Source organism: Coptis chinensis, chromosome 6 (genome assembly GCF_015680905.1).
Source record: "Coptis chinensis isolate HL-2020 chromosome 6, ASM1568090v1, whole genome shotgun sequence".
NCBI lineage: Eukaryota > Viridiplantae > Streptophyta > Magnoliopsida > Ranunculales > Ranunculaceae > Coptis > Coptis chinensis.
In genome coordinates, this window is record NC_141461.1 from 93,442,229 (window position 1) to 93,514,317 (window position 72,089).

At 37.0% G+C, this 72,089-nt stretch overlaps 4 protein-coding genes and 1 long non-coding RNA gene across 6 annotated transcripts; 3 read left to right on the forward strand and 2 right to left on the reverse strand.

Annotated features, from left to right (window-relative positions):
* Window positions 1-2,551: 2,551 nt before the first annotated feature.
* On the reverse strand, window positions 2,552-5,021 carry LOC147495538 (uncharacterized). 2 transcript variants are annotated; one of them, XR_015199908.1, is made up of 4 exons: window positions 4,952-5,021; window positions 3,879-3,977; window positions 2,799-2,942; window positions 2,552-2,600 (listed from the first exon to the last, which is right to left on the reverse strand). It is a non-coding gene; the product is annotated as an uncharacterized LOC147495538 (long non-coding RNA). The 2 variants fall into 2 exon arrangements; XR_015199907.1 differs by lacking the exon at window positions 4,952-5,021 and having other exon boundaries at window positions 3,879-4,211.
* A 10,453-nt stretch (window positions 5,022-15,474) lies between these two features.
* GH9C2 (glycosyl hydrolase 9C2) lies at window positions 15,475-20,555 on the forward strand. The gene is made up of 9 exons (XM_086564182.1): window positions 15,475-15,809; window positions 15,925-16,137; window positions 16,536-16,736; window positions 18,023-18,112; window positions 18,202-18,366; window positions 18,516-18,800; window positions 18,918-19,266; window positions 19,367-19,465; window positions 19,685-20,555. Exons 1-9 carry the CDS (start codon window positions 15,609-15,611, stop codon window positions 19,981-19,983), a joined length of 1,902 nt encoding a protein of 633 aa, XP_086420308.1. The 5' UTR covers window positions 15,475-15,608; the 3' UTR covers window positions 19,984-20,555.
* Window positions 20,556-21,297: 742 nt separating this feature from the next.
* Window positions 21,298-25,706, forward strand: LOC147495540 (Leucine-rich repeat (LRR) family protein). Its single transcript, XM_086564183.1, has 6 exons — window positions 21,298-21,539; window positions 21,643-21,797; window positions 21,879-22,096; window positions 22,984-23,602; window positions 24,721-25,260; window positions 25,349-25,706. Exons 1-6 carry the CDS (start codon window positions 21,370-21,372, stop codon window positions 25,456-25,458), a joined length of 1,812 nt encoding a protein of 603 aa, XP_086420309.1. The 5' UTR covers window positions 21,298-21,369; the 3' UTR covers window positions 25,459-25,706.
* Window positions 25,707-56,354: 30,648 nt separating this feature from the next.
* Window positions 56,355-57,515, forward strand: LOC147495541 (uncharacterized). Its single transcript, XM_086564007.1, has 2 exons — window positions 56,355-57,163; window positions 57,274-57,515. The coding sequence occupies exons 1-2, from the start codon at window positions 56,569-56,571 to the stop codon at window positions 57,330-57,332; spliced, it is 654 nt and encodes a 217-aa protein (XP_086420133.1). The 5' UTR covers window positions 56,355-56,568; the 3' UTR covers window positions 57,333-57,515.
* A 4,160-nt stretch (window positions 57,516-61,675) lies between these two features.
* Window positions 61,676-63,001, reverse strand: LOC147495542 (aspartic proteinase CDR1-like). Its single transcript, XM_086568397.1, has one exon. The coding sequence runs from the start codon at window positions 62,999-63,001 to the stop codon at window positions 61,676-61,678; it is 1,326 nt and encodes a 441-aa protein (XP_086424523.1).
* Between the last annotated feature and the right edge of the window lie 9,088 nt (window positions 63,002-72,089).

Here is a 72,089-nt window from a genome sequence, read left to right on the forward strand (position 1 = left end):
GCTGACAATGTGCAACAAATTACATGTAACTAATCTTCAATTTTCATGCCTTATTGTTAGGTGTTTTCTCTATCACGAGTAGGTAACTTGATTTTGTAAAACTCCAAAACATAGGCCAAGTCCAAAACTACTCTGCTAGCTAGTTTCATGAGAATGTATGTCCCAGCAAATGGCTAGACTCCTCAAAGAAGCATTTTCCTCAGGAGCTCCAGAGCAATAGTTTTGGCCTTGACATGAGCTCTATGAAGGCTACATGATATGACATACCCTCGTTTGCTACAACTCATAAACATAATTTTTCTTCACAGTCTCCGCATCACTCTTAGATTGCAAACAATTAAACTACTATGGATATGAACGAAGACAATTGCTAGTTAGAAGTAATGCCTCTTCGATCGATACCTGGCATCAATAACAACCATGCACGACAATGTTCTTCCTAGTTTTATTGTCAATTAACCACTGAACCCCATGCTAGGAATCACAGGATCCACAATATTTTAAAGGTGTTGGAGACTTTTAATGATAACAGTAAGAGCATAAATCAAAGCTTTTACTAATTAATAGTTCCTAAATAAATGTAGCATAATTTACAATTATACAAAAACATCAAAGAAATATGGGAGAAATATGTGTAAATGTGTAATTGTAAACTTGTTCTTTCCTTATTGTAATCATTAAGTCTTGCATATTCACAAAAGGTACTTGTTATCAGAGTTAGTGGATTTCCCTTTTCCCCTGACCAAATGAAACAAAAACAGTCTTAAATGCCAAGTAAATCAATTATACAATTCAATCTAGACATGCGCTAAATCAATTTTCAAACATTTTCCATCTCGGAGATGTTCTGAGAGCCTAAAATCTAGAGGGACTTGTTCTGCACAAAGATTGCAACACCACACTTGAAACCTTCGTAGAATTCAAATGCAACATTGCCAGTTATAACCTTCTTAGCAAATATCTCCTGAACAATGCAAAGTTTCTTAAGACTTCGTACAACATGGACGTTGGACATAATACAACATCTGTTCTCACCCTCAGGGCAGTTGGTAACCAATGATCGAGTTCGATCTCATATAGGGCTATCATTACTTTGGCACTATCATTGTCAACAATAAGCCTTAAAGGTCCTGTCAGGGTGTCAGGGTGACCTGTAAAGAGTCTGGTGAAGTTCTTTGAAAGGAAGTCGACACAGATTATTATGATAATACTGTCAACAGTAACCATAATACAAATAAGAGTACAAAATCAACATATTACTCTCAAGGATCACTACACCAAAAGAGGCGTTTACCAACAGTTATAACTGTTACTTATATTTTTACTAACGCTTATATTCGTTAGCTCTGGGGTGTTACAGTCACTTAGGCAAAAATTACTAACGGATATATCCGTTACTAAAATTAATTTTACTAACGGATATATCCGTTACTATAAATATTTGTAACAGATAAATGTCAATCAAATTAGTCGTTTTATAACGGATATAAATGTGAGTAAAAGTTTATGGGCTGTAGTCACTAACGGATGCATTTGTTACATTTCTAATAATTAGCGGGAAAAATGATTTGGTATGTCACGGATATATCCGTTACTAAATTGTAAACACGGAAAAAAATTAATTTCGGGATCAAATTGTTTCCACCCTGCACTTATAGCTCTAGCCCCAGATCTGATTATTCCATCTTACATAATATATCACACTCCACAACAACAAAAGAATAACAAGAAAAACCAACCAATTAAACTTTATAGAAACAAATCCACCAATCCAAATCCCAATTTACATAGAAACAAAGCCTCCAATCCACCCAAATCCCAATTTACATAAACATAAAAACTAAAGCTAAAGAAGTTTTCCTACTTCCTTCCTTGATTCATTTCAACGACATATGTAAACAAACATAAACGAGCAAAGTCACGTTTCATAATCTAGCCTTTCAACATTCCTCCATATTATCTTCAAGTAAAGAAAATGATTTGTTTAAGTAGGAAATGAAGCGAGAGCACATTTAAAAGGCTCCACAGTTGCAGCAAAACAACAACCTGCACAAAGGATAGCTTTTGGCCTCAAAAAGCATTTAAGAGAGAAATCGAAAAAATGGCAACAAGCAACAACCTCTCAATAGGCAATACAATTTGGGTAAACGCCAAAGCAAAAAACTGTTTTAAGACCACTTACCTACCCTTGAGCAATCATTCTTGTAAGAGTAAGAAAACTTCTGCATCATATCTAAAGCCTCGCATATTGTCACCATTATACTCCAACTTAACCCATGAGTACTTGCATTGTAGTTTCTGAAAAGAACCCAACACAAAACCAACCCCTAACAATCACAACACAACCAAAATACTAGTCCGTACAACATAATAGGCATATAGGTTCTAGTTGTATAGTTTCAATACATAATGGTATTCTTGCTAATCTCAAACATGTAGAAGGAGCTAGGTGAATAAATAGCAACAAAAAGGAGGGATTAGTAATAAGATGACAGGAGAGAATATAACAAATACCTTCCCTACTACAAATTGCATGCTCTCTAGACAGGCGGACATCACAAACATCACTTCACAGGAGGTAAAGGATTGCAACCCACACTCTGCATAGACCAGTCCAACAAAATCTTTAAATCCGTAAAACTCAGCGCCTATCAGGTTTTATGCTTATAGTTCAAGGTGTATTTTGTGTGTGCCCATTCAGAAAGAAACTCAGGTACAAATAAATACGGACCAATTTTTTAAGCCACTTTTAGCGGACATATCTATATCGAAGGTAAATGTGAAAGTCTGTGAAATACCTTGCTATATTAACCACATTCAAGAGAGGAAAGGAAGGATTATTTGACGGTGCAAATGTCAGTATGTCTGAACTAGAACTGGGTGAGAGCAACGGTTCAAGCCAATGGCGTCCTCATATCCTTGCAACATCAAGCGGAAGCCACCTAAGTACACAAATTTCATTAGTTATCGAAAAAAAAAGGGAATAGCCAAGTTATGAAAACGCATACCTAAGCTCTTGGATGCATTTGCTAGTCACTTCGGTGAATATAAAAGAAATGACAGAGTTAACTAATGTGAAGATGGTCCAAAGAAGCAAGAACAAGATACTATGTACAAGAAGTTGCATGCAACAGTATACAATATCTGCATAAGCTAAGAAAATATATTAAACAAACCCCCCCCCCCCCAAGAGCAAGTTCAGTAGGGTATCGATTTCTAACGAACCCAAGAACTACACATTTGTCTTTTGCAAACCAAAACATATTTAAGGCTATCTGACCACTTAATTAAGAAACCTAAATACCCTTGAGTAATCATTCTGTAAGTGTAAGGAAATTTCTGTGTCATATCTAAAGCCTTGGCATATTGTCCCTATTGTACTCCAAACCCATGAGTACTATCATTATATTAGCACCAAAGATTAATTCAATATTAAAATATCCAATTCAGCTCCAACAAGAGAATCCTTTTTCTACAACAAACTACCCACTTCCATTCAGGAACCCCATATTTAATATAACTAAGCTTGCAAATGATAAGATATTAAGTAGAGAACTTCCAAATACCTCTATCAAGTTTTAACTTCCAAAGAAGAAGGCATGTACAACCAATATAACTTGAGTGAAAATAAACAACCAACCTCACACTAGAATTCACGAGATCTCTAATTTCTAATTCGACTTACTAAGTAATTTACTTTGAAGGTGCATTAATACACTACGAGGGAAATCCACACTAGCTCCTTTGTGACTCACCACTTACTAAGAAACGAAACACTAAGATGCAAAAGAAAGATGGGCAGACGAAATGCATAAGAAATACACATACACAAGGTTGACTCTACAATGACATTCGCTATATGGAAACATATATGTTACCTTAATAGAATATGTGAGATATGAAACCTCCATTACTATGAGAAAGATGGCAGAAATTATGTCTTGTGACCAATCTTGTCCATTTTCTTCGACCAAACTCTGTAGAGCAAACGAAACATTCATGGAGTAAGGATTTCAGACACTAACAACTGACACAATAACATGCAAATAAATCGAACTGGAAAGCCAGTAATTAGTACATGCCTAAACTCAACACTAAGGCTCAACAAAGTGGAGGATGGTCAGTTAGTCACCCTTGAAGTCTAAAATTTGCGCACAACTAACACAGACTCAAAAAGGGAAAGGGAAATAATTTAAGGCTGTGATTGTATCTTTACCATGGAGACGCCAGGGGAATTCGAAAAAACATCGGTAATTTAATTAGTGTCTATTTGGCAAGAAGTGATCCAATCTGGGAAGAAAAGAAAATGAAGCCATATATGATGGAGGTATATAGAGTAGGGCAATTGTTAGAGGCATAGAATAACAAAGAGGTTCTATTCACGGGGAAGATAAAGACATCTTTCAATAAAAAAAAAGATAAAAATATAACAAAATAACGGGACAAACTGTCATTCTAATAATTTTTTGAGGTTATTCATATTCCCAAATTCTATATATGTATGTCCTAAACTATGCTCAAACCAAGCCTCCAAGATCATAAAATTTTACTCTTAATGCAATTTTAAAAGGAATTGCCGATTAAAACATACTTTGAATACAATAATATACACCAATATATAGATAGCAAAAATTATCAACTCAGATATTACTCTTTGAAACAAGTGTTACTCTTCCTATGATCTGGTTGAGTTATCAGTCAATGTCACATCTAATCCCCATTTCGATTTGCTACTAATCCAGGCAATGAAGGACCATAACTTGCATCAAGGATTTCACTTAAACCGATTTTCTTTGGAACCTTTGTTTTATGACACCTCACAAAAACCTTATTTGAGAGTTCCCAAATCTCTTGGGAAACTTTTGAGATGCAACTACCAAGTTAAAATTAGAAGAAATTGGATCATGAAGTTTCAAGACTATCAAGTGTACCATGTCAATATAGACATTACCTACTATGTCCTAACTCACACCACCTAGTAACCTCCTTCAAACTTGGAGTCACTATATCAGCCATTGAGAAGATGGCGAGAAGCTCCTCCTTGCAATACAGTCTACAATGTTAGATGTGAGCCCCGCACAACCTGAAAATGCACAAAAATGCTACTCATGTAGTTAATTTCTTGAAACAACACCTCTAGTTGTATTAAATGGATGGGTAAAGCAGTGGATCAGCTCTTTGCAGTCATGTTGACCCACTGGAAAGTAGAAAATAAAGCCACTTAATTGTTTAATAAGGGGTATATTCATTAGGATATTCATGGTGCCTTAGAGTCTTAGGTGCATATATAACATATAAACCGGCCCAACATGGGGAAGACCAGCCAACACATGTTCAATTTATAGCCACAAAAGTATAAAATAAAATCAACCATCAAATGTTTATTAAGGGCGTATTCCTTGAGACTCTCATAACCTCGTAACATATAAACAGATTTTCTTTGTCATGATTATAATGTTCTAATAATTCTCTTCACTATTTTTATCTTTGTCATGATTATAATGTTCTAATAATTCTCTTCACTGTTTTTCCCTAACCGGAATATCACAAAAAAACCTCATTCATTTTGTTAAGGAAACAAAGTCATTAAAGTCTAATATACACATGATACATCAAAACAAAGACAAAGAAGCTCTAACCCGGTTGTTAAACCAATAAAGATTTAACTTTTACGTCAAAGTTAGACTTAGCCGCAACAGGGAAACTATTGCAAAACCAGTAGACAAACACCCTTCAATAAGTAAACACTACAAATATGAGATAAAGGAAAAAGGAAAGGAATTTATAATCGAAAACACATGATAGTTTACTAAAAGTCTTCTCTTAATAATTTAAAAATCACTTGGAGAAAAATCACTCTTTAAAAAACCTTGGAACAAAAAATAAGAAATTAAACCACCAGATACCAAATTTGAAAAACACGGATAGAAAAGAGAACGAGAGGGAGCTTACCTAATCTGCTGCTGCAATTGGGAATAGCCTTTAATAATGCTTCTCCATGCCTAACAAGATGCGCCAACCTCCTGCTGGAACTAGTTGCTCGATCGAGATCCAGATTCTAATTACAGCGAAATCCGAGATCGACGGATTTCCATTTCGGTCAATTGAGAGAGAGAGTTTACCGGGGAGCGATGAAATTCATTGTTCTAACTGTTAGCTAGGGTTTACAATGAGAGAGAGAGAGAATCAAAAGGGGGAGATGGGTGCCTACCCAAAAATTGCCCGCTTCTTTCTTTTCTTTCCTTTTCGCTATTTCTTTAATTGGTTTATTACTTTACTCACGGATACAAACGTTATACAATACCGCACTAACCGTGACCAAGTTAATCAAAATTATTAAAATTATTATTTGCGATATTTTCTAACGATTGTTTTATTTACTAACGGATATTTCCGTGATAAAGCTGGTAACATATATAACCGTTACTGATGTAAAATTAGCACTGTTAGAAAATGGTAGTTTTGGTGTAGTGGATGTACATATATTAAAACGAAAGCAATGGAGGAAAACTAAACTTGCGTATGAGGGTCAAAAAGAGTGAGAAACATCAGTACATTACTTTATTTACTATGGACTGTACTTCTTGTTTAGTTACAATATAGACTTCTTATTAGTCTCTATATACAGGTTCAGTAAGTGACTATGAACCCCCAAAAATACTTTCCTTACGGTCACATCAAATCCAACATCAAAAGGATCACTACTAATTTTTTTCTACAGAAGAAGTATTGAAGCCCAGCGACAAACATTAATTTTATATCTGTGCTGTCAATTTATGCTATCCAAGTTTACATTTTGTCCAAGGCTATCCATGGTGATTAGTTTACATCTATAATGATGCATTAAACATAAAATGCATAAAAAAAAAAAAAAAACTCACTAACTAACTATAATAATCCTTTAAAAAGAAGAGTCATATTAGAACTAATTTACGTCCACAAAAATGCTGATTTCAATGACGATGTACATCGGGGATTAAGAAGCAATGAAACTGTTAAGCAAAAGGGTAGATGGGAAAAGAATGATACCTCTTTCGGAAAGATTGTAACGGCAGGATACGATTGATGAGAGAATAACATACATTTAAAACTGAAATAAGAGAATAACATACATTTAAAACTTGAGAAATTATCTTGACATGTATGAATTTTAATGCATTCAGATTTCAGACGGCAACTTATGTTGGGAAAATACCACATACTTAGGAGTAAATAAAACTAAAAATTCTCAATAAACCAATGGGAATTGTAACATTAACTCTGATCCTCTTGTCCATTCTACATCATCTTGACACCTAGAGAATCAGTGACTTTAACTAAAAAAATACATTGGAACGATTGTTCTGGGAAGAAAAAAAGTCATCCTTAGAATTGCATTATACGCAACCGGAACCATAACGAACAAAACCAAAAAAGAATGCAGTCAATACAGGAAATGAAAACACTTAACCAAGATCAGAAGTTGATAAATTTTAAGTTTGTTCCTAGTCAAACGGTCAAACCCACATAAAAATGGTAGGAAAGAACTAAAAGAGGGCGAGTGAAAGTGGATTAAACTTTGAAGCTAATTGAAATGAAACAACAATTGGATATCTGAAAATTTGTAAGATTTACATAACACCATTTGTCTATAGGTTAAACTGAAAAAGTAAATTAAACACTAATATCTGATAGTCTGAACACTAATCTGACCCCTTCAATGGAATGCACCCATAGTGCAAGAGGATTTTTTTTTTGGAGATGGAAAGAGATGTCTTATGACAACATGAAACATGTAACTTGAAAACACGTAATCCACAAAAGACTGGTAGATTCCCAGAGACGAAAATATTCATGGAGCTAGCGCAATAAAATCATTCACAACAAAAGGAAGAAACTAAAAATGAAATTAAACATAAATTATGTACTGTGTCATACATACCTTGGTAAATGATCGTTGAACTAAGGAGAACACTATTAATAATTGATAAGGCGCGCAAATGTACAATGATTGCTATCACTGTAGAAATAAAGAAATTTATAAGTAGAACGATAGAATGCTACCAAACCAATAGAAAGTAAATGTACTGAAAATAAGTCATGTTATCTGTAATCACTTAGATAAAATACTGAAATTAGAAAGAGGACAATTGAAGAAACTTCTTTCTAGTGAATCAACCTTGTGTAGATCAGTAGATCTATTAAGATGTTAACAATGGTTGTAATATTATGATCCATCCCCACCTTCCATGTCATCAAGGTTTCTTCCATTCACCCCACTTCATGTGAAATGACAATGAGTTATTGCATTCGGTTTGCAGATATTGTAGTCCCCTTCCTTGAATTCCTTGGAGGCTTTATCCATAAGTCCATGCTTGCAAAACACATAAGCAATTGCAATTGAAATGCTCTGCCTAATTTAACTGTTTTGTCGACTTCAATCATTTCCACCAAAGCTCTTCCGCTAGATATAATCCTCCTAGGCACAAAGATCTAGTGCATGACATGGAAGAGCTTTTATACTATTTTATACTACAATCAGAGTACAACAATAATTTTTTTGTTATTAAAAAGATGCTAATTGATTACCCATAACACCAAAAAACATTCAAAATTCAGCGTACGGTAAGTCCTACAACATGGATGAGTGCTCCATTGATTTATGAATGAGGCATGACCCGGTTCAGAGATCACTGTCTTAGGGAGCTACTAAAATGCTCAACCAGAGACATGTTACTCGAGTTCAATGTTAACACCTTTTTTTTTTATCGCAGTTGAGGACTTGAACCATATAGGTTTTTCATTGGGAGTCTAGTGCATGAAAACAATGCAGTGGAAAAGACCATGTGAGCTTTTTGGAGATAAAACGAACAAAATACTACATCAAATGACAATTGACAACAAAGGAAAGTGTATCAAGCCTTCATACAGATTGCTCAACTAACACCAGGCTAAAGTAATTTGCAAAACATCTCTAAGTAGTAAATCGTAAGTATGAAATAGGTAGCTCCTCACACTTCACGACTTTACCTGAGTAGCAGGGGACACTATCATGATTCAGGAACTATTGTGCGGAACAGAAAAGGATTAAAGCAAGAACGAATCCTAATGGTTCTTTTGAAGATAACGATTCTGCCATTGATTTTCTTAAAATCATTAGCCGGTTTTCTCTCCTTCAAACGAGTGTTTTATAAGATTTGTGTTAGGCATTAAAATCCCAATGTAACATGTGTGTCATAAGCAGGTCCTGGACCTTTCAATAAGTTTCTTTGACGGCATAAGATCATAGGGGACTCGAGAAAATATGGAGTTTCTATTCGGAATATATACATGCCCCTTGAGACCATTCACAGCCATAACATTAGTTTGGAGGCATTCAAAGTCAATATGTTAAATGAAGTTAGTCACCTAAACTCTAAACAAAACTTGACTACTACAAACATGTAAACAACTCTTGCAGGAACACATGGATATAAGCATGGTTCTACTCATGAGATCTATTAAAAGCGCTTGTGGGATGAAAAGAACTGGGCATTTTCCAGTGTTAGGATAAACAAATATTAGGTTCATTGAATAACTCATTTATACCCTATGTACAATAATATGTACAAATATGATAAATACATTCCCCACAATAACAAATATGATAAATACATTCCCCACAATTACTATGAACACCTGTAAAAAGGCATATTTTCCTAAGTTAGTAGACCTCGGGAAAGCTGCGGTGGAATAGTAATATAATATAGTATGTTATACAACATCAGTATAACTCTTTATTTCCATCCTCCTTTATCTAGGCTTGTACCATCAACAGCGCAAGAATGCATTATTATATAACTTAATAACTTAATTAGTTATTAGTAACCATATGATGAGTCAAGAATGAAAGGAAAAAAAACAATAAGCAAAGAAATGTCTAAGTTATAAAGTCACCCTATTGCAAGACAACATATAACGAAGTGTAGACTGTAAAAGTAAAAAGCACTTAAATAAGCCTTGGAAAAAGGCGAAATAAATTGTACCAAACCAAAGTTGTAAACTGTGGAAACACAGGAATCTAAAGCATGAGTACTCTCAAACAAAAGTACATGAAGGAACGAAACCTACCAAAGCAAGTTCTTCTAAGCATACCTTAAAGAAGCCCATAATCCCAATTCGATTGACATTGTAATGAAGCATTATTCTTTTTGCCAACTTGTGTTTGACAAAATCATTAGACCCCAAAATACAAAAATAGGAAATCTTATATGTTAAGGCAGCTAAATCTTATCATGCTTTTCTCAAACAACAAAAAATCATTTAGAAGATGAAGGTGGTGAAGAAGACACAGAGAAACGGGAGGAAAGAACCTCTTCGCGAAAAAAAATGTTTTTTCTGCGATTGCTTGCAAATCAAAATCAGAAAATTTGAATAGAGTATTTGTTTCTTCACCGGTAGTGTTATGGACGAAGAGAGACGAAAAGAAAGTGAATTATCGTTTATTCATGAAAAAATTAGCGAAACGGTGCGTCGGGTTATTGTTTCAAGAACGGAGAAGAAGAACGAATGGTTTATTTTTTTTTTTTAATTGGGAAAAACGGTGTCTCTGTTTCTGAAGACGTTGAGTTTTATACTCGTGGGAATGCTTTACATTACCCATTTACCCTTTCAATGAAGAACAAAAAAAAAGTGGCTGTCTAACTTTCCGGTACCCTTCCCATTAAAAACTTTGGTATAAAACCGGGAATACGGGAACTAATTGAGAAATTTGGTATCCACTTTATATATAAGATTACTGTTGTAGAAATTTATTCTGAAAATGAACATAGAAACAACATAACAAGGAATTAAGACATTATATTGAATAATAGTGTATAGTTGGAGGAATAGCTCATCGAAGCATATAAGTACTTGTCATCACGCCAAACACAAACATTAAATGACAAATAATCTACAAATCAAATTCATAGTAACCAATCTCATCTACATTACGATTTTTAGTAACCAATCTCATCAACTTCACATAATTGTTAGTGGGTTATGATTTTTTAATTGGCAGAATACATCTTGAATGAGATAGCTAAGAAAAGGGGAAGCTGATATCTTGAAATCTACTTTGCAGGCTACAATCTCCTATTACTTCAAACTATTGTATAGTGGTCACCACCATCACCTTAGTGATGGAAATAAGTAGTCCATTTTTAGAAGAGGATACGAACGTTTTCCTATGACAACATATGTTTTTTTTTTAATGGTATGACAACATATGTAAAACCTTCTTAGTGGGTTAGAAGAAAACACAAGTCTTTGAAAAGTGTTAAACTAGAATAGACAGAAAAAGCGGTGAAAAAGAGGGTTCGTGAGAGAAAATAAGGAGAGAGAGAGGACGAAGGGTATAAATGTAACTGTGATTTTGTCAAAACTACTTTTTGTGTAGGAGACCACGTCTAAAATGAGAGTAAAACATCTATGCCATTTTCAACAGGCTAGAATGGAATGATGTTTTATTCAACGTACGATCCATAAATTCACCGTGATTATTTCCACCACATTAAAGATTTAAAGAGTTGAAACTTGGAAGACTTGGGAACACAGGGTACACAAAACCGTAATATGATTCTTTTCGTATGAAATGGTTGTTTTGAGATTCTGCATCCCTATGCCTCCATGCGGCAATATGAATGGAAGAAAAAGCAGTCCAACTATTTGCAAAGAGTAAAGAGAAAGTGCAAAGTGCTCTATCCTGAGAAGGTACAATTCCATTGTTTTTTTGGGTCTGAAAATCTCCGTAGTCAAGACTCAAGACACAATCCTCAACGGCTCAACCAAACAGGTTCCACTTTGAAAAAGAATGTTAGATGAGAATCAATTTTGGGGCCAAAGTTCTTTATTCAGTAGTGAGGGTTGAGGTAATTGTAGACTGATCCAGTCCACATCCTAAATCCCAACTTCTACCACATTTAAGTCCCACTACTCTAATATAAATTCGATGTCCAACCTTTTGGTGCACAGGCATGCTAAATTGCTAAGTTCAGCTTAGTGCCTTTGTTGATCTGCTATAGCAAGATTATCGAAAAAAAGAAGAAGAAATTTTCTATTATTCTGTAATAAAATTCTTTTTTCTCCATTTTTTTTTTCCATTTTCAAGTTATGAAAATTCGATAATCTGAAAACACATTTCACTAAAATTCTCTCTTTGAATTATCTAATTTCGCAGTTGCACAAACATTTTTCTAGTTTTGCGCCGCTCAAACACCAGACAATTTCGTGATTCGAGGAACTCTTCCACAAAATCAGTGTTTAACTGTTTATACATTCTTATTTTTTTATAAAAATAAAATTCTCAACGAAAAATATATTAACATAATATATGTGTGGACTGAGAACTCATTAACTCAATGAGACAAGCTGACTTTGATGTTTGCAAAACAGCACAACTAAACTATAGTCTATAGACCAAACATTCAAATACCATGTGCCTTCAAATTATTCCGAACGTGGCAATCATAGTTAGGTCGGTTTCCATGCAAGTGTGACCAGAACATAGCACAAAACATATTTTACAGTTTTAGGGGTTCTCATTTACCGTACAAGAAAAAGAGGAGAAGGGGGTTGGTTTTCGGTGGATTCGTCGCTGTAACAACACCGGTGCTATCCGGTCATCACGGAGGTTGCCGATTTGACTTTTGAAAATTCTTTTTCATTTAAAATTCGAAATTGCTCCTTGATTTCGGCTGTGGCCGTTGATTACGGTTGGGAATAAAGTCCCTCTTGGGTCCACTTTTTGGCTTATTTGTTTTACTAGTTTAAAATAGGAGCATGATTTTGTGTAATCGGATTTAGAGCTGCAATTTAACTGCTTTTGGTCCATGATGCATTCCTGGTGCACATCAAGTCAGCAACCAGTCAACCACTCAATTTTGCGAAACTAGTATCTTTGTTGTGGTGAAGTGAAATTCAGCTAACAACTAGTTTCGAAATGATGAAAAAACAGGCAAGAATGTGTTATTGGATGAAGGTAGGGGAAATCCATAGTTTCGAATGGAATTACACACAAATATCATGTCGGTGGTTCCTGGTTGGCATTTTAAATAATTTGGTTAGAAATTGGGTAAGAGTAATTGCTATTTGTCCGGTTGTAGGGTTTCCATATCTTCTCCAAAATCAGATCACAGTTAGCAGTGGCCTTTGCTGATCTGGTGTATTAAACCAGTGTTTCCAATCCAAATATCTCTTATGTTTTTGCTTTTCTAAATAAAAATAATCAAAGAAAAAATGGAAAATGCCGCAATCTTTTGATCATGAGTTTGCGACAGACTAATTTTGGAAATGATAAAAAATTATGCATGCCATGTTGAAACTTGAAAGCAAATAAACTTCAGTGCCTTGGTCGAAAACTAATGTCCAATTATGTACTCCTAGGCCCTAGCACTTAATATAATTCAATACTTGATATGCAGACAATGACAGCATCATAGCACAAAAGTACGTTCATTTTTCATGGTGTGTAGCGGCACTGGAGAGTGGAGATTTTATCAGCGTTTATAGCGCAGATAATCCCGTTTTACTCAGAGTCCCTCTCTTTGAACTTTTTACATAACTCCAGATCTGTGATTAGCTTTTACCATCTGTACGTCACAGTGGAAAATGAGTTTATATGTATTTCCTCGAAAGAACATCGAATATTTTCAAATTTGTCATTTGTCATTTTTATTTTGATAAAAAAAAAAAAAAACAAACAAACAAACAAGAGAAATAGAACACCGTTCTTTTAAGTTTTAAAAGTAGAGTTGTCAAAACAAGGTGGAACAAAATACAAACCACATTATTCTTCAGTATAAAAGAAGAACAGAACTAATGGGCGTGACACTTGAAGTCATGATTCGTTTTATTGATCAAGAAAATGAAAAGAACAGAGATAATAGTTTTTTTTGGGTAACTAATAGAGATAATAGATGAAAGAGTAGGATTGACCTTTAGTTTCGTGTTTTTTTCCCAAGCAAAATCAACATAAAAAACCAATATTAAGGAAGAAGTATGGGATTGGAGATAATCTAACAACCCATACGAAAATAACAATTAGTTTCTCCTCAAGCAATACTTTCCCGTGCATTATTATTTTTTTCTTTAAAACAAGTATTGCTTTATACTGAATTGATATTTAAATCTGTCCATTTTTCATTCCAAAACAAATTTTCCTTCTTTTCTTTCCCATAACAAAATTGGAAATTGAACGCTACTCGGTGAGAAAGCTTGACGTGTTCACATTTAAATGAGCTAAAGTCTAATGGAGAAGCTTGGTTTTGCAGATTGTTTCAAGGGTAATTAAGACAATTAAGATGGGAACATATAACAGAGTAAAAGACAGTAGCGCAGTGCTGCAATTGTTGACTCATATGCTGAACCATTCTTTCTTTCTCCAGTGAGCTTCCTGGCTCAAGCTTCTAAAGTAGATAAATAGAAATTTTAATGAATTGAAACAAAATAAATATTAAATTTCTTTAAACTTTTAAAGTAAATTCTACGGACAAATCTGTTGAACACAGGCACCGACCTTACTCAGTAGAAAGGTAGAAATCCCCCCACATGGCACTGTCTCCTCTTTGATTCTCAACCGTTTTTGGGTCCTTTCAAAGCTAAAGTTAAAAAGAGTGGTTATTCCACATTTCCACATGAGTGCCTCCACCAAAAAGAAGAAACAAACTAAAAATTCATAGTCTGGACTCTGGACAGGATTAAGTGATTAACCACCAAAAGCCCAAAATTTCCCTAAAGTTTGAGAAAATAAAAATTATCTAAGAAAATAGTGGCATTAGTTTCCATAAAATTGTTTAGGTTAGTTCAAGACTTAAGGTGAGCAAGGTCTCAGAGATATCAAAATATATTTTTTGGCTTTTTACTACTTGGCACAAATAAACCATTGTAACAGGACCCAATCCTACAACTAGGAGGCGAGAAGCACAAAAAAACCAATGTCTCATTTGATTTCGACTGGTCTAAATTTCAGAAATTGTCTAAATTATTAGCAAACAAGATCCCTGATCAATCTCCGTGGCTCTCCATTGCATACAAACAAAGTTGAGAAAGTAGCCCCATCTAAATGTCCATGATCAATGTATTCACACATTATTTGTGGGGTGTAATTGCTATAATCTTGTACACAATTTATGTTGTGTAATCGCACATTTACACTGTGCGTGATAAACTATGCATTATCACATTGTTTGGGTGATTTTATGATTTTTATCCACTCAGTGAAATTTAGTCACAACAAATAAAATAAAGAACAGTTAAAATTAAAATAACATATAATTTGAAAGAGTAAGGAATTAGTGTAAAAACCAAAAAGCATTTAATAATCCCTGCCAAGTTTCAGGCCTCTTGGGACCTCATCAATATATAGTGAGTTCAAGCCATTCCCATTTCTTCATTCTCTTCACTCTCTCAAAGAGACTTTACTCTCCTCTGTTTTTTGGTAGGTTTTTCAGAAGTTTTAGCTGATAAACCAAGCCACATTTCCATTTCCCCCAGTTATTATCTTCACATTAAGTGTACATTTTAGGAAGAAGAATTGGTGGGCTTCTTTTCTAGATCTGTCTCTATAGTTTGTTTTCTGCATTTGGGTTGTCTCTGTTTCTTTTTTCATAATGAAGCTTCAACAATCAATTTCTGTTGTTCTGTATGTGTTACTTCTTTGTCTTCCTTATACTCTTGCTGGTCATGATTATGGTCAAGCATTAAGTAATAGCATTCTCTTCTTTGAAGCTCAAAGGTCTGGTTATCTTCCTAGTACTCAAAGAGTTAAATGGAGATCTAATTCTGGCCTTCAAGATGGAAAAGCTAGTGGGGTAATCTTATTTTCCATCCTTAGTACTTCTAATCATACATTTTTACTTATGTGAAGTTCTAAAAGTTTATTAACTTAGTTGTATTGATTTGTTTGTTTGTTTGTTTGTTTTGTAGGTGGATTTAGTGGGAGGGTATTATGATGCAGGGGACAATGTGAAATTTGGACTTCCAATGGCATTCACTATAACAATGATGTCATGGAGTATTGTTGAATATGGAAAACAAATGGCTGAAAGTGGAGAACTTGAACATGCCATAGAAGCTGTAAAATGGGGTACTGATTACCTTATCAAAGCTCACCCTGAACCTAATGTTTTATATGGAGAGGTAAAGAAAAGTTTAATTTCTTTCATTTGTTTTCTTTCCAAATATCATTTTTAATTCTTAAATAAATCTAGAAATCTATGGTTTTTAACTCGAGGTCCCATTTATTTTTTGGTTAAAAAACTTATTTGTTTTGCTTTATTAGTGTTATTAACATTAGTAGACCATTTTGCTTAGTTCATAAAGTTCGTACGTACTTTTGATATTTGTTTTTTCTCTTTTAGTCAATGTAATTGTTGCTTTCATATTCATAACCTATGTTTTGAAAATATTTGTGTCTGTGGATAAAGGACAATATAGTTTGGTTAGCTAATTAGCTATAGTGCTTAACTGAATTATGCTAATGTCCTTTTCTCTAATCTTATAAACGTAAGTGCTTAACTGTTAATTGTTTTATTTAGGTTGGTGATGGAAACACTGATCATTACTGCTGGCAAAGGCCCGAGGACATGACTACTGATCGCCGCGCCTACAAACTTGATCCAAGCAACCCTGGGTCTGACCTTGCCGGTGAATCTGCAGCAGCAATGGCGGCCGCGTCGCTTGTTTTCCGACACCATAATCCAGCTTATGCTAATGAACTACTTAAACATGCTGAGCAGGTTCGGCTATATCATGCTATTTAGTATCTGTGGTGTGCTTATTTAGCTTAAAGGGTATTTTGATAATATGACTTAGTCAATTTGTGGGCCAGGTGAAGTTATTGTAGTTTGTGGTTATTGTTGCCTTTAGGCGCACGTTAACATGCTTCATTTGTTTTATCTAACGTGGAGAGACTGAACTTTATCGCCGAGTATCATGGGTACTTTTCTGTTTGTGTCGGCTCATTAATTTGGGCCGTACGATTGAGTTAATGTCTATCTCTGTGTTTAGATCTGGACCGTCAGTTCCAGATCCGTTTAAGGTGCTAGGTGTTTACTCTGACCATGTGGAAACATTTTTGATGGGCCGTAGGAGTGTACAACAACACATGAAATGTCTCACATACTTTTCAATTGTGGATTTTACCAAAACCACCCTTGTGTTAGGGTAATATAATAATAATATAACGTTGTGAGCAGCGATTGCTCCTTATTTTAAAAATTGAAATTTGCACATTTTGTATATGGTGTATGCTTGTATTTTGTGCATCCTTAACTGTACCATTTTTCCGCGAGTGCACAAAATTTTGTTAAACAACTTCGAAAATTGAAAAGGTGATAGAATAAAATATAATTATCAATTTGTGTGAAAATACAAGACGATGAGCCTGGCTAGTGTGGTCCATCGGCAAGATTTTGGGATGTTCCTAACGGTCTGATGTTTGAGCTCATACTTGGAAAACGAAGGAATAAATACAAAATTAATGGATATGGTGTATTCAAAAGATCCTTGGGTTGCGTGGTAGAGTTATATCCATATGAGTGTATGACAAAGTGTAACTGGTTTATTAGTTTGCCTACACGATAGAAAGAGTATGGCTAAAAAGGAAAAGTACAATCTTGCCAATCAGGCAATCACATTTTACTGAAATTGGACTCTAGCTTTATTAAGTGGTACATCTTATCTAAGAATCGTTTCAATTTTTCAGAGTGATCCAACTTAATAGTATTAGTATTGAGGAAAGTTTTTAAGAGTTTTATTTAAGTAATGGTTTATATCTCTGTGGGAATATGAAAAATGTGTAGAAAACGTTTTGACTCCCTTTTGAGTATTCTAACAATTCAAAACAAAATGTACTATAAGTTTTCAAGTTTAACATGATAATAATGTAACATTACAAAAAATCCTGATCGATGTGGAACCATTTTGAATTGAGTTATGAAGAAAGGATTGTTATAGTATGTGCACATGAATTTGTTTTGTTCATTACTTCATTATCTAATTTCTGTTTGTTATTTACTTTCAGCTATTCTATTTTGCCGACAAATACAGAGGTAAATATGACAGCAGTATTCTAGTTGCACAGAAATACTACCGATCTTACAGTGGATACGCGGTAAGTTGTCCTCATTTATCCTAAAGCATTTACTAGTTTCCACTGCTTGAATGAATTGCTGATATAGGTAATGCTATTGGTTTTTGTAGGACGAGTTGTTGTGGGCTGCTGGCTGGATGTATCAAGCAACCAACAACGAATATTACCTGAATTACCTTGCAAAGAATGGTGATGCTTTAGGTGGGACTGGTTGGTCCATGACTGAGTTTGGATGGGACGTGAAGTACGCTGGTGCCCAAGTTCTTGCTGCTAAGGTATAACCACAGAATCCCTTTCCTAAGGACTAAGTTTCATGCTCGATCTTTCTGCTTATGATATTCATTGTTCATTGTGCATATATGATCCAAGTTATTAAGGATTACTGTTTACTGAGTTTCCTAGTTCACCAATTTCATTCCTGCAGTTCCTAATGCAAGGGAAGACAGGCCCCGAATCAGCAGTATTTGAAAAATTCCAGCAAAAAGCTGAGTATTTCATGTGTTCTTGCCTTGGAAAGGGAAGCCGAAACGTCCAAAGGACTCCTGGAGGTCTTCTTTTCCGCCAACGGTGGAACAACTTGCAGTTTGTTACAAGCTCGTCGTTCCTACTTACTGTTTACTCTGACTATCTGACTTCAGCTGGGAAAAGCCTCAAGTGTGCTAGCGGAACTGCCTCTCCATCTGAGCTTCTCACATTTGCCAAATCTCAGGTACAGTCTCTTTTAAACGTGTACTTTAGATTCTCCTAGGCATTTTCTTGAGCATTCTCATGCCTTCTAGAATGTAATATTTATGGGGAAATGACTGGTCAAACTGATTAATCTCAGGTCGACTACATTCTTGGAGACAATCCAAGAGCAACGAGTTACATGGTGGGGTATGGAAGCAACTACCCACGTCAAGTTCACCATCGAGCTTCATCTATTGTTTCCATCAAGGTTAACCCCTCGTTTGTCAGTTGTCGTGGAGGCTATGCTACTTGGTATAGTCGTAAAGCAAGTGATCCAAATCTCCTAACTGGTGCCGTTGTTGGAGGGCCTGATGGTTATGACAACTTTGCTGATGAGAGGGACAATTATGAGCAGACTGAACCTGCAACCTACAACAATGCTCCACTTCTAGGCGTATTGGCTCGACTTCATGGAGGCCATAGCGGATACAATCAGCTTCTTCCAGGTATATTTCGTTCTCTTTGGATTATTTATTTTCAATACATAGTCTGAGTACTTGCAAGTTCTTTTCGTTCGAATGTTAAAATCATGTCCTGTTCTTGTAGTGGCACTTCCTGCTCCTAAACCAATCGTCAGCCAACCAAATCCTGTGCCACGACCTAAGCTGACACCAGTTCCACAACCCAAAGTAATTCCGGCTCCAGGTATTTTCATCCTTTTAACTGCTCTTTCTCCTTGAACAAATTTAGCAGATTACTGGTTTTCAGATTCACATGGCTCAGGATAGTGTACGATGAAATACAAAATTTTAGAACTATACTCTGTGCTTTAATTTGTAATTACTATTAATCTGTCATTTTGATTTCTTATAATGAAGAGCATTCCGGTTACATATTCTTACATTGAATCTGATTTATGAACAGCCAACTCTTATGGTCCTTTTGCCATCACTCAAAAGGTGACAGCCTCGTGGATTGCAAAGGGAAGAACTTATTACAGATACTCCACCACGGTTACCAACAAGTCTACCAAGACACTGAAGAACCTCCAGCTTACTATATCAAAGCTTTATGGTCCTATATGGGGTCTTGCCAAGACCCGTGGCTCGTACGGATTTCCTGAATGGGTTCATTCTTTACCTGCTGGGCAAAGTCTAGAGTTCGTATATATTCACTCAGCCCCACAGGCTACTGTCTCAGTCTCTACCTATAGCTTGGCTTAAACAGATCGAGGAAGGAACACAAAAGTAAGACAAGGATTTATTTGCTTGGTTTTTCTGGGGGTGTAATCTAAGAGTTTTAGAATTGTGCAGTTATACAAAGTGCAGTCCAGAAAGGTTTCGTTAATGTGAGTGGATTTCGTTAGAGTTTTAGATGAAGTTAGGTTTATGTTTAATAAGAGTGATAGTATGGGGGAGAAAGGTGTGACGAGACCAAAAAAGATACTGTGCTCATCCTCTTTCTCCTCCCTTTCATTTGGTATATTATATAGAATTGAGAGATTTGAGAGGGAGAAAAAAAAACATAGTGTTAAACAGAAGATATAGGACGCAGATAGAAGAGACTTCGCATACCCGTTTGAAGGAGTTCTCCAGCTTTCTTTGTATCTAAACAGCTTCGGTGGGTTTGTCATTATCTTTTGTTCTTTTTGTTGTGTGGTTGTAAGCTTTGCAACCTTCTTGTTTCCTATATGAGTAATGTTTGTGAAACGAACGTACATGTAATGTTTGTGAAATGAACGTACATTTCCCTTTTTCCGCAAAGTTATCTGTGCTAAAGTCACTGTTTTGAGGAAGTTCTGCTTATGCTTTGAAGTTTTTCTACATGCTATTGCTAATTGCTAATTGCTCATTTCTTTTTCCTTCTGGCTTCCGGCAAATCATCAATACAACATGTTCTCAATGTGCATTTGATAGAAACCTACAACACGGTCCTCCTTAGCTTCCAATTGCATCATGATTTTCTGAATTTCAAGTTCATATACAACCAATGTTCTATTCGACTATTTTACCAAATACAGTTTTCCTGACATTCAATCTCTAATAGATGAGAATGATGGGTTTATTCACCAGAAATTCCGTTATTTGTTTTCTGTCACATTACCTGTGCAAGTGCGCATCTTATGGTAAGTTGTTTATTAGGATTTATCATGCCAATCAAACCTAAAAAAAAAAACTAACTTTCAAAATCTTTTTATCGAAAGTATTTCAAAATATAACACCAAGTTCTAATCTGCTCTAGTGCAGTCCATAGGCATTTCAATATATCCCATCAGTTTAATTGCTCCATGTATTTGACAATCCTATATCCAAGTTCACACCAGTGAATTGAGAACATTACAACTGGTGCCAACGCAATTTCACCAGTGAACTATAAGACACCGCGTGGTGCACTGAATCACTCTGTGAGACCGTGAGTTCTACGATCGCATGCAGCATATTAGAAAACAGCGAGGTGCACTGAATCACTGAATGACCCCACGTGTCGAACATCGCACTCTTTTCCACGCTCGCGGTCTTCTAAGATCGCTTCATAAGTACTTCACCTCAAAACACACACTTTCATTTAACAAAAAATTTACTTCTTCTTCAAGAAAAAAGAAGACGGAGATGGAAAGTGGACTAGTTGAATTATGTATTTCATCAGCAAGTGAAAGCAAAGAAAGTATAGAGAAATGGAGAAGACAAAGAAGAACTCTTGAAAAATTGCCCACACCTCTAGCTGAAGCTCTTCTTCGTCGTCTTCTCACTCGTCGTCTCGTTTCTCCTTCTTTACTAGAGTAATAATATTTGCCAATTAACTTTTATCCAATTATCATATATTAGTTTGATTTGATCATTGATTTGTTTTTTTTTTTTTTTTTTTTTTTTTTGAATTGTTAGAGTTTTTCAACATTGTATAGAGGAGATAAATTTAAAAGGTGAGAATTTAGTGGATGCGGAATGGATGGCATACTTGGGTGCATTCCGCTATTTGCAAACACTCATCCTTGCTGATTGCCGGAGTATTACTAGCTCTGCACTTTGGCCTCTTACTGGTACGTGTCTTTCGGATTTTTAAAACACTGTTGATTATAAAGGTACCAAGATGTTGAGATTTTGTGTTTTCTTGATCACAGGGATGAATAATTTGAAAGAGTTGGACCTTTCTAGATGCATGAAGGTAACTGATGCTGGTGTTTTGCATTTGATATCGATTCGGAACTTGGAGAAGCTTTCTGTTTCTGAAACTAGTCTGACAGCTGACGGGGTTGCGCAACTCTCTTCTCTTAAGAAGTTGTATTCATTAGATTTGGGAGGTTTACCTGTTACTGATAGTGCATTAAGTTCACTCCAGGTATACTATTTTCATCTTATTTTCGTTTCGTGTATCTTGTTTTCTTCATGATTATTCATTTAATTGTTTTTCTTGAGACTGTAAAGCTTGTGTTACTTATGATTTTGTTCAGTGATATGTGACGATGGATTATCTGGATCAGGTGACTACGGAATATGAACAAAATTCTCTGGACTGTTCATAGACTAACAATTTCTTTTTATGCATGAGTAATGTAAATTAAATAGATACAAGTGTACAATGACTCTAGACAATATTATACCCTAGAGGCTAGAATCTCTAGAATGGATTAAGACTTTTTGAACCAGAATCTACTTCTCAATAGATGCATCATTCGTTTGTGCTACTCCAACGTATCAATTTTGAACTACTTGTCTTAATTCAAAAAAATTATATTTTGGAATAAAAAGATGGAAAAATGGCCTACTATGTGAACAAAAGGAGAATAAACATCAGAAACAAATTATTGCTCAGCTGAATTTGAAAGCCTTGAAAGGGATGCCACACACCACCCCTGATTAGACCAAATAACAGCACTGCTTTAGATTGAGGTATATGTATTTGGGTTGTATATTTGTATGAGCTTATGAGTTTGACGTAGTCAGCTGATACATAAGTTGTCCCTTTTTTTTCGGTTCAAGCTGCTAAATCAGCTGGATACGTATCTTTCTCTAGCAGACTCACCTTTTCATTCTGTTCATGTCTCCTTTTTTTTCTTTAGTTTCACCAACCGACTGGTTCATTCTCTTTATTTGGAATGTAGTCTTATTTATCAGGAAAAAATAAACGTAGCTTTCTTGAAAATCTTGCTTTCAGTAGATTGTTATTAGGTTGACACGCTAGTCAAGTTCAAAGAAGGTAACTATCTTGGTTTCTATTGTTATTAGGTGTTAAGAAAACTGGAATACCTGGACATGTGGGGAAGTAAAATATCAAATAATGGAGCTGCTTTACTTAAAATGTTCCTAATGTTAAAATTCTTGAATCTTGCTTGGACCAAAGTAAGTAAGGTGCCTTATCTGCCTTCGCTTACATCCTTGAACATTAGTAACTGCAGCGTCGAGTCCATATTTGAACAAGGATATTATGGCGTTAAAGCTCCTCATCTAGCAATGCTTCATCTCTCTGGCATTGAAGTGACAGATGTTCATGAAATTTTCTCTTATATTGACCCAAGGCGACTTTCCTACTTGGATTTATCAAATTCATTCCTTCACAATTTCCAATTTTTGGTTAACATGACTGCTCTGGAGCACTTGGATGTCAGCTTTAGTAGAGTAGAAGATGATTCTGTTGAGTTGATTGCGCATGTTGGTACTACTTTGAAATTTCTTAATCTAGGCAACACAAGGGTCAGCTCGGCTGGTATAGAGTGTTTAGCTGGATGTATCCCGAATGTTGAAACTTTGATTTTATCTCACACTGCTGTTGATGATACTGCGCTTCCATATATTGGCATGATGCCTTCTTTGAAAGTTATTGACTTGAGCAGCTCAAACATTAAAGGTATGTCTTTCCACTATGTAAGGATCCTTTTGCTACTAGTGTCAGTACTAAACTTAGGTAGCTCTCATGGTGAAACTTTGTTTAACGTTCTTCCATTAGTTCCATTTGATATTTCCATATCTGAATCACCCTTCACGTTTTGCATTCAAAAATTGTTTTAAATTTTCTAAATAATAATTTATGTTTTACATCAAAAACTTTCTGAGATCAATGTCAATTTTTAGCATGTTATTAAACTCTTGGAAGTATTAGAGATGGAAGTTGAAATGCCTTGTAACTTCATAAATGTTTCAGATCCCACTAACATCATTATCTCCCAACTTGTTCAGATAAATATTTCCTAATGACTTATGCTATTGACTTGTAGGTGTTCTTTTTCTAGTTTTTCAGATTTCTGTAACTTCGGTTATGGAAGTCTGGTTTGATGAGGTTGAATAGTTTTGAAGCTTCTGCACGAGATGTTTTTCATCTCTAATGCTATGTTTCTGTTGGATAAAATTGATTCAGTAGTCCATCCTACGCTGTCAATTTGTCAAAGGCTACGAACAGGCGCGCCAAGGTGCTACCTGGACACCTAACTGCCTGGCCTCAAGGTATCGGTGTCGTATCATGTGTATCATGTCCCAATACGGGTACAACACCCAATGAGACGGATAACGGTATGATACAGGTATCATAGCCTTCAAGGCGTCTATGGTGCCTGTTGGGCGTGTCAATGACTCGTCCCACCTTCGCCTTTGTGAACATAGAGTCCATGTTCAAATTAAAAATATTTTGGTTCTCCAGATGGATTGTTTGGCTTATCACTGCTCCAAAAAAATTGTATTATTGTTATTGATGCTGACATAGTTTATTTATTTAGTTATGCCAGGAGATCTCACTTATGTTAGGTGATCTCTTTTAGGGAAGCTATCTAAATGTGGCCATTGGTCAATCCGACTTGTTGACAATGCATTGTATTTTGAATTTGTAGTGTCTTACTTTTCTGCTAACCTTGTGAATTTGCATATAAATCATTGTCATGTGTGCAGTAGAGTACTTCATTCCTCTTTTAACCACAAATCATTGACTTGTTTCCTGTGTTTGTTGTTTTGTGGTCCTAACACTCGTGATATCAGGTTTCTGTCACTTGGTTGGGAATGAGCTAGACCAAATTCTCTCCCTAACAGCATTACAGAATCTAAATAGTTTGGAAAGGTTGGATTTGGAAGAAACCCAAGTCACGGACGGAGCTTTGCAGCCTCTCTCTTCTATGAAAGACTTGATGTTTCTGTCTCTCAAAAGTGATTTTCTCACGGACGCCTCGTTGCTCTTTCTATCGTCATTGCTAAATCTAAAATTTCTGGGAATTCGCGGAGCTGTATTGACTAATGCTGGACTGCTTTCTTTTAATCCACCTCCTCTATTGGAGATTCTGGATTTGAGGGATTGTTGGCTTCTAACTGAGGATGCTCTGTTATCATATTGTGAGAGTTATTCTCAAATTGAAGTGAGGCATGAACATATTCACAACTGCACTGCAGCTCAAATTGTCTTTCATGATTCATCTGCAATACGTGGAACTTCAAGGCCTGTGATACTAAGACCAAAGTTGGCCAAGTCGTCTCCGGCCAAGACGTGTACACCGTGTATCCCATTCCGAAAAGAGGTTTTTGTAGGTATGTATTCTTGCTAGTCATTATACATGTAGACAATGGTTTGCTAAACTCACATGATGTTTATGCTTCTGATTTATCTTTTTAATAGATGAGAGACTGAAGTACAGCAGAAAGGAGCTACTGGAGTTGAAATCCTCACCTTTGCCACGAGTTTCGTACCTATTTCACAATGCTCTCGAGTTGCTCAAAATCCAATAATTGGAGGCCATACTTTTCAAAAGTGCGAAAACTATCATGACTTGTCACGAATTATTTTGTGTGTATCCGTTTGTTAAATAAATTAGGGTTTCGCCGGCAATTTTAAGTTTTGGATGCTGTGTATTGCTTGAACAAAGAACAAAGGCTTGCTTACTTCAACCAAACAATAGTTGAGAGTTGTTCAAAATCTAATGATTGGAGGCCATCCTCAATAAATTGCTGAAAGTATCATATCAGTACTTAGATTATGTGGTCGTTTAATTAAGAGTTGCCTACATAATGTTATGGCCGGTTAGCATTTGAGTCTGGATGGCACTCTATCGAGCAAACAAAAGCGTCTAAGTATTGCTTCCCGTATAAACTGATATTTTCTAGATCAACTACTCTTTGCATGTACCTCGGCTTTCGTTTCAATTCGGTCAGCAATATATCAAAGGCCGCTCTCTTGTTGAGACTGGTAAATGTCGTTGGGGATTGTAAGAGTTAGGAGCTACGTCAGCCAACACTTATCAACTCTATACCTGTCCAACATTGCATTTTCGTGTATCAGGATCATCATTCATCAAGATGACAATGTCTAAATTGTTTGCAACACAGATTGACGATTCCGGTTCCTTAATTAGTGAGAACCAATTAATCCATGTTAACGATTCAGGCACTCTGTCACGCATTTAATCGATGAAGGCATTTTTGCGTACGATAAGAAACTTCTCCATGCCTGATGACTCCATGTTAGCATTTTAATTGGCAACTACGAGAAGTTGATGGAGTTTCTTTTGCGAATCCTGTGATACACTAAATAATCATACTTACCATACCGTAAATGTGTTATTTAGTTTGGGCTTTACAAAATGTGATTAAGGTGGAGGAGAAGGGATTTGTAGATTGGGAAGACCGAGTTCGTTCTGAGTGAACTGCCTGCGTATCAAGCTCTCACTTCTGGGGGGAGAGTTGAATCAGGTCTGACGTAGTTCATGTAGGTAGTATTTATAGTCGTTGAGCATGTAGATCTGCGCAACACGTAGTACTGACAAGTACAAATGTGTGGTTGAGATCAAGGATGAGTGTAGGACTGGTTTTGGTAGGAATTCGACCTGTAATGATGGAGAGTGGTTGTAGTAGTTCGTATATTGCGGTAGTGGGTTGTGTAAGTATGGCCCTGCTAATGATTGCATCTGGACAAAGGGATGATGTCATAAGATGAAGCGTTCTGCGTGAGATCGTCCGTTCGACTTGCGTCACCCTAAAAGCTAGTAGGACGAACATCTTAGATCGGGTGGTGATGTCGTTGCTTGTAGTACGAGCTGAAATAGACCACCTACATGAGGCGAGTTGCTTATGAAGCGAGCTCGGAGGACGATACCATGAGGTCGGTAGGATATTTTTGCTTGGACGCGTGCCTGATATTCATTAGATGTGAATATTATTCCCTCATACATACCGAATGTTTTGTTTAAGCTTCACCTGTAAATAGTAATCAAGACATGCTAACTGGACTAACTGCCTAACCTGCTATACCTAGAAGATTTTGCAAGGGTAAACATATGCACTCTGGACTGCTTGTAACTCTCTTCACAGGAAGATATTGGCCATGTTTTAAAACGTGAAAGCACGACGCGAGGCTTTTAGCTTGCCCTTGACGCAAGGCATAAGCCTCAAAGCGTAAAGCGTAAGGTTTTTTTTTTTTAATTATGAAAAATTGCTAGCTATGATGTAAACTAGGACACTCGCATGTAGATAACAATTGTGATTTACTCGAAATAGAGCTAAGGAGCCCCAATGCCATGCTGTCTTAACGTAGTCGATTAACCTAACCAAGCTAATGAAACTTAATCTCAGGTCCGGCCCACCTGAGAATCCAAGCAACTCTGCATAAAAATATACAAGGCCCCAAAAATAGTTTTTGAAAAAGGCCTATTTGGCAAATCAAGTGAACCATAAACCAATCAAACTCAAAAATTGGAAATAAAACAAATCACAATAAACAACGGAAATATCTCACATATTGAATTTCTTCATTAATTATTTGACGTAAAAATAGGAAAAAGATATGTAATAAATGATCGAAGATCGAAAAAAAAGAAAAACATATCTCTTCTCAACTACTAGATATCTCTCCAACTGTACTATATACTTTATTAATTATTTGCCTAAATTAGTCAATGCGTTCTCTAATACAAAAGAAAGAGTAAAAAAAAATAATAATAAAACCCCTCATTCACCATTTCACCTTTCGATCATCTAGTATCCTCTCATTTTCAAAATTCTTTATTTACAATTGTGGATTTGTATTAGTTTTCACTTTGATTATTCACCTAACTCATTTGATTCTTCTTCAAGTAAGTTAGAGATTAAAATCAATTTTCCCTTTCTTAAATATTATTTTAATAACTCAATTTAATTCCAAAGTAATCTAGTCTAATTTAGTGTTGTATATATATTTTATTTGCGTGCATTACAAATTGTCATGTGAATTGTGAAGTGTGCAAAGGAGTCGTTGACTTCATCAAGGCGACGATACCACTATCTTTCAATCTTTCATCTTCATTTAAGCATTAAACATATCAGGTTCTATTGTTCTAACTCAATTTCTTGTTAATTTTTTTTTAAAAAAAATGCTTCCTAGAAAGTGTCAATCTGGACATGAAAAACGTAAAAAGAGACAAAGACTTTTAGAACTAACTCAATCTCAGAAAGGAGCCCTTGATAAATTTATTCTTAAAGAACCACAAGGTTTAGGAACAAATTCAGATGAAAATGAAAATGTTGATGATCTAGATAACAATGGAAACGAAAATGTTAGTGATCCTGACCCTATTGAAAATGATAACAATGAGGATGCTGGTGTTATGGGCCATACTGAAAATGAACAAGTCAGTAATTTTGGCAACGAATAACCAAGTCAATCCATTCCCTTACACATTTATGACCCAAGAACTTGATTGGGACAATCTTGACATATTATCTAGAGATTTATTAGTAAAAAGGGGTCCTATAAGGGACCTATTAGTCGGAAAAGGACCTAAAGATAGTTGTTATAGATGTTTCTCTTCAACATTTTATACTCGACATTTACCGAATGGATTTACAGAGGATAGAAAATGGTTAGTATATTACAAGGCAATGGATAAAGTGTTTTGTTTTTGTTGCAAGTTCTTTAAAAAAGGTTTTCAAAAAGGTTTGTTGGTAAATGAAGGGTATAATGATTGGGGCATCTTAGTACTAGGCTTCATCAACATGAAACAAGTACAGACCACATCATTAACATGATCACTTGGAATGACTTATGTAAGAGATTGGAAAAAGAAGAAACTATTGATAAATATGTTCAACACCAAATTAACAAAGAGAAAGAACATTGGAAGGCAGTATTACGTAGAATAATATCTGGTGTGAAATATCTTGGTAAATATAACTTGGCATTACGAGGAACAAATGAGAAATTATATGAAAAAAACAATGGAAATTTTTTAGGCATAATTGAAATGATTGCAGAATGGGATCTAATAATGCAAGAACATGTTCGGCGCATAGATAATAATGAAATTCATTATCATTATCTTGGTCATAAAATACAAAATGAATTGATAAGTATGTTAGCTTTTGAAATTAAAAATGCAATTATGCAAAAAGTTAAAAAAGCAAAATATTTTTCTATGATACTTGATTGCACTCCAGATTTTAGTCACCAAGAACAAATGACTTTGATATTGAGATGTGTGGATGTTTCGACTTGTCCAGTAAGAGTAGATGAGTACTTTGTAGAATTTATGGTAGTGAATGATACATCCAAGGGGGACTTTTTCTAGAATTGCAAAATGTGCTTAAAATTCTTAATCTTAATATTGATGATGTACGAGGTCAAGGATATGATAATGGGTTTAATATGAAAGGGAAACACCAAGGTGTACAAAAAAAAACTACTAGATATTAACCCTAGAGCATTTTATACTCCTTGTGGTTGTCATAGTCTTAATTTAACACTTTGTGATATGGCTAATTGTTGTGGTAAAACAAAAGATTTTTTTAGGGTTGTACAACGAATTTATATATTGTTTTCACAATCTACAAAGCGGTGGCAGATTTTGGAAGAGAATCTGAAAGAGTTTACTCTTAAGTCAGCATCGGCTACCCGTTGGGAAAGTTGTGTTGATAGTGTTAAAGCAATTAGATATCAAGCTCCTGAAATAAGAGAGGCTTTACTTTAGCTAGCTGAAACTGATAATGATTCTAAAATAAAGAGTGAAGTTGATTCTTTAGCTAGACATGGAATTGGAAATTTTGAGTTCTTGTTATGCATGATTATTTGGTATGAGATATTGTCTACCGTTAATACAATTAGCAAAACCTTACAATCTGAAGACATGCAAATAGATATGGCTATTGATAAAATAAAATGGTTGATTACATATTTTAAAAGTATAGAGAAACCGGTCTCGCACAAGCCATGATAACAAGTTAAAGATATTGCTACTTGAAATGAAAATTGATCCTGTGTTTCAAGTGAAACGTCAAATTCGTAGAAAGAGACATTTTGATGAGAATGCCAATGAGGAGTCAATGCAATCAGCGGAAGACTCATTTAGAAATCAATATTTCTATTTTATTGTAGATCAAGCTATTAGTTCATTAGATAAAAGGTTTGAGCAACTAAAAGCATATGAGGATATTTTTGGTTTTTTGTTTAGATCAGAGAAGTTAAATTCACTAGATGATAATCAGTTGGAAGCATGTTGTGATCGTCTTGAAACTTTTCTCAAACATGAAAACTCTTCTGATCTTGATGGGAAAGACTTATATGGAGAACTAAGAGTCTTAAAAGAGGTGTTACCAAAAGATAAAAATAAAGCTATTGATATATTTGATTTCTTGAAACGACACGATTGTTTTCCTAATGCATGCATACTTATAGAATTTTGTTGGATCGTTCAAGATTCTTGTCGTCAGCAGAAAGAAGTTTTTCAAAATTAAAATTATTGAAATCATATCTTAGATCGACTATGTCACAAGAAAGACTAAATGGGCTAGCGTTAATATCTATTGAAAATGAATTTTTAAAGAAAATTAACTTTGAAAGCTTCATTGATGATTTTGCAGCCAAAAATGCGAGAAGGAAAATATTTCGATGATCCTCTGTGTTAATGGAAGAGTATTGGAAGAGGGCCACATTTCGCTGTTTGCACAGGGCCATTGAAAACTCAGAGACGGCCCTGATGAAACTTAATCTCAGAGTCCCACCACCTGAGACTCCAAGACTCTGCATAAAAATATGACATGGAACAGTTTTTGAATTTAACTAGTTAATCAAGTGAACCATACAGACTAGTACGGACTCAAGACTCAAGCTATAAAAAAAAGGTTCAAAACTGAACAAAGGACCTCACAAACTTGAATCTGCAATTGTGACAAAAGCAAATGACGATTCAAATCTTCGACAGAGAAAAACGAATTCAAGCGCACAGATCTCACTTCTTCACTATAGAAGTTCACCAAGCGTAATCTGCATTCAAGATTGAGTGAGAGTATAATGCTTAGCATAGCTGCGTTGATGGAGAGAAAGGTGAGAGAGAGAACGGAAATGTAACTATCTAAGGCTAAATTGTTATAAGAGTAGTTTCCTAATATTAGATTTTTTTCTTGTTTATAGATTCCATCAATCTGTTTTTTACTAGTGGAGTCTTTATCCTTTGTAGGCTGTAGCAGCAATTAGCTATCAAACTCACATATTGTTGTTATTGGTGTTGTGCAATGACAGCTGCTTAAAACTTGGCAATCATCATCCATATATGGAGGTAGCAATAGCAAGCATAATTTTTAAATGCCAACAGGGTGTGAAATCTCATCATACAACAATGTGCTATCACTGCATACAAAGCCGAAATTAGGCATTTGCAATAGATTGCCACTATAAAGTATGGATATCTCTCATATTTGAGCATATAGACAATATATTACGACGTTTTGCAGTATGATTATTGAGGACATACCGTCCAAACTATTAATCTCTTCATGAATCCCCTCTTCAAAATTGTCGTTTAGCATATTATTTGATAAAAACACTAAGATGATAAATAACTATTGCGAAAATAATACCTATGAACCGTATGCATATGTCAAGAACCATTGCGTATTGTACATATTTTTGAATACTGAGAACATATTTGACTATTGGGGAAAATTATATAACAAACTCAATCAGAACAATCACAAGTAAACAAAAACAAAGATGGACGCTAAAGTGAACAAATTAAAGATATCTATTATATATACCGTGTGTATATGCAGGTATGAATATCATATTTCTACATACATAATGTTTTTTCCCCTAACATAATGTTTTTTCCCTAACATACAAAACCCCACTTGCGTCCTCATCTACAATCTTTGACAATTCTTCAGGAAACTCTAACGGATGTAAGAATACTTCACTAGTAGTAGCAAACCTAGACAAGAAATCTGCGATTAGTTTCCCTAAACACATGCTTTACTTCCCAGCATGAAAACTGTCCTAAAAGAGCTTGTATTTCAATAATACAATCCTGTACAAGTGATGGACAAGCAGAGGGATCGCTATAAATTAAACTTACAGCATCTGTGGAATCGGTATCCACGTTAATAAATCGCACACCACTAGATAATGCATGCCCCAAACCTATCTTTATCGCCCATAACTCAACCGCATATACTGGATACTCTTCGTTACAAACATCCGCAAAAGCAAATATTGACTCCCCTAAACAATTACGTAGTAGACCACCGACCTTGGAATCTTTAGTTAATGAGCCATCCGTATTTAGAGTACAAAAGGGATGCAGGGGTTTAGCCCATTTGTAGTATTTTGCACGTGGGATGTTAGGATTAGTATAGGGACCTGGAAATTGGTAACGGTGGGGAGCTGGAAGTGGAGCAGGAAGTGGAAGTGGAAGTGAAAGTGAAAGTGGAAGAGGTGGTGGTGGTCCGTAGGGAAGTGGAAGTGGAGGAGGTGGTGGTGGTCGGTATGGAGAAAAACCAAAACTAAATGGAACTGGTCTTAGGAAATGAACTTCCATGATTAACAAACCGAGGAAAGAAATTTGTGTTTTGTTGATAGAAGGAAAGTACCCAAAAAATCACTGAACGTAAAAAGGAAAGTTTTTTTTGTTTATAGAAGGAATCGAAGTAAACTTGTGTGACTTGAGACATTTGCCTTTGCTCTTCATATAAAAGGTTACCCTGTTTTAGAAAGAGTCTCCGAATTGGTGTTTGGTAATCGGTAATCATAATATCTTTAGGACTTGGATTACGCATTTTTTCTAATTCTAATGGTGGCGGCAACTAATATGTATCCGTTGGGTTTTCAAGAGTGGACACATAATGCTAAGGGACGCCATATATGAGGCCATCAGAATGAAAGAACAAATTCGTCTTAGGAAGTGCGCGTACTAGGATGAGAGATCTTTTAGGGAGCGTTGAACGTGGAGCTTGGATGGTCATAGGGGATTTCAACATAGTTACTAAACTCTCATAAAGAAGAGGTGGTAGATTTCCTTGTAAAATCGCGATGAATGAGTTTGTCGAATTTATAAATGCCAATGCTTTGCTGGACTTGACAACTGTTGGAATGAGATTCTCTTGGACTAGCGTAAGAAGCGGCGATAAGAGAATGATTCAAAAGATTGACAGAGTTACATTGGAGTTATCCCTCACATGAGGGAGAAAAAATGGAGAGAAAGAGCGACCCGGCGTTGGAAATGTCGAGGCCAGATCGGGGAAGCGACTTCGGCCAGGGTTCCAAGAGACTAGGGCGACCAGCGCCATAGAGGGGCGACCAGCGCTTCGATCTCCAAGACATTGGCCTTTCAGCGCTCAAAAGAGGGCTTCAGCGCTTTCAGTCTAATTTTCGTGGGCCTTGCTACAAGATTACGCCATGAAATTTGGTTTTGGAGATAAAACCAAAATCAAGGTTTTGGAAAACCTAACCTAACAAGTCGAAGGATTGGAATCGGACTAAAACAAAGAGATAGAACCTTTCTGAGATACAACCTTGTAAAGAGATAAGAGTGATCTAGTAAGGTGAGAAGACCGAAAAGGAGAGATTGTAATCTTCCTTCCCACTTTATTAAGAGCTGGCTCTTGTGGAAGTAGGCATCATTGGCCGAACCACGGTAAATCTTTGTGTTGTGGTTTGCTTTTACTGCTTTACATTATTATCTGTTGTTAATAGTTGTTTAGCGAGTTGGGCATGTTAGTATAGGTTGTAGTTGATATTTAGATTTTGTCCGGAGTTGAATTGTGTTCAAATACAAGTTATCTGTGTAGTGGGGGAATCGATTGGTATTGATATAATCCCCAACAAGTGGTATCAGAGCCTTGGTTAGAATAGCCTAGGGTGTTATCCGAATCTTGGTCAGAAGGTGTTTGACGAAATTCCTGAGAGAAGATTTGAGGTCAAATAACTTGTAGAGATGGACCATTCCGTGAACACTTCATGATGAGTCTGAATAGGAAGAACTACACCATCTGGAAAGCCAAGATGGAAGACTTGCTATCTGCAAGGACTTGGCACTTCCATTGAGAATGAGGGAGTAAAACCGAAAAAATTTGCCGAAAGTGGAAAAAGCAATGAGAAAAGTGATTGGATACATTCGGCCGGTGGATTGGCGGCGGTGTCTTTCACCATGTGGCCCAAGAGACTACGACGCCGGCCTATGGAAGAAACTCGAAGACCTTTATGAGAGGAAGTCGGGTGGAAACAAAGTGCTAGTCGTTAAGAAGTTTGCGAACCACGAAGTACCAAGAAGGTTCTTCAATGTCCGAGCATCTTAATGAAGTCTGAATATCATCAATCGGATGCATTTGATGAAGATCAATTTGGGAGGCGAAGTTGAGGCTTTGTTTCTATTAGGCTCTACCCGAAAGTTGGGAGACATTAGCGGTTTCTACATGGAGCAGCCAAGGATGGAATTGTTACCATGGAGATGGCTACCCGTCTTTGTTGAATGAGGAGACTAGAAAGGAGTGCAAGAAGCAACTCTTCTCACTCGGAGATCCTTTTCACGCAGAGAAACGGGGAGAGGTCAAAACAGAAAACCATCTCGTTCTAGAGGTGATGGCGAAATAAATCTAGGGGTGAAGCTAGAACTCCTAAGGCAGAGAGGCAATGTTACTATTGTGCCACAAAAGGCCACTTCGGATATGAGTGCGAGAACACGAAGAGGGATGAGAAGAATAAGCGTGTACATGAAGACATGGTGCGGAGGAGCGGAAACAAAGGCAGAGATACTACCACACTAGTCGGCGACCTAGTGGGAATTGTGTCATTGTGGTGTGGCTTTGTCTTAGTACCTCATGTCGGATCTGAGTGGGTGATAGATCTGAGGAGCATCCTATCACGTCACACGCCGCGGGGATTCTTCACTACCTACAACCGTGGTGAATATGGTGAAGTGAGGATGGGTAACGATGGCGCCTCGAAGATTATAGGCATTGGAGATGTTCATATAGAAACCAATGTCGGCTACACCTTGACACTCAAGGATGTAAGACATGTCCCCGACATACGGTTAAGCCTAATTTTCGGGGGAAATTAGATGACGATGGCTTTGTAAACTTCGTTTGGTAAGCGGGGTATGGAAACCGAAAGCGAGAGGTTCCATTGTAGCAGCCGGAGGAAAGAAAACTTGCTCTCTTTACAAAACACAGGCTAGTTTGTGTAAAGCAGAAGCGAATGCGGCAGAAGAAGAAACTTCATCTGAACTGTGGCACAAGAGACTGTGTCACATGGGCATAAAAGGGATGGAAGTTCTTGCTAAGCAAAAGGCCGTGCCGGACATTAAAAAGGTACACATTTAAATACATGTACTCATTGTTTGGTAGGAAAGCAACATTGTGGTGTCTTTCCAAAGATTCCCGTCTCCACGAGAAAGGACAATCGTCCTTGAACTAGTGCACACGGACTTATGTGGTCCTATGAGAGTAAAGTCCCACCGGGGAGCCAGACTTCTTGACATTCATTGATGATGCATCAAGAAAGATATGGGCCTATAGTCTGAAGACCAAGGATGAAGTACTTGGCGTGTTTGAGAAATTCCACAAACATGGTGGAAAGAGAGACTAGGAAGTTGTTGAAATGTATACATTTCGGATAATGGGGGTGAGTACATTGGGCCATTTGAAGAGTATTGCGAGTCATGGGATTCGGTCATGAGCGCACCGTTCCCAAGACACCATGGAATGAATAGAATAGCGAGAGAGAATGAACCGTACCATTGTAGAGAGGATGAGATGCATGCTATCTCACTCTAAGCTACCTAGAAGCTACTGGGTAGAAGCAATGCGTACAGCCGTGCATGTGATCAACCTGTCATTGGCAAAGCCTCTGAATAGTGAATATCCAGAGAGAGTATGGTCGGCGAGATGTTGATTATGGATACTTGAGGGTATTTGGGTGCAGGGCATTTGTGCATATTCCGAAGGATGAGAGATCCAAGCTTGATGACAAAGCCAAGCAGTGCATTTTTCTGGGTTATGGAGATGAAAAGTTTGGTTACAAACTCTATGATCCGATTAACAAGAAGGTAATCCGAAGTTGAGATGTTGTGTTCTTAGAAGACCAAACCATAGCAGACTTTGAGGAGGGTGAGAAGCTCTGAGGCTTTCATCAATGATCTTGTTGATTGAACCGAAGTTCCTCTTGTGGAACGTCGCGAAAGGCATTGAGAATGCAGAGAACCATGAGTTTGAAGCTCATGATGAGAATCCTATTGCTCATGATGGGATAGAACCTATTGGTATAGAAGATCTGAGATGAGATGCATGAACCACCACCGAGCAAGCGAAGTGCATACTCACGAGGCACCCGCCAGATGGGGCAAGGAGGTCCGACAGAGGGAGACTAGCTTCAACCAGGTATCCACCACACACGTCGCGTGCTACTATCGGATGGTGGAGAGCCTATGTACTATCAAGAGGCACTTGAAGGTCGCAGACAAAGAAAAGTGGTTGAAGGCCATGCATGACGAGATGGATTCTTTGCATAAGAATCACACTTATGAGTTAGTTGAGAAACCCACAGGGGAGAAAAGTTCTCAAGAATAAGTGGATATACAAAGTCAAGCATGAGAGAACAATCCTCACCCAAGGCACAAAGCTTCGCCTTGTTGTGAAGGGATTCGGTCAAAGGAAAGGAATTGACTTTGATGAGATTTTCTCTCTGTAGTGAAGATGACTTCTATCGGGTGGTATTGGGTATGGCGCAAGTATGAACCTAGAGGTTGAGCGGCTAGATGTTAAGACGACATTTCTTCATGGAGACCTTGAAGAAGATGTCTACATGGACCAACCGAGGAGGGTTTGAGGTCAAAGGCAAGGAGCACCTAGTATGCAAGCCGATAAAGAGCTTGTATGGGTTGAAGCAAGCACCGAGACGATTGGTACATAAAGTTTGACTCCTTTATGGCGAAGCAAGGATACAAGAAGTCCGCTTCCGATCATTGGCGTTTGTTGAGAGATTTTCGGATGGAGATTTCATTATGCTATTCTTTGTATGTGGATGATATGTTGATAGTTGGCCCAAACATCAACAAGATAGAAAGCTGAAGAAAGACTTGAGTAAGTCCTTTGAGATGAAGGATTTGGGTCAAGCAAAGCAGATACTTGGGATCACGGATCACTGATGTAAAGAGTGGAAAGTTGTGGCTTTTCAAGAAAGCTACATTGGAAAGGTGTTGAAGAGATTCAACATGGATCAGCCGGAAACCCGGTCGGTTAATCGCTTGGTGGCCCGGTCCGCATGACCAAAGAGATGTGTCCTAAGGGTGAGCATGAGCAGAGTCGATGGAAAAGATTCCTTATGCATCCCGATGGGCGCTTTGATGTATGCCATGGTGTGTACTAGACCGGATATTGCTTTTCGCCGTTGGGGTGGTAAGCGATTTGCTAAATCCGGGTAAAGAGCATTGGGAAGGTGTTAAGTGGATATTGAGATATCTCAAAGGCACTTCCAAATCGTGTTTGTGTTTTGGTGGAAGTAAGCCCTTACTTGAAGGCTACACCGATGCACATGGTAGGTGATGTTGACTTCGATGAAGTCCACCTCCGGTTATCCGGGTTACTTTTGCGGGGAGCGGTTTCTTGGCAATCTAACTTGCAAAAGTGTGTTGCCCTCCACCACTGGCCGAAAGTACATTGCAGCCACCGAAGTGTTGCAAAGAGTTGCTATGGATGAAGAGGTTCTTCGGACGAACTAGGGCTAAAAAGCGTAAACAGGTTTGTAGTTTATGTGACGGTCGGGAGCCATCCACTTCGAGCAAGAATCCGAAGTTTTCATTCTAGGTCCAAGCACATACGCGTCGCGTTATCATTGGATTAGAGAAGTACTTTCGAAGACAAGCATTTGTGTATCGAGAAGATCCATACCGACAAGAACGGGTCGGATATGATGGCCAAAGTCTTACCGAAAGGTAAGTTTGATGTTTGTTGTGCTATTAGGAATGGCAAAGACACTCCTCTATTGATTTGGCAATTGCATGGAGGTATCCCCCTCACTGTTCGGGAGGGGGAGATTGTTGGAGTTATCCCTCACATGAGGAGAGAAAACAGAGCTGGAGAGAAACGTTTAAATGTCGAAATGGCGAGAGCGCCACCGGATGAAGCGCGACTTCCGTTCGGGGTTCGATAGACTAGAGGGCGACCAGGCCATAGAGGGCGATCCGCTTTCGATCTCGGTACATTGGCGTGCTCAGCGCTCAGTCTAATTTTCGTGGGCCTTGCTACAGTACCCGCGAAATTTGGTTTTTGGAGATAAAAACCAAAATCAAGGTTTTGGAAAACCTAACCTAACAAGTCAGAAGGATTGGAATCCAGACTAAAACAAAGAGAGAACCTTTCTGAGAGATACAACCCTGTAAAGAGATAAGAGTGATCTAGTAAGGTGAGAGACTGAAAGGAGAGATTGTAATCTTCCTTCCCACTTTATTAAGAACTGGCTCTTGTGGAAGTAGGCATCATTGGCCGAACCACGGTAAATCTTTGTGTTGTGGTTTGCTTTTTTACCGCTTTTACATTATTATCATTTGTTAATAGTTGTTTAGCGAGTTGGGCATGTTAGTATAGGTTGTAGTTGATATTTAGATTTTGTCCGGAGTTGAATTGTGTTCAAATACAAGTTATCTGTGTAGTGGGGGAATCGATTGGTATTGATATAATCCCCAACAAGTTCTTGTTAATCAGAATTGGCTCAACTCGTCGGGAGTTTGGAAGAGTAGAATTAATAAAAGGAAATTTTCTGGTCATTCTCCTGTCGTTGGGAGTTTGGGAGTTTAAAGCAGTTTGGTGCATAAGCCATCAAGAAAGTGGTGGAACAGAGTTGGTAAGAGCCATTGTGCAATGTGCCTATTCGGAAAGTGATGAAAATACTGAAAAGATTCAAAGCGGCTCTGAAACATTGGAGCTGGGAGGTCTTTGGCAAGCTAAAAGCGAACATGAAGCTGTTAGAAGTGGAGCTGGAACAGGTTCAACTGGACTTGGAGGAGGATCCTTTTAACAGAGTCATGCAGCAACAAGACTCTTTAAAAGAGCAACAGTTAACAGAAATGAAAGAGATTGAGATGGAGGGTTGGAAATAGAACTCAAGGGTGAAAGACGCATTTGAGGAGGGAGAAAGACGCATTTGAGGGGGTAAGAAATACTGCTTATTTCCATGCTCTTACTAAGAACCAGACAACTCAAAGCCCAGATTGTGGAATACAATGATGAAGTTGAGCTTTTAAAACAACAAGAAGATATTAAATCATTCATTTTCTCAGCATATGAAACCAAGTACCAGCACCATGAGGTACACTCGAATTCTGAGCTTATGAGTTTGATCCCCCAGCTGGTGAGGGATGAGGAGAATATTGTGCTTACAGCTGTTCCGACTCATCAGGAGGTCGAGGATGCAGTGTTCAACATGGAGGCCAACAACTCCCCTGGACCTGACGGATTCCAGCCAGGGTATATTCTATCTTGCTTTTTGGAGCATAATAGGACAAGATGCGAGTAATGCTATTGTTTCTGTTTTCAAAGACAACAAGCTGCCTAAGGGAATGAACTTAGGTTTTCGTGTTCTTATTCCTGAGGTCACTAATGCTATAAGGGTGAACCAATATGGGCCTAGGGATCCCATAGGCCTATATCGCTTAGTAATTTTCTTTTCAAAATTATTACTAAGATTTTGACCATGAGAATAAAGCATGTTGCAGATAGATTGATCAGTAATGAACAGCTGGCATTCATACAAGGCAGAACTGGGCTCACTGGTATAAGCCTACGGTTAGCATCAGAAATGATGAATGAGCTGGACAGAGAAGAGGGGGCAATTTAGCGTTCAAGCTGGATGTAGCTCAAGTTTGGTTTCAACAATTAATGGTGCTCATGGATGTGAACTATTCTTAGTAGTGCAAAGATGTCAGTTATGATCAATGGAGGACCGAGTGGATTTTTTGTTGCTGGTAGGGGTTTACGTCAAGGAGATCCTCTTTCTCCAATTTTATTTGATCTAGCTGAAGATGTTTTGAGTAGAGAAATGAATTTTTTGTTCAACAGTGGAGCAGTAAAACATATGGCATTGGTAATCAGGTGCACAGGACCTTCTCATCTACTTTTTGCCAATGACATCTTCGTATTTGCAAACTGGCATATCAGAGGACTAAGGACGTTGTGGGACAAGCTCTATATGTACCAGCAGGCAGCAGGACAATTGTTCAATACTTCCATGAGCAAGTTGTTCTTAGGAAACATGGATAACCAAAAGGAAGCAGCCACTGGTGGATCCAGGATTGCCGGGGGGCAGTTATTACTAACACACTACTAATATGTTTTTTTGGGTGAATTATACACTATTATAACTGCTAATTTTTTTTCGTGGACCCCCCTCTGGATCCACCCCTGGAAGCCAGAGTGGAGAATCTGTTTGGATTTTAAGGAAGCTCAGCTACCTAAAAAGTACTTGGGCCGTTGGGCGTACCTCTCTTCAAAGGCAGAGTAACAACAAGGCATATACAAGGTTTCGCAGATAGAATCAAAGCCAAAGCTGCGGGGTGGAGTGCTAGATTGCTGTCATTTCACGGAACGGTGGTTCATGCTTAATTAATTCTAAGCAGTATACCAGTTCATGATATGTCTGTGTACAAGTGCCCAAAATGGTGTATGAAAAAATCCGAGCAGTTATTAGGAACTTTGTATGGTCCGGCGATCCTGAGAAAAAGAAGGGGTGTGACGTTGGAAGTGGGAAAATGTGTCCAAGCCTATCGAAGAAGGAGGCGTAGGCCTAAGAAGACTAAGCGAGATCAATTTATCTCTACTTATGAAACTTGCTTGGCATCTCATTACTCAAAAGAATGACGGGTGCTTTTATGTTGACTTTTTTTACCATGAAGGATGGTTGAGTTCTCACAAATCATTTTCGGACTGGCCTGGGATAAAGTGGGCACTTTCTGAACTCAAGCCTCATCTTGGATGGGTGGTTGGACAAGGTAAAGATATTGATCTATGGAAGGAGTCTTGGGCTGGTAAAGCTGTGTATTGGGCTGGTAAAGCTGTGTATGATTGCTTGCCATAAAGGAGCTGGGAAGGATTGTAGCAGACATCATCTAAAATAACAATTGGGATATTCCCGAACATATAAAGTCTAGCTCGTCTACACGGTTTATAAAGTAGTAGAGATAATTTGACATTTATAAGTTACTAGCAATTATGCACGTGCCCTGCACAAGGATAACAATAAAACTTATCGAAGAGTATTATGCTAACGTAATTCCGGTTTCTAAAACATAGCCACATAGGGATTAAAAAACAATTGCTTCATCTAAATTTGAATACGAAAAGATACAACAATTACTCCCACCATAGTCATGAGGAAAGGAAAAAAAATAATATGTAAAAGCTTCAACAAAATAACCAATCCTCAAGAGTAGACATGGGATTCTTCACTACAACTCGTGATTTTGAAGGATCTAGAAAACAGACAAAGTGTGGATTCGATACCATCTTCTTCAGATTCTGAAGCTCATCAAATATGTATTCAACTATTTGTGTACATAGGTCATTGCTAACTGGTGGCGAAATGAAACATATATTGATCTTAAACTGCTTGGACCAATTAGGGGCAGACAGGATTTAGACCAAAGTGCGTTATCAGATTGCCGAAACCATGATAACTACAGTCTTTAATGTTTAAGCACCATGGTGACCCTACAACTTTCATGATTCATGTACAACAACAAATGAAGACAAAAGAAGAAAAGATTAAAGTGTTAAGGATTAACATTAAGATGAGCATTTTTCATAGTTTCCAAACCACCAATAGGTGTGAATATCCATTGTGGCTGAGTTGGTGTTTCACTACTTACTGAGTTACTGGCTTACACTTCAAACATGGTACATCTTCAAGCATAAAGAAATTCCATGAATTCATTTACGAGGGAAAAAAAGGTCAATGAAATATACAGACTCTTTCTTCAAAAATCTTGTTGGCTTTTCCTGGTCATCTTCTTCATCTCTATAGAATATTCGTGCATACTTAAATACAGTCAGATGCTGATCTCCACCACCCCCTGAGCGATAACGCAAAAGCAAACCTCGATGAACTTGTTAGAAATTGGGCCAATTAAATAGTGGTTTATCAATATCATAGTCGTAGAAAGTACAAAATGTATGACCCAGAAGAGAACAATACCAAACACATCTTAAATCTGTGACAAATTTAGACAACTATTGAAATGTTTAAACAACCAACATATCAAACGCTCGCCTTAAGAGGCCCATCAGCATAACTTCAACACCCACCCTGGTGATCTTCTTTTTCATAAGAATCTGAGATAAGGGGTTATATAGCTCGCCTCACTCAACTTAACCTTGTAGCACAAAAATTGTCAGTTATATAACTAACTTAAGATAACTGCCTTTCAATAACAAAGGCTTATCTTTTCCACTCAGATAAATAATTAACACTACCACATGGTTAGTCTCTCTAATCAGGTAAAAAACTCTATTAAGGAGTGGTACTTAAAATTCAGAGTGTGCAGAAGTAGCTCCACTAAATCCGAGATCATTAGAAATACAGTGTGTGAAGTAGTCCATGACGTATGGGTTGAGAGAGGTAAAAGAACCAAGAACAGGTGTATGAATGCCCCACATTTCAGCTCAAGCATTTTTAACTCTATGAAGCTATACTTTGGTCAAAATATAACTGGAAGTCCAAGATTCTGTTAAGATGCATGCCGTAGAATCTAAGTTTCGAGGTCAATTCTAAGCAAAGTATCTCTAAGTGGTGCAGCTGATGAGACCAGAACCTGATACTCAATACTGATGGATCAATGAAGGAGTGAAATGCAAGGTCTGAAGGACTACTGAGGGATGTATGCAGAGCAGTTAATAGAGTGAACACAGTTCTGATCCTGTGAACCACCAGATCCCTCATATAGATGTCACCTACTTAGTGTAGTGAACATAGTTGCGTGTTAATTATACATCCCTTTAGGGATGAATGGCAGCTCAAGCAAGGACTTAGTCTTATATCACGAACTAATGGCGGTAGCTACTGGTATGGAAGGAGCAGGCTTAATGGTATTGAGAAGCTCAAAGTGGTCCCAGATTCTCTAACGTCTGTGAACATTATATTATGCACATGCCATAACTTATTTAGTATTATTACTATTTATTTACTTTTTTATTATCTTTATTATTACTTTTCTAAAAAACATTACGTTGTATTAAAATGTAAATGATGAAGAAATATTATCCTGAACAACAACAATTTCATGAGTAAATCTAACTTACATATTGGCTTGTAGAGAAGATAGCTTATCTATTCTCCAAGTGGCGGACATAAGAGTTAGATGTAAATATATAATGTGTAATATGCTCGGTCTTGACCTGCCAAGGACGCAATCAATGGGTGAGAATGGTATTATTGACAACCACCATGGCACGTAAAAACATAAATCAAGCAAAATGAATGTATCACATTTTCTAAATATATTTCGTTGAGTACCCTATTTCAAAATGCAATAGATTAAACAAAGATAAACAAAAACACTTTGCACCTTTCATCAAAGTAGATTACTTAAAGATAATTAAATTTACAGTTAAAAAGCATAGAATGAAGAAAAAAAATAGATTGAAACTAATAAACACTACTATGTCAGATTGATTTCATCAATGTTAACATTCATGTGAAAAAAGTGAAACAACAGTATTGTGATAAAGCAAATAAATGTCTTACTAATAAACAAATAATACCTTCACATTCATAATAACAACTCTTTCAGCATACCAAAGTAAGCCATAAGCCATAAACATTAACATAGACACACCACCCAAAACCGAAACTCCCAAAAGCCGTGACAATGTCAAGCTTACATTTCAATCTTATTGAAGTTATTGTCTTGAATTAATCTATTGAAAAATTATTGCTATGATCTTGCAACTACAATGAGAGGGAAAATAGATTTTTACTAAAGTTACACTACCCATAGAGGGGTAATCATTCAAAATATTCAATAACAAAATGAAGGAGCAGGAATTATATACACTGTCATACCTAGTGATGACAATGTCGAACTAGTATTAAAAATAATGATCTTGGAGTTGCATGACCTAGTTCATAGAGGGTAATCATTCCTTATATTTGCACCTGTGCAAATCAAAATGAAACCATGCCACTATGAAGTTGCAGAGCCCAATACATATATGTACAATGACACGGGAAAACAAACCTATTTTGCAAAAAATTTAACTACTTCATTAGTTACTCTCAAGTAGGTTGCAAACGAAAGAACGTATCAAACAGATTAAGGTTACAATGTTTAGGTTAACTCATTTATTTAGTTTGTGTAATGGCATACTCAAAACCTTGACTTGTGTTCCATAGCAACAGAAAAATTAAAATAATACGTTGAAGCCGGAAACAAAGGTAACCTAATGCAATGCCGCCTGGATTTATTAAATAGAGAGAAAAAAATAATTGGGTTTGAAAGTTTAGTGCAAAGTTGTTGGCTAAATTGTAATAACCAATCAACAAACTATGTGTGTCCTCGACTTTTATTAATCTATCGAATTTTTTTGATGGAACTGAAAAATGGCAAACAAAAGTAAAGCAATTAGATCCAGTGGCGCTAGACGGATGCCTTTGACTAAATCATTGAAATATTGAATATATGTTATGGAGTGAAAACCTACCCAACCTAGTATGAACAACCTCAATGTCTTTTAGAAATCACATATCCAACACTACATATATATCTACCCCAGCTGAACAATAGCATATGAATGCTATATATATATCTCAATTATAGGCAGTGGTGCCCATGATATAGCACAAACCTTTAATAATAGGATCCACTATTTTGTGTTGTATCTTAAGGATCAATAAAATAGTTTGTGCCCTCGAACGATAAACTTTAAGGTTAAAGACAACAAATTTCAAAATTTTCAATTCAAAAAATTTTCAAAAGGAAGAAAAAGTAGATGGAAGAAACCTTTTAAGAGTGTACAACCATTAATCAATACTTGTGTAAGGGCACCAATAATTAAAAATAGAATAATAAAAAATCTACAACAATTTGGTAATGTGGTAAAATTAGTGGCCAACACTTCTCACCATTAACTTCCAATGCGAGATGGAAGAAACCTTTTAACATTGTACATCCATTAATTAATACTTGTGTAAGAGCACCAATAATAAAAAATAGAATAATAAAAATTCTACAACAATTTGGTAATGTGGTCAAATTAGTGGCCAACACAACTCACTGTTAATTTCCAATGCGAAACAGCACAACCTTGTCAGCAACATAAGGGTATTCCTATCTTCATCAGAAAACAAAAGAAAAGAAATTAGTTTATGGAGAGCAAAACCGTTTGAACTGCATAAAGGGTAAGCTAAAAATTGGAACATAAAATCACCTAAAAATGGAGAGCCATAGATTTTCTTCACTGTAAAGTTAAAATGGTAAATGCAATACTAAGAAAAAGAATAATTATTTTATTTATAAATTTAAATTTCATGAGGCAATGGATATTTAATATATGACTACAGGAAATTCCAGAAGGTGCTTATCACAAAAAATATCTAAATGGAAAAAATGATAAGAATCAATTTGTTCGAAGATGAAGGCGGCGCGAAGGCATTAATATGAATAGAAATTTAAAAGTTCAAAAATGTTAATTCATCAAAAACTCATGTGCTTTCACCTAGATGTGCCTTGTGTGATTGCATTGCAATGCTTGGACCACAGAATGTTCATTGAAGTGAAAGCGATCAACTGAAACAATTAAAGAATTGATAGTTAGTAGTTAGTGTTGGAATCTCTAGGAGTATTTCTAAATACTAGTTTCGGTGTCTAGTTGGTTTCTTCTTATCTGTTGGTGAAACCAACTTAGAGTTTGAGGATGAGTCTTTATCTCTTTAAAGTTTGAGGATGAGGATGAGTCTTTATCTCTTTAGAGTTTGAGAATGAGTCTTTATCTCTTAGAGTTTGAAACCGACTTAGAGTGGAAGTGTGAGTCCTTATCCTATTTGGAACCGACCACCTTACCTTTACAAATACAGGACCTTGCGTCCATATAGAGGATCCCCAGAAAACAACAACTCACACCTTCAGAGAAACAGAACTCGACCCCATCCTATTCTTCTTCTCTTCTTACTGTCAGCTGCCAGAGAGAGTTATACTGCCGTTCTAGAGGGTAGTTTGTTCTAGTGCAAAGTCAAACTGCTGTTAACCATTGAATCCTGTGAGGAAGATGCCGCTGCTGCCTTTCTGCACCATTGGAAAGGGCGAAATCTTTCCTTAAGGACAGCCTAATCCGCGTCTTGGTTATTACCTGTTACTTCTGTCCTTGTCTCTTATTGTTTTCTTTATTCGGTATCATCAATCTTAAGGAAAGAATTAGATGTCTACACCTGTTGACACCACGCCGATCAAAGAAACCAATTCTGGAGTCATGGAAGTTACTTCGACTATGAGAGATGTTGCACCTCTATTGAATGCTCACAACTTACCCAATGTGTCAAAGATTGAATCTTTCAACGGTTCACACTTCAAGCGATGGAGAGAAAGGGTGTTCACAGCCCTGGATGTACTCAATTATGCAAAGTATCTCACAGATACAGCACCCGTGGAGGGTTCTAATGATTTCGAAAGAAATCAAGCTACTTGGCTCAATGAGAATAAGGTATGTCGTCATGCTATTCTGAGTACCTTGTCCAATGAAATTTTTGATATTTATTGTTCAAATAAGAATGCACATGATATATGGGAGAGTTTGAACAAAAAAATACATAATAGAGGATGCTGGTACTCAGAAATATGCAATTGGTACTTTTCTAAAGTTCCAGATGAGAGAGGATAGAGATGTCACGTCTCAAATCCATGATTTTCATATGCTGATTAATGATTTGAAAACTGAAGGTATTGATTTACCCGAAACCTTTGTTGCTGGATGTTTGATTGAGAAACTCCCCGAGTCTTGGAAACACTACAAAAATAGTATGAAACATAAGCGCAAGTAGATGACTCTTGAGGATGTGATCATTCACATTCACATAGAGGAAAAGAACAAGACTCGGGATGATGTGTTGTCTAAGGAATTCCATTCTAAAACCAACATCATTGAAGGTAATCCCAGCAAATCTAACAAAACCTGTAAAAAGCAGAAGTACAACAAAAATAAGAATTTCAAGGTCAAAGATACTTCTTTTAAAAGGAGTGGTACTGGCAATGGAAATTGTTATGTTTGTGGTAAAACTGGACATAGGGCTTTTCAGTGCAGGCACAAGAAAGACACTGATGATCCTCCCAATGCTAATATGGTTGAGGGAGATGATATTATAGCTGCTGTGGTGTCACAAGTGTTCATGGCCACTGGGAAGAAGAACTGGGTACTAGATTCTGGTGCCACCCGCCACGTCTGTGGTGATGTTGATGCCTTCTCAGACTACATACTAGTGAAAGATGAAAAAGTCTATATGGGTGACTCAAGGTCTGTTCCTGTTGAGGGAACATGCAAGATTCTTTTGAAGTTAACTTCACGGAAAACCTTTTCACTTAGTAATGTACTGCATGTTCCTGAGATTCGTCAGAATCTGATTTATGTGTCCTTACTGGGAAAAGCTGGGGTCAAGGTGACTTTTGAGAGTGACAAGTTCGTTCTGACGAAGAATGAGGGTTTTGTTGGGAAAGGTTATTGTAATAACAGTGGTCTTTTCATGTTGAATGTACTTGACAACATTATTATTAATAAAGATGAATTTGCTTCTGCTTACTTGCTTGACTCTTTTAATATATGGCATGGTAGACTAGGACATGTGAATGTTCGGTATATGAAAAGAATGAAAACATGTGGTTTATTGTCTGATATTTTTGTTTTTTTAATGATAAATGTGAGATATGTGCTGAGACTAAAGCCACAAAGAAACCTTGCAGAACTGTTTTTAGAGATAAAACTGGATTGCTAACTCTTATTCATACGGATTTGGGTGAATTCAGAAGTACCATGTCTAGAGTGGGGAAGTTTTATTATATTACATTCGTAGATGACTTCTCTAGGTACACCATGGTATATTTACTTAGAAACAAACATGAGGTAGGTGAGATGTTTCTTAAGTACAAAGCTGAAGTTGAAAACCAGCTTAACTGTAAGATTAAAAGACTTCAGTCTAATAGGGGTGGAGAATGTGAGTCTAACCCCTTCTAGGAATTTTGTGACAAGAATGACATTATTCATGATACTACTCCACCATACTCTCCTGAATCAAATGGAGTAGCCGAACGGAAAAACAGAACACGAAAAGAGAAGATGAATGCTATGCTTGTAAGTTCTGGAGCTTCCCTAAACTTGTGGGGGAAAGGAATCCTATCTGCTTGCCATATACAGAATATGATACCCAACAAGAAAACAGGGAATAAGACACCATATGAATTATGGAAAGGTCATGTACCTAACCTGAAATACTTCAAAATGTGGGGGTGTCTTGCAAAGGTTCTAGTGAACGAACCTAAAAAGAGAAAATTGGGACCTAGAACTGTTGATTGTATGTTCATTGGTTATACTCATAATAGTGCCGTATATAGATTTTTATTAGTAACATTTGATAATAACCTTGTCGATGCTAACACTATTATAGAGAGTAAAAATGCTGATTTCTTTGAGAATTTGTTTCCTTTGAAAATTGGCATTGAGAGGTTGGTTGCTCCTAGTGCATGAACAACAATTAACAGATCTTGAAATTTCTGAACAAGAAATTCGGAATAGTAAAAGAGACAGAAAATCTACCAATTTTGGTATTGACTTTTACACGTTTCTTCTTGATAATGATCCTGTGACGTATAATGAGGCAATCAGTTCTCGAGATGTACCTTTTTGGAAGGATGCTATAAACTCAGAACTAGATTCAATTATAGCTAATCACACATGGGAGATAGTTGATCTACCTCCTGGGGCGAAACCTATACGTTACAAGTGGATCTTCAAAAAGAAACTGAAGCTAGATGGTTCCATTGAGAAATACAAGGCTAGACTAGTAGTCAAGGGATTCTCCCAGAAAAAAGGGACTATTTTGATACTTATGCTCCTGTAACTAGGATTTCTTTTATAAGAGTTCTAATGGCTCTCACTGCTATTCATAATTTATTTATTCATCAAATAGATGTAAAAACTGCATTTTTGAATGGTGATCTTGATGAAGAAATATATATGATGCAGCCTGAGAGTACTATAGTACCAGGGAATGAGCAAAAAGTATGCAAATTGGTTAAGTCTTTATATGGGTTGAAACAAATGCTAAAACAATGGCATGAAAAGTTTGACAGTGTCATGATGTCTAATGGATATCATATAAATGATGCTGATAAATGTATTTACTTTAAATCTTTTGATGTGAATACATATGTGATTATCTCTCTATATGTGGATGACATGTTAATCATGAGTCCTAGCCTTGATGTTGTGAGAAACACCAAGATGTTCTTATCCTCCCAATTTGAAATGAAGGATTTGGGAGAAGTTGATGTGATTCTTGGAATCAAAATTATCAGAAATAGTGATGGCTATACGCTTTCACAAGAGCATTATGTTGAGAAGTTTTTGAAGAAGTTTAACTTTTGTCATAGTAAGCCTGTGTCGACACCTTATGAGGTAACTAGTGAACTTCAGAAAAATGATCAACATAGTGTCCTTCAGTCTAGATATGCCCAAATTATTGGTAGTCTCATGCACTTGATGAATTGCACTAGACCTGACATTGCTTATGCAGTTAGCAGGTTAAGCAGATACACTCATTGTCCTAGCCAGGAACATTGGAGTGCGTTAGAGAGACTAGCCAAGTACTTGAGAGGAACAATGAATTACGGCATACATTTTAGACAAACTCCACCTGTGATAGAGGGTTATTATGATGCAAACTGGATATCTGATTCTCATGATATCAAGTTCACTAGTGGTTATATTTTCACCCTTGGGGGAGGTGTAGTCACTTGGAAATCTTCTAAGCAAACCTTGATAGCTCGTTCAACCATGGAGTCCGAGCTTATTGCTTTAGATAAAGCAAGTGCTGAGGCTGAGTGGCTTAGAAACCTTTTGGCAGATCTTTCTATTGGTACAAAACCGCCTCGAATTTATACCTATGCATTGGATTTGTCGGTGCAATAGCAAAGGCAAATAGCAAATTGTATAATGGGAAAAGCAGGCATATCCGTCTGAGACTTCAGTCTATAAAGAAGCTGTTGGAATCTGGAGTTGTGGCTCTAGATTATGTGAGGTCAGAGTTAAATTTGGCGATCCTCCGAAACAAAACCTTGAGGAGACAAGTGGTTGAACGTCGAGGGGATGAGACTTTTGCCTTAGATAGAGGGCGACACTGACAGCAACCCCACCTATGTGATTGGAGATCCCATGAAGTAGGTTCAAAGGGAAAAACAAGTCACCTCGTCACTCTGGTATGCTATTGTCTTTCTTTGAGACGACCCACCCTATGACTAGATAGCATTTTTTGTATACTTTGTATAACTTGAATTTCAATGAGAAAAGAATGAGTTATTTTACTCTTATTGGAATCCATAGTCCATTTGTTTATGAGATAGTGTATTTTAACTGCAATGTACACTTGATAGATATCCACCTACGTGAATGTAGAACTGGGTCGGTTCTTATGAGTATTCAGGCAAGTACTCTAGAGCATTCATGGAACACAGGCAGCGCAGGGGCCAAAAAGCACAACACCGCAGAACATGCATATAATGAAAGAGCAATGTAGGTGCATGTGATCTATTTTACTATAAGGGAATGTTGCTTCAAAGATTTTTTAATCCACCACTTTCACGTATTATAAGACATGTTACCCTATGACTGGTTCAAGCCCGTAAAACACCAGTATCTTATGCATTGTTTTTTCGATTCTCTCTGGCATTTCGTTAACCCATTTCTTTTGTAATATCCTATTCCAAAATAGTGGGGGACTATTAGTATTTTCAAATAGTGGGGGATTGTTGGAATCTCTAGGAGTATTTCTAAATACTAGTTTCGGTGTCTAGTTGGTTTCTTCTTATCTGTTGGTGAAACCGACTTAGAGTTTGAGGATGAGTCTTTATCTTTTAGAGTTTGAAACCGACTTAGAGTGGAAGTGTGAGTCCTTATCCTATCTGGAACCGACCACCTTACCTCTATAAATAGAGGACCTTGCGTCCATATAGAGGATCCCCAGAAAACAGCAACTCACACCTTCAGAGAAACAGAACTCGACCCCATCCTAGTCTTCTTCTCTTCTTACTGTCAGCCGCCAGAGTTATACTGCCGTTCTAGAGGGTAGTTTGTTCTAGTGCAAAGTCAAACTGTTGTTAACCATTGAATCCTGTGAGGAAGACGCCACTGCTGCCTTTCTACACCATTTAAAGGGGCGAAATCTTTCCTTAAGGACAGCCTAATCCGCGCTTTGGTTATTACTTGTTACTTCTATCCTTGTCTCTTATTGTTTTCTTTATTCGGTTACATCAGTTAGTAGATACCGTCGAAAACGTTTGTGAAATAAATGAACTTGAAATCTGTTTCATCAGATAGCACATGCTGATTTTAGGCTCAAGTGATTGCAAGGCTTCCTCGAACGTCCATGAACACTTGAATTAAATGTGTGATTGCATAGAAGATGATTCTCAAAAAAAAAAAAAAAAAAAAAAAGATAAGAGGGGAAAAAAAGCTTCGTTACCTGATACAAACTGAGAGTTAGGAGATAACCCCATCAATTCATCAAACAATTGTTTAAAAAATACATGTTCCAAACATCGGTCATCATTCAAATAAGCGAGAACCATTATTATAAGAACTGAAAGTCTGAGATGAAATCATTGAGTTCAGTTCATGACCGATGGTTCTTTTTGAATAATAGATTTCGAACTTTCCTTCACTGGTTTAGCATATCAAAATTCAATCGAGTTTCATAACTTTCAAAACATTAGCAAGAGAAAATGAAATATTGGCCAAATTGGTGTTGGTCGTTGAGTTCACATTAATCATAATGTTTTCTTCAATCTACACCCCAAAAACAAAGTTGCAAAAAAATTTGGAAATTCATTTGTAAAATGAACATCAATTGAAACAATTAACCAATTAAAATCTCGAGATGAAACAGTCAACCAATCAAGATAATGATTTAGAGATTTGAAACCAAGAGAATGATTTAGAGACTGATTAAACACCCATACCTGATTTAGAGAAGAGAACGATTGTTTTCTTATCTATCCAGGTCTTCTAATTTTTTTTTTTGAGGAATGTTTTAATTGTGAGAGGAGATTTGAGAGAGAGAAAGGGAGAAGAGAAGGCGAAAATGATGGATTCCTGCAATAAAGTCGGTATTAATTGTAATAAAAAAATTAGCATGACATGAGAGCTAGAAAGAGTGGGAGAGAGAGATGAAGAGGAATACGGAAAGAGAAAGGATTTGCATTTATGGTAATTAAAGGATTTAAAGCCATATTTTATATTTATTTATGAGTAATAAATAAGTGGCGTATAATTGAATAGTTGCATAGTTGCGTGTAGTTGATTTTCTATTTGAATTTACACATACATCCTTAATGTACTATGTAATCTTAAGGGTATAAATGATAGTAAATTTTGAAATGATGAAGTAGTCCTTCTTAAAGGCATTGAATAATTTGTTTGAATATTTTATCAACGGTATTTAGTGGTAGAAAAAAGGCTGGTCCAATTTAAATGTTTATGTTAATTATGGTGTACTATACTAATTGAGATATAAAGATTCAAGTTGTATAATTAAAAGTGAAACAAGAAAAATCAATAAAACGAAGTACACTAACTGATACCCAATTACAGACAACAATTTTTTTATTATAAAGATGAGATATTACTCATAATTTAATATGGTTAAGAGATATATATATCTACACTCCTTTTTACTAGACAAGAAGTAAAAAGATTGTAAATATGAAAATTTCAAAAGATTGGTTAGATTGGTTACTTAATAATACTTTTTTCACACACAAGTGAAGATATATTATTAATCTATAATATAAAGAATGTTACAGCCGAGAGATGTGAATTACAACTATTCATCAAGCTACAGGAGGTTCCTAGTCAAATCGATAGTATGTCCTAAACCGGCATTTAACAGATGTGATAAACGAAGGCCTTTAAACTCCATAGTGTTTCTCTTTGACTGAAATGAGATCACTTGATAATACTTAAAGTTTGTGTCATCTTTTTAATGAAAAAAAAAATATTCGAAATGTTACAGTAATGTCGACATATTATTTTGCAATGGAGGTGTACGGTATGCTTCAGGAACGCCTCAGCGCTTCACCCATTGAAGCGTACACTTCCAGTCAATGCTTCTAGGGCGCTTTAGGTACGCCTCCCCCCTAGCGCGCCTCAAGGCCTACGCCTCAAACGCTTTTTAAAACACTGAATATTGGAGCCAAGTCAGGCTACTCACAATCGAGTATTGCATAAGTCCCGATTGCTAGAGTAGCGACCAGTCATAAGATTTTCCATGACATCCCCAAAAACTGCTGGCCACACCTTTAGTTTCAATACTATTAGCCCAAGCCTCAATATACATGACTAGGGCGCTTGCTTGTACTCAACTTCACCGTCGTTCAAATCTAGTCATCTTTGGGTTGTGGAATGCCGATCAAACTGATTTTTGATTGATAATTGGAATTGAGAAATAAAATGCTACGTCTTGTCATTCTTGTGGTTGATCATGAACCATGATTTCCGTGATTTGACATACAAGAAAATCTTGGATTATTTTTTGCCTTGTATATGTAGAAATACAGGGAAAGAACAGGATTGACGGACTAGTTTTTAACAGCCACCAAAATTCTGAGTCATGGGCCAGTACCATTTTCACTTTGAAGATGAAGCAAGACTTTTCGCTTATGAAGTTTTAACCCGAAGGATGTAAAAGAAAAGGTGTACCTTCCATTTCCTAATAAAAACAGTTGAGGGTTTGCTCTGCCTAATCCTAAGTTATCATTCTCAAATAAAAAATAAAGTAGAACATGAATATTTTATCTGTAATGTGTTGTAACTGGCATCTCTCAGAATCATGAATCATCACGGATCAAATAGTTCTCTACTAATGTACAATTTACCAGGAGGAAAGAAACCAAACGCTCAGGGTGCTATGGTCAAGAAATCTATGGGAAAACCTATAATGTGCAAAATTTCCTTGCATGTTGCACAGGAGATTCCATTCATCAAGTAGTTCGATTTCCATTCATCTTGCACTCTTCGACTCCATTCACCTAGGGTAGTATTGTAAGGAATTTATATTTTCTTTCCTTCCCCTAAATATGGTCATTATAGGAAATTCAATATTTTAGGATATATGCTAAATATTGGTTTCTATCTTATACAAGATTGTGCAATATCCTCTGCCTTGCTGGACGGCTGAAATAAAGGAAATCTTAATTGGTAGAATCGGTCCTCTCTCCACCTATAAATAAAAGCTTTTGTTTATCACAAAAACTTAACATCACAAAATTCAACACATTAAGATTTGTAGGCAAGGAGAGAGAAACAGATCTATTCTCTGGCGATTAAAGCATTTAATCAATAACAACATCAGACAGCAGAATCGACAAACTCTCTACATCAGGATGTCTGGAGGTAACATTTAAATTGTTTTTTGATTAATCCTACATGTGATTATTATGTAGTTCACGATCTTAGGATTCATGTTAAGAAATATCTAACATGTGGTATCAGGAGCCAGGTTTTAGAACACATCCATTAGTTAGGATTACTCTGTTTTGCAGCAATTTATTGATCCAACTATTATGGTCTGCATAAATGGTTTATGTTTAGTTTATTCTGCAATTTTAATTAATGCACGACCGTTTGATCGTGAGAAATTTTATCGTTCGACTTCATATTTTGTTACTTACTGTTATCACGTTTTTAATAACACATGCATATTAAAGTCTTCCGTTTATTTACTTCGGGCCTAACAAAATATGTTCTTTAACAGTAAGTATTGGTCACATTATCACACATACAATGGGTTTAATCTCCTTGGTACTTAAATGGTTGCACAAAAACCCCCTATTAGCGAACAAATGTATAAAATCTCTATATTATTTAAAACATAACATCAAAGCCAAAACAGATCAAATACCCCTGTGAAAACTGGGCTGACGTCATCAATTTTTACTTATAATTTCGGCTTAAGGACAAACCGGGTTGACGTCATCCTATGTAAATTTGTATTTACATATGACAATATAAAATTACACAGTCTTCTTAACCTATTTAAATTTAAATTTTCATATGAATTTTTTTTTCATAGGAAAATTTAAATTTATATTCTGTTTGGTGTCGTCGGAAAATTTTCAATCCCAAAAGTTACTATGTAAATTTAAGTTTTCATAGCTCCGATGACTATATAAATATAGTTTTATATATATATGACTATGTAAAAATACATTTACATATATTCTGTCAGGTGTGTCGTGAAATTTTCAATCCCAAAAGTTACTATGTAAATTTAAGTTATTATTATAGCTCCAATGGCTATGCAAATATAGTTTTACATATATATATATATATCTATGTAAAAATACATTTACATATAGTCGGGAAATTTTCAATCCCAAAAGGGTAAAAAAGGAAATAAGATAAAATGGGAAATAAAAGCAGGACCATTTTTATCTCTTTTTTGGAAAACAGGGAGGTTATTTAAAAAGACCTAAATAATAGGGAGGTTATGTGATATGGGTCGATGGGAGGGAGTTTATACTCAACCGAGTTAGAACCAAGGGGCTGAGCCTCATTTCTTGCATTATCACATGATCAATTTACATAATAATCACATATTCTGTTCGTACCTATTAATTGAGGAAGGAGATGACATGACGTCATCACCCATTCAGATGGGCTTTAAGGTTTATTTACTTCGGGCTTAACGTTTTATACAAGTTACTGGTCACATTATCATTTTTTTTTTCTGTTTGTGAATACGATAAAATTTCTCGGGTTTTTTTTTTTTTCAGTACGGTTAGGTTTCACCGGGGACCTTAACTATTAAACACTGAATTTTGGCCCTAATAGTACCATCATGATGTTTAAACTACATATTGTTCAAACGCATGAAGTTTTTAATCGCCCATAGGCGGATTATATTCATACGTCCAAACAATAATTAAGGAGTGTTTTGTTCGCACGTAGACCAAAGATATCCATAGATCTTAATTAGGATAAACATCACTCAATTTTTTATCACCTTGAATATGACGACCTTAGATGGTATAATGTGTAGAAATTATGGTGACTACCCACAGGAGCACCTAAATTTTATGTCGTATATATTCATACACGTGTTGTTTTAATTCAAAGCCTTATTGTATCTCTATTTGCAGTTATCATACCTACCAATCTAAATTAGCATCTTTGCCTCGTGTCACTAAGCTCAATGGAACCAACTTCTTAGAATGGAAAGAGCAAGTTGAGTTCACATTGGGGCTACTTGAACTGGATATCGCTCTTCTTAATGATAAGCCACCTCCACTTACGAAAAGAAAGTACGGTGAGGAAAAGAATCTCCTTAATACTTGGGAGAGGTCTGACAGACTAAGCATTATGTTTTTGCGAATGACTATTGCTACCAACATCAAAACATCCCTTCCTAAATCTGAGAATGCTAAGGACTACATGCAGTCCATTCAAGATAGGTTTAAGACTGTAGACAAATCCCTTGCTGGGAAACTAATGGCAAATCTTACAACCATGAAGTTTGATGGCACTCGCTTAATGCATGAGCATGTCATTGAGATGACCAACCTTGCAGCAAAACTAAAGAATTTGGGACTATCAGTGGATGAGGCTTTTCTCGTCCAATTTATCCTGAATAGTTTACCTCCTCAGTATGGGCCTTTCCAAATTCATTACAACACTATTACAGACAAGTGGACAATGAATGAATTGGCTAACAAATTAGTTCAAGAGGAGGTTAGGCTGAATCAACAAGGTATTAAAGTAGCTCATCTTGTTCACGGAGCTGGACACAAAGCTGGGAGAAATCATAATTCAGGCCATAAAAGGGCACCACCCAGATCTAATGAGGCTAGTCAAAACCCCAAGAAGACAAAGAAGGAAGATGTATGCAAATTTTGCAAGAAACCTGGACACTTTCAGGCAGACTGCCCTAAACGCAAAGAATGGTTCAAAAAGAAAGGTAACCCCATGGGTTTCATAAGTTATTTCGAATCAAATCTTACTTATGCTTCTTCTGATACTTGGTGGATTGACACCGGTGCTAATGTTCATGTTTCCAACTCAATACAGGGATTCCTTACGATCCAAACCACAAACCCAAGAGAGAACTTCCTTTTCATGGGAAATAAAGACAAAGCTCCAGTTGAAGCTATTGGAACCTTTCGTCTTGTTTTAGATAGCGGTTATCAGTTAGACTTATGTCAAACTCTTTATGTTCCGTCTATTTCCCGTAATTTGGTTTCAGTAAGTGCACTTGATAAAGTTGGTTATTCGTTTGAAGTAGGAAATGGTATTTTCAGCTTATTCAAAAATTCTAGTCGAATTGGTTCTGGAATTTTGATTGAAGGTCTATACAAGTTTCATTTTGATAATCAAATTGCTGAAACCACCCATCTTACCCTGCATTTTAAGGAAACAAAACGAGAGTCATCTTCAAATGACTCTTATTTCTTGTGGCATAAAAGATTGGGTCACATATCCAGTGAAAGAATCAAACGATTAGTAAAAGATGGTGTCCTTCCGAAGCTAAATTTTACTAATATTAATGTATGTGTGGATTGTATTAAAGGAAAAACAACAAAACACACAAAGAAAGGAGCCACAATAAGTACCCAGCTTATTGAAATAATTCATACAGATATTTGCGGACCTTTTGACGTTCCAACCTTTGGGAGAGAAAAGTATTTCATTACCTTTATTGATGATTACTCACGTTACTGTTATCTATACTTGTTGCATGACAAATCTCAGTCTGTAGATGTTGTACAAGTGTTCATTACTGAAGTCGAACGACAACTCGACAGAAAAGTGAAAATCATAAGGTCTGATAGAGGTGGTGAGTTTTATGGAAGGTATGACGAAACAGGACAACATCCTGGACCTTTTGCAAAACTACTCCAAAAGTTTGGAATTGTTGCCCAATACACAACGCCTGGTTCTCCATGGCAGAATTGTGTAGCTGAAAGGCAAAATCGTACATATATGGAAATGGTTAGATCCATGATGAGTCATGCTAACTTACCTATATCCTTGTGGATGGATGCTTTACGCACAACTGTTTATATCCTGAACAGGGTTCCCAGTAAGGTAGTTCCAAAAACACCTTTTGAACTATGGAAAGGATGAAAACCTAGTTTAAGACATCTCCAAGTATGGGGTTGTCCAGCTGAGGCTAGAATCTACAATCCACATGAAAAGAAATTAGACTTTAAAATGATTAGTGGTTACTTTATAGGTTTCCCAGAAAAGTCCAAAGGATTTAGGTTCTACTGTCCTAACCATAGTACGAGAATTGTTGAAACCAATAATGCCAAATTCTTTGAGAATGGCAAAATTAGTGGGAGTAATAAACTCAAGATGTGATCATTCAGGAAATAAAGGTACCTATTATTTTCCCCTCTATTCCGAAAGATATTGGAAACCCTCCTGTTGTTGAACCTTTTCACAATGAGGAAAACCCAATAAATGATCAACAACTCCATAATGATATTATCGCCAACCAACACATGGATGAAGCACCAGAGGAACCATCATTAAGAAGGTCTCAAGGAGAAAAGAGATCCGCTATTTCCAATGATTACATGCTTTACCAAGTTGAATATGAAGAATGGACAATTAAAGACCCGATTTCTTATTCACAAGCCATTAAGGATGTTAATTCTAGTAAATGGATTGAAGCCATGAAAGATGAACTGAAATCTATGGATGAAAATAAAGTATGGAAAGTTGTTCAATTGCCTCCAGGACACAAACCAGTTGGCAGTAAATGGGTCTTCAAGACCAAACGCGACTGTAAATGCAATATTGAATGATATAAAGCTAGACTTGTTGCCAAAGGTTTTAATCAGAAAGAAGGCATTGATTATACTGAGACATTTTCCCCTGTGTCCAGGAAGGATTCTCTTAGAATCATCATGGCATTAGTAGCTCACTATGACCTCGAGTTACATCAAATGGATGTGAAAATCGCCTTTCTTAATGGAAACTTAGACGAAAAAGTCTACATGAGTCAACCTGAAGGCTTCAAAATTGAAGGTCAGGAAGACATGGTCTGCAAACTTAAGAAATCAATACATGGACTGAAATAAGCTTCGAGGCAGTGGTATCTAAAGGTTCATGAAATCATTACGCAATTCGATTTCAAAGAAAACATAGTTGGCCCTTGCATATATCTCAAGATCAATGGGAGTAAGTTTATATTTTTGGTTTTGTATGTTGATGACATATTACTGGCTAGTAGCGACCTTGGTTTATTACATGCTACAAAGGATTATCTCTTTGAGAACTTTGAAATGAAAGATATGGGTGAGGTTTCTTATGTGATAGGAATAGAAATATTCCGTGATAGGTCACTTGGTATTTTGGGATTGTCTCAGAAAGCATATATTGACAAAGTTCTAGAGCGATTTGGCATGATGACATGTTCCTCTAGCCCTGTTCCACTGCATAAAGAAGACAAGCTTGATCTTGAGCAGTGTCCACAGAACTCTTTGGAACGTAAAGAAATGGAAAAATATCATTATGCTTATCTTGTAGGGAGTTTGATGTATGCATAGGTCTGTACAAGACCTGACATTAGTCATGCTGTTGGCGTACTTGGTAGATTTTAGAGTAACCCAGGAATTGTTCATTGGAAAGTTGCAAAGAAAGTGCTGAGATACCTCAAGGGAACAAGAAATTATATGCTCACATACAAAAAATGAAATCACCTACAGGTGATTGGTTATTCAGATTCAGATTTTGCTGGATGTCCTGACACTAGACTTTGCACTCTTGGCTATGTGTATCTCTTATGTGGAGGTGCAATATCATGGAAAAGCCATAAATCTGAGTTGCTTTACACATCCACCATGATGGTTGAATACGTGGCATGTTATGAGGCTACAATTTAGGGAACATGGTTGCGTAATTTTGTCTCTCAATTCAACGCTTTGAGTTTCATCTCTAAGTCATTAACACTCTATTGTGACAATGAAGCTGCAACCTTCTTCTCCAAACATGACATGATATCTAAGGGAGCCAAACACATGGACCTTAAATATCTATCACTGAAGCAAGATGGTAAATTAAAGAAAATTGTCATTGAGTCTATACGTACATATTACATGGTCGTAGACATATTCACGGAAGGACTACCTCCAAAGACATTTCAGGGACATACTGAAAGCATGGGTCTTGAAGATAGTTCTTAATTAACATTTTCTGCTTTTATTTATGTACTTGTATTTGACATTTATTGAGCTCTTAAAGCAATTCTACATCTGCTATTTCTGTTTTCCATTGTGCACACATTTACGTTTGGGTGAATGATAACAGAAATAGTCTTTAAACAAAAACATTATGAGACCATTACGTAAATCTCCTATTACGGTCTAACTATGAAAGTTGTAAATGACGTAGTACATGGAAGTAAGCATGTTACAAAATAATGTGTGCACGCCATGACTCCCATTGACAACCGAATTAGCCACGACACTTATGATAACCAACTAAAGAAGTGTTTAGCATATAATGTGAGCCTTATGATTCCTATCACTAATGGATCTTCCTATTGACCAAGTGGGAGACTGTAAGGAATTTATATTTTCTTTCCTTCCCCTAAATATGGTAATTATAGGAAATCCAATATTTTAGGATATATACTAAATATCGGTTTCTATCTTGTACAGGATTGTGCAATATCCTCTGCCTTGATGGACGGCTGAAATAAAGGAAATCCTAATTGGTAGAATCGGTCCTCTCTCTACCTATAAATAAAAGCTTTTGTTCATTACAAAAACTTAACTTCACAAAATTCAACACATTAAGATTTGTAGACAAGGAGAGAGAAACATATCTATTCTCTGGCGATTAAAGCATTCAATCAATAATAACATCAGACAGCAGAATCGACAAGCTCTCTACATCAGGATGTCTAGAGGTAACATTTAAATTGTTTTTTGATTAATCCTACATGTGATTATTATGTAGTTCACGATCTTAGGATTCATGTTAAGAAATATCTAACAAGTATAAATATTACTCTTTCTGCTTCAAACGAAAAACAAAAAAACCTTTCGGAGTAGTATAAATATTTTACTTAACATACTTGCACAGTCGTACCTTCGCATCATATTTACCTCATACTTTCAGGTGCCGGATTTTAGTGTCCTAATCAGAGGTGCTTGTGAATGCCTAAAACGAACTTTGGGGTGGGTCTAGATGAATAATCTGTGTCAAGTTGAGGGGCCAAAACTGATTTTTTTCCGAGTAATGTCTATGTTGATCGACCAATATACCAAATAATCAATTTGATTCGAAATAATGAACATTGACAAAAAAGGATGAAAAAATAATGTAAACTTGATGACCTAAGGAAATTGCACTGTTTTCCTAACCATAGCCAACATTATAATTTTGTTGTTGATACTGTCCAAATATTATGGACTTATTATCTGTTGGAGACAGAGCCAGACAATTGCAATGACAATAATCAATCCAAGTCATCATCACAATAGTTTAGCTGAAAAGAAATAACATTGTTTTCCCAATCATAGCCAACATTATAGTTTTGTTGTTGAAAGCTTCCTAGTACGGACCTATCATCTGTTGGAAGCATAGCCAGGCAGACAGTATTAGGATCAGTTTGTATCCATGTATTCCATTCGGGTAATGCCATATCTGCATCTTTGAAATGAAACGTTACCGATTGAGAGGGCAAATAAGCAGTCCTATAGCATAGTTGGAACGATTTATGTGGATGATCTACTCTGACATAATCTACTATTTTTACCATCTCATCGATCAATATATTTAAGCCGGTCCTGTTGAGATGAGTAAATTCTGCACCTGAATCAATGAAAACCCCTCCTGTTTCATTATAATCACCTTTCACACTAAAAGTCCCTTCTGGAATAGGAATTCTCGAGCCACTGATACTTATGCCTTCTAAGTCTATGAAATAACTTGAATCATCCAAATTCTTAAACGATAGTAGAGGAGTTTTGAGCCCAGTTATGGAAGCGGCCTTGCCGAACTTTATATATCCTGTTGTAGAATAAACATCATAAAATGCAAAGCAATATGCAAATTGCTTGATAGCCAATTGCGTCACTAATGATTCAGGTTCTCTATTCAGACCAATAACTCCAGGAAATTTCTCTTTGCTAGAGGTGTCAGTATTTTCGTGGCCACAACCAAAGACAACGGGACAAATGAAGTAGCCATTACTATCCTTGAAGCTAAATGTATCTTCTGCAATATCCCCAACTGTGGAGGTCCCGTCTGCATAGCTTTCTTCATACTGACATTGATCTCCTAAACCACATACCCCGCTTCCTCGCTGTACAGGGCACCTAGCATCTGCACATGACAACACTTTAAAAGTAGATGAGTTACTAGGGTCAAATAAGGGTATGGACTGGTTGTAACATAAATTGCAAGGACTACATTGTAGCCAAATTAGGTTACTTCCTGTATCAATTAGCGAGTAAGTTTGAACAAGCGGGGTTCCAATAAAGTATGGCATAACATACCCGCCTCTTATTGGCCATGTATAACTGTTTATAGAATTAGGGGAGACTTTGTTGGATAACAAGGTATTAAAATATTGGTTTCGAGCCAAGGAACGAACAACTGCAGCTTGAATTCGATCGAATCTGGTCAAGTTTGGGTTGTAAAAGGGTGATTGTGGAGAGTCAATGTGGAAAATGCGTGCTGAGAAACCAGTTGATATAGATGTGGCAACGAAAAAGGATGAAAAACAAGAAATAGAGATCAGTGAAATGAGAACAAGACGAAGCGATTGACCAGAAGACATTGCCACAGACAGTAGTAGTAGGAACCCAAAATAGTGTACTTATAAAGTATTAGGAAATGTTTTCGCAAATCTTGGTTTTAAAGATGTTACTTCATTTGGATTGAGGACAGATAAGCAGAGACCATAATGTAATTTATCTAGACAGCTAGAGTGGAAACGTTAGTTTCTCTTTTCGGAAACAATAATAGGCTGAATTCGTAGAACTGATACCCTAAACTTCACATTGAATTCGTTCAGTTTGTGGGATGATCATCATACCGACTTTTAATTGATAATTTGAAGTGCAGTGAGAATTAAACCGCTACCTCTTGTTGGTGGATCATGAACCATGATTGTAGTGAGTGAGAATGAGATTGATTTCTGAAATAATATCGTGTTATGTGATTTCACATACTAGAAAATCTTGTGTTAATCTGTTACCCTAATACCTTATATTCGAGTAATTCTATTTATGATGGAATAGATTATGTTTTCATATAGTAGAAAATATTCGATTATTTTTGCTTAAGTCACGTCATCAGTAACGAAAAGCCAGCACGCGCGCAACACTAATCAATCGGCGTCCTTAAGTTTATTGATCATAGCCAACATTGTAATTTTGTTGTTGAAAGTTTCCCAGTACGGACCTACCTTCTGTTGGAAACATGGCCAAGCGAACAATATTATCATCATCTATATTTATCCATGGTATTCCATTTGGGTAACCGTAAATCTGCACCTTTGAAATGAAACGTTATGTAGTGAGAGGGGAAATAAGCACCCTTGTAGCATAGTTCGAATGATTTCTTCGGATCATCTACTCTATCCCGATTTATTTTTCTGGCCATTTCGTATCTCAATATATAAAAGGCCGTCTTGTTGAGAAGAGTTAATGACGTTCCCGAATCAATGATAAATCCTCCTGTTTCATTACGTTTACCGTTCACACTAAAAGTTCCTTCTGGAATTGGAAGTCTCGTGTCATAGATACTTATGCCTTCCAAGTCCAAGAAATAAGCATACTCATCCCAATTCTTTACCGATACTATCTAATGGAGTTTTTGATCCAGTTATTTTTTTTTTTTTTTTGCTGGGTAAGTTTAATTGTATTAAAAAAATAAAGTACAAAAGGTGTTTAGGGAGGCAACATGCTGCACTCTCTAAGGTCAAACTCAATCTATCAAGCTATTACTTCCATTTCTTACGATGGAGTAAAATACATTTCACTGGAATCGTAGAATGTTTGGAAAGGGCCTTCCCATTTGTGAATCCAAACCGGGTTTGCCTTCAAAACAGTTCGTCATTGGCTGCGAGGGTTGTACCAACCTTTGCTAGGGCGTCGGCGATGATATTTCCTTCCACGAAGATAGTGGTTATCTTGAGTTGCCGGGTGGCAAAGCGATTGCAATTTGTCCATCTTGCTTCAAGTTGCCATGGCACACCGCCACCAAGAACACTTTTGATGCAACTCGAAGTCCGTCTCTACCCAAAGCCTTAACCAACCTCTAGATATAGCCATTTCTACACCTTCAAGGATAGCTATACATTCGCCTGAAGCTTGTTGCCACTCCAATACTTTTCCACATTGTCATCTTGAAATCCCCCATTCTTCCTCTATAAGAGACACCAATGCCCTTGTAGGCCTGGATTACCGAAAGCAGCGCCATCGATTTTAGTTTGAGTACATCAGGTTCGGGGGAATCCAAATACATGATTTAATCTTTGGTGCACACTTTTCTCTAGGGCTAACATCCAGGCTGTAGAACTGAGTTTTCAAACCTAGATCGGTAATGTGGCTTCTAGATAGGTTTGATGTGGTCTTTACTTGAGTTCTAACATAGTATTTGCATTCTACTATATTAGGTCTCTTTTCATCAAACAAAACCCTATTTCTTTGTTTCCATATGCTAGCGAGGCAGACCACCATACTTGCATTCCACAAGTTCTTGACCTAGGACTCCATCACTGGTGCATACTTAGAGCATCTTCAAGATTCATAACAGTATTCACCTTGAAAGTCTGCTGAAATCCATTGCCATAACAGTTTAGAAATGGGATGCTTTTAAGAGGTGGTCGTTTGTTTCAGGTCCCTGCTTACACAGTCCGCAACAAGATGCCAAGTGCACACCTAATTTTTGTACCCTTTCATCAGTAGCAACCCCTTTTTGTAATATTTTCCATACTAAAGCAGCAGGTCTCGGGTGGATGTGGCAATTCCAAATAAATTTGCTCCACGTAACCAAGGGCTTCTTCTTTCGAATCTCATGATATGCAGATTTTGTAGTAAAATTCCCTTTCATGTCAGGGCACCACACTATATAATCATTAAATTTTGGGCTACATTTCTGCACAGTATTCACTCCCACATGCACACTCTCCATCAGCTCTTGTAGAACAATAGGGATATTCCATCCGTCTTCTTCTAAGAGGTCACACACTTTAGCTCTACACCCTTTCAATTCTTGGGAGGTGATATTTAGTAGCTGCTTGAGAGACTTGTTACCCAGCCAATTGCTTCTCCACAAGTCTGTGTTCTTTCCATCTGCTATCACACATTGGGATCTTGGGACCACTTCTTCCAAAGCTTCCTTGATTCCAGTCCAGATGGAGGTAGGCTTATGATAATTAGCCATTTCACCATCCTTGTTGATGTACTTAGCTCTCATGAAAATGCCCAAGTCACTATCCCCTTCAAGTACTTCCCATGCTATTTTCATTAACATGGCTTTGTTTATATCTTTAAGCCTTCTTAGGCCAAGGCCCCTTCATCGAAAGGTTTACACACTTTTGTGACTCACAGTTACCCCCCTTTTTAATAGTAGGGTCCCCCGACCAAAGGAAATTTTTCATAAACCGCCTCGGCTTCCTTGATTTCTGACATAGGCCATTTATATATGGCCATGTTGTAGATAGGGATGCTGCAGAGAATTGATCTGATTAATGTAACCCTTCCTTGGAAAGAGAGCATTCTACCCCTCCACCTATTCAGTTTTTTCTTCATTCTATCCAGCACTGGAGTTATACAAGCCCTAGTAATCTTACCCTGATGCAAGGGTATGCCGAGGTACCTCTCGGGTAAGGCTCCTTCCACCATATTTAACTCCTGCAGAACTTTCTCTTTTCTATCATCTGTGAAGCTACCAAAGAAGACCTTACTCTTTGATTTATTTATATGTTGCCCCGATGCCTGTTGGTATCTTTCTAGGACAGAATTGAGCTTTCTGATTCCTCTGATCCCACCATTAGCAAAGATGATGATGTCATATGCAAAGAAGAGGTGACTAGGAGCTTCCACCTTTTGTAAGCAAGTTAGAGGCTTCAGAAGTTTCATAGACCTCAAATAGTGTAGAGCCCTGCTCAGGTTATCTTCTGCAATTGCAAAGAGAAGTGGAGACAAGGGATCACCTTGTTTTAACCCTCTTTTCATGGCAAAATATCCCACTGGACCTCCATTCAGTAGAATTGAGATATATGCAAACTTCAATATTGTTTTCATCCACCTGATCCAAGTATCGGCAAACCCAAGTTTTCCCATCACTTGAAAAAGGAATTCCCAATTCATGGTGTCATAAGCCTGGGTTATATCAAGCTTAAGTGCCACAGTCCCTCCATATTTTTTCTTCTGCATCTCATTTATTAATTCTGAGGCCAGACAAATGCTTGCTTGTGAGGATCTCCCTGGTACAAACCCTGTCTGTTCTCTTGTGATAAGTTTCTCAGCCATAGTATTGAGTCTCAACTGAAGAAGCTTGGTGATTATCTTGAAGAAGTTGCCCATACAGATAGGCCTGTACTGGCTCAATTTTTTGGCTTCCTTATCCTTGGGTATCAAAGCGATGAAGTTTGAATTTAACCCTTTTGGCAAGCATCCTTGAGCAAAGAATGATTGTACTGCCGCACAAACATCTATTTTGATGATTCCCCAACAACTAAAGTAAAAGTGCCCCTGGAATCCATCGGGTCTAGGAGAGCTATCTGCCTTCATGGAGAAAACCGTTGCCTGTATCTCATCATAATCAGGGATCTTTGTAAGAAACTGGTTATCATTTTCATCAACTAGTTTAGGGACTAGACTCAGCAGCTCAGGGTCTTCATTAACTTGGTTTTCCTGAAATTTTCCTTCATAAAAACTAGTGACATGCTCTTTAATCTGCTCTTGTTCTTTAAGAATGGTCCCATCCTCTTTCATAATCTCTGTAATCATGGCAGCACCTTGATGCATCTTACAGATGTTATGGAAATAGGCCGAGTTTCTGTCACCAGCCACATCGAAATGAGTTATACTCTTTTGCTTAAGTAGAGAAGCTCGATTTTCTCTTGCTGTATCCAACTCCATTTCTTTGAATCATACATCCCAAATACATCAACATCGATCTTTGCTGGGTCTGCCATGTCTTGCCTTCTTGATAACTCAACTTGTGCTTTTCTTATATTCAGATCCACATGCCCAAAAATCTCAGAGTTCCACTTCTTGAGTTCTAGTTTAAGTCTCTGCAGCTTTCTCATGACAGTGATAATAGGGGGGAGGTGGCCATCAAACTCTTGATTCCAATTATGCCTAACAAGGGTTAAGAAAGTGGGGTGGGAGATCCACATTTTGTTAAACCTAAAGGGGATGTTTTTAGGCTTAGGGACATTAGGATGCATTCCAATAAGTGGAGAGTGATCCGAAGCATTTATAGCCCCTACATAATATTTCCATCCAGCAAAATTCAGGTTCCAAGCTTCATTATATAGTACTCTATCTAACTTGCTTAAAACCCTTCTAGTCCCCAATTGATTGTTGCACCAAGTAAACTTCAAACCTTCCCAGTTACTTTCAAAAAGCTCAGTTTCATTGGCAAACGCGTTGAACTCATTCATTGCCTGCCTACTAGGTGGTCTGATGCCTTTCTTCTCCTCATTTCTCAAAACCACATTGAAGTCACCAATGATAGCCCATGGTAAGACAGTGTTAATCCCTTTGAGATCTCTCCAAAGCTCCCTTCTAAGGATAAGAGAGCACTTTGCATGTACAAAAGACAAAATGCAATTATTCACCAAAAGGGTAATATGTTGTTCTGCCACCAACAACACATTCATGGAGATACCAGCTCTACTAAAAACCCATATGTTTCCCAATCTGCTTTGAGAGTCATTGTGGATGATGCGGTTCTCAAAATAGTTCAAATTTGAAAGCATTTAGAATGTTAGTTTGAGGCTTTACTAAGGGCTCAGCCAAACAAACTATATCTGGACTATGATAGTTAATCATATATCTTAATCTATCTCTAGCATTCTCTTTCATAACCCCTCTAATATTCCAAAAGATGATCTTCATTAGAGATTTGAGGAGGTGGTACCTTCGCCCTTTATCCGGAGTGATGTACTAGAAGCCCCTGATTTTGGTTTGGCCCCTTGTATTTCTTCTTGTACAATTGTTGCTTCTGTCCTTCTATTGCTTTAACAGTAGGCTTAGAAACCCTCTCTGACACCCTTGTAGAAGTTACTGGGGTCCTTTGCTCACTTTCATCCACCTCCCCTATATTTGCAAGCAAGGTGAAGTTATTGCTCACATGTAGGGGGTTGTTAACCACTTCAACGGGGTTGATGTCCTTGATGCAACATCCAGCCTGTTCAAATAAGAGCTCTACCACTTCCTTACAAATAGAAGTCGCATCAGTATCAGTTTCAGGATCCACAGGTTGATCACCCTGTTTATCCACATGGATTTTCTCAGTCATCACCTCATCATTCACAATAACTTGTTCCACATCCTCTTGAGGTTCCTCTAGAAGAGCATCTTGAGATTCCTCTTGCCTTCCTTCATTGTCATCCTGTTCTTGTTGTTCAAAAGATTGTCCCACACCACATCCTTCAGTCGAAACACCAGACAACTCATTTTCATTACCAATTTCCTTTTCCAGTTCTCCTGCTGTAACTTGTATTTGAACTGTTTCTGAGTTCAGCACAGTATCAGTTGCTACTTGCTTATCTTTCCTCCTGTTTCTCTTCTTCTGAGCCCTAGATAGGACTTCAGTGTCTCCTTCCTTTCTCATAGTGGTTTCTCTTTCATTGTTTTTCCTAAGGTCTTCCTTTAATATTCTGCAATCAGTGACCATGTGACCCACCCTTTTACAATGGTTGCAAAATTTTGGCAGATGGCCAGTGTCAATATTTTGCCAGAACTTAATGTTTCTTCCTTCCACTTCAACCCAAATCTTGTCTGGTATTTTCTATGTTAGGTCTACATCCACTAACACACTTGCATAATACCCAAGCTTCCTCTTTGCAGTGTTCTCATCGGTGTGTATTGGGCGTCCAACAGCCCTCCCCAGGGAAAATAGAGTTTTAAGTTCCCAATACTCTAAGCTCAATCCTGGAAATCTAATCCACACAAGAGCATTTGAGTGATTCTCTTTGTTTGTGGAGAAGTTCGGGGTCCATTTGCTCAATCTTAGCACTTGGTCCTCAAAGACCCAAGTTCCTTGCGACCAAACCCTTTGATAATCAGTTTCGTTAGTGAAGCGAAACATGATATACCCTCTGCCTAGTGGAGTTGCCTGCCATTCACATGTAGGCTTCCATAATATTTTTACCTTCTCATTGATATCATTCATATTGACCTTAGACATGTCCAATCTTCCTACCAAGCTCAACTTGCAGAATTCCAGACCTTTATCCACGTCATCAGCTTGAATGGAAATGGTCGGATACTCACCTTGACGTCCAGGGGTTGGGAGAGTTGCAGTGTCCACATCTCTTCCATACGTCGTCTTTGTCGCATTGGCATATGACTTCTTTCCCTTGTTGTAGTTTCTCTGTGTAGTGTCCACATCGATCACTTCAATGGGGTTTTCTACTTCATTTACTCAATCATCTGGTGGTGTAGTGTTACCATCCAGAAACCCCCAAGGACAAAAAATTCTGCCTTTCGGTTGTGATAGAGTCTCAGCGTCTTCTACTATACTTGCCATCTCTGTTTTCTTCTTTTCCGATCACAAAGGGAGTCGGTCAACCGCCGGTCAGGGTCGGTCAACCCATTTGAAAGGAAGGTTTCCCTCCTTATTTCCAATCTTATCTTCTAAATTTGCTAAAATAGGAATAAAAGATACTAAAAGCGGTAACAATAATTTTCAGGACAAAAGTACCCTCAGTACCCTCAGTACCCTCTGCTTCAAGAGTTTAATACCATCATATATGAATTAATCAAGAGTTTGATCCAGTTATAGAAACAGCCTCGCTGAACTTTATGTAGCCATCTCCAGTAGGAACATTATAATATGGAAGTAAGGCAGTATGCAAATTTCTTAATTAATAGACAATTGCATGATTAGTGATTCAGGTTGTCTGTTCAGACCAATCATTCCTGGTACTTTCTCTGTAAGATGAAGTGTCCTCATTTTTGTGACCACAGCCAAAGACAAAGGGAACGCGTGAAGTAACCATCAGTCTCCTTATTGAAGCTAAGTGTATCTTGTGCAATATCCCCAAATGAAATTTTCCCGTTTCCATATCGTAGGGCATACTGGCATTTGTACTCGAAAGGGCATTGCTTTCTGTTTATGAGTTTGCCAGCTAGCATCAGTACAAGACAACACCTTTCCAGTGAAAATCACTTCTGGAATTGGAAGTCTAGTGCCATCAATACCTATGCCTTCTAATTAAGTTCAATTATATACGGATGATATAAGAGTTTTTCCGTCATAATTAACTGTACTTTATTTAACTATTAACCTCGTCATAATCTCTTACGCCAAATGCAAATTTCTTATTAATAGAAAATTGCTTAAAAATGACCCAAAATCTCTAGTGAGACCAGTGATTCCTGGTAAATTGGCTGTTAATGACAGTGTGAACTGTGAAGTAAGCCTAAACATCTTTTTCTTAGAGCATCTTTTTGATGATTTATACTTTTCAACCGATTCCTATCAAAACAATTAATGAATTAAACACAAGAAAAAGATGGGTTTCACAGAGAGACCGTTTTACCCGCGCGAAGCCCAATGGGTGGATTTGGCCACCCCCCTTTTGCACTGTGTGGGGCACACAGTTTTTTGGAGCTCCCACCTCCCGAGAGCCCCCAAACCAAAGAGGTTTTGTGTGTGCGGAAACACCTCCTTATATCTCTCTACACTAACCCTCCATAAGGAAACAACCAATATAAACTTAAGAGTCTTATGTTTAGTAACCAAAAGCCCCCCACATTAGAGTGTAGTAGATGCAATAGGTTATGGGTTCAAACCCATGAGGACACAAATCCATTCACATTTCCAACACTCGCAGGGTTATAAATTGGTACTTTAGTCTGCTTGTAACAGTTTTCACAAGGAAGACATTGGAGCCAATTGATCGCACTCGCTGTGTCGAGTACTGCATAAGTCTCCACAGCTGGCGTACCAATATAATATTTCATTACATACACTTCACTTGCTGGCGAAACTGAACTTTCGATAGAGTTAACTAAAGTTTTGTTAGATGTGAAGGATTGAAGGTAGTGGTGGCGAGCAAAGGAATGACGTACTGACTTTTGAATTTGATCAAATCTTGTCAAATTTCGATTATGGAATGGCGATCGAACTGAATTTTTATGGAAAATTTCGGATTTGATACCAGTAGGTCTAGAGATTGATACATGATTAGATGAAAAGCAAGAGGTGATAGAGCTGAGTGAGATGATAATGTAAATGAATTGTAGAGGAGACAACATGACTACTGAGATGGATATCGAAACGTCAGACAGTTCCATCTGCTTAAAAATAGATATATATATGGGACTTGAAAATCTTGGAGTAATGACTTAAACCTTGAATTAATGATCTGACCTTATATGCTTTGACAAATAGGGAACAATGACACATTCAATTAGTTGGATAGATACCTAATATCCTAAGAATTAGGATAAAATTAGGTGTACAAGGAATTAATAATCCAAATGCCATATCTAGGAGGGGAAAAACCACAGTAAGGTTTTAATGGTTTACTTCCAAAGAAATCAAGGACTTGCATCTTGAAAAAAACTTACAAATTAAAGTCACAGTAACTATGTCCATAAAATAAAAAAAGAAGAAGATCAAAGAAGAAGCAAAAAAGGATTCCTTAGAGCATCTCTAGGTGGTAGTACAACCTG

Coding starts and splice junctions, on each gene's coding strand:
- GH9C2 (XM_086564182.1), top strand. CDS start 15,609: ATGAAGCTTCAACAATCAATTTCTGTTGTTCTGTATGTGTTACTTCTT. Junction 16,737..18,022: donor TACTTAAACATGCTGAGCAG/GTTCGGCTATAT, acceptor ATTTACTTTCAG/CTATTCTATTTTGCCGACAA. Junction 19,466..19,684: donor CAAAGTAATTCCGGCTCCAG/GTATTTTCATCC, acceptor ATTTATGAACAG/CCAACTCTTATGGTCCTTTT.
- LOC147495541 (XM_086564007.1), top strand. CDS start 56,569: ATGTTTTTGCGAATGACTATTGCTACCAACATCAAAACATCCCTTCCT. Junction 57,164..57,273: donor AGAATGGTTCAAAAAGAAAG/GTAACCCCATGG, acceptor AACTCAATACAG/GGATTCCTTACGATCCAAAC.
- LOC147495542 (XM_086568397.1), bottom strand. CDS start 63,001: ATGTCTTCTGGTCAATCGCTTCGTCTTGTTCTCATTTCACTGATCTCT.
- LOC147495540 (XM_086564183.1), top strand. CDS start 21,370: ATGGAAAGTGGACTAGTTGAATTATGTATTTCATCAGCAAGTGAAAGC. Junction 21,540..21,642: donor GTTTCTCCTTCTTTACTAGA/GTAATAATATTT, acceptor TTGAATTGTTAG/AGTTTTTCAACATTGTATAG. Junction 23,603..24,720: donor GAGCAGCTCAAACATTAAAG/GTATGTCTTTCC, acceptor TCGTGATATCAG/GTTTCTGTCACTTGGTTGGG.